The sequence below is a fragment of the Triticum urartu genome, chromosome 5A (assembly GCF_056163025.1).
Source record: "Triticum urartu cultivar PI428250 chromosome 5A, HENAU_Tu73, whole genome shotgun sequence".
Lineage (NCBI taxonomy): Eukaryota > Viridiplantae > Streptophyta > Magnoliopsida > Poales > Poaceae > Triticum > Triticum urartu.
The window spans coordinates 495,069,807-495,141,895 of NC_141877.1; the positions used below are offsets into that span (position 1 = coordinate 495,069,807).

The 72,089-nt window shown below is 45.8% G+C and overlaps 1 protein-coding gene and 1 pseudogene across 1 annotated transcript; both read left to right on the forward strand.

Annotated features, from left to right (window-relative positions):
- Nucleotides 1-17,802: 17,802 nt before the first annotated feature.
- On the forward strand, nucleotides 17,803-18,609 carry LOC125510015 (2Fe-2S ferredoxin-like superfamily protein). The gene has a single exon (XM_048675102.2). It carries the CDS (start codon nucleotides 17,876-17,878, stop codon nucleotides 18,356-18,358), a length of 483 nt encoding a protein of 160 aa, XP_048531059.2. The 5' UTR covers nucleotides 17,803-17,875; the 3' UTR covers nucleotides 18,359-18,609.
- A 4,773-nt stretch (nucleotides 18,610-23,382) lies between these two features.
- Nucleotides 23,383-45,774, forward strand: LOC147972231 (uncharacterized; annotated as a pseudogene).
- The last annotated feature ends 26,315 nt before the right edge of the window (nucleotides 45,775-72,089 follow it).

Sequence of the window (72,089 nt, forward strand, 5' to 3'; positions counted from 1 at the left end):
TGCTTTCCACAGTTGGCTTGTTCCTTCTCATTCAAAGTTTTATTGAAGTTGTTGCCGTCTTTGGCTTGTGGTTCTTCGACTTTTCACTCTCCTGCCTCGATTTCTCTTGTGCAAGGCCTCGCGAGGGGGGCAGCTGAGCACCCTCGCGAGTGTTCCTATCCTAGTCATTCAAAGAGTTCGCGACCTGGGCCCCTTACAGGAGCACCCCTCCAGTCCGTGCCCCACGGGCACCGCGACACAAACAAAGGGCCTGGGTCGGTCGCCCCCCACGGCCGGGGCCGGGAACTATCCATGCTCGGGCACGTAGCCGGAAGGTACGGTAACGAAAGCAAAACGATGATTAACAGCAATAACCCAAACACGCCCCCGCGGGGCTCCACACTATTGTCTTTGTTACGCAGGGAAAAGGAAAAAGAAAGAACAAATCGGGTGCAGCTCGCCTCACACCGGCCCATAGGGAAGGCCCGAGCTGCCTCCGGAGCTTAGGCGTACTCCCTCTCGTGCTTCACTAGGGCGCGACGGCGGGCGGACACGTTGCCACCTCCCAAGCAGATACGGCAGCGCGGAGGCTGACCGCGGCCACCGCTAGAAGAGTCGCCGCCTGAAGAAGAACCGGAGAAGCTTGAGGAACCCTGAGTGCCGCCGGCCGCGCGAGCGCTGCCCTCTCCATCATCGCCGGAGATGGGTTCCCAGCCGCGGTCGTCACCCTCGGGGCAACACCCTGCGCGGCGACCATCTTCCCCAAACACCCTCACGTAGAGGGTGACATCGCCGTCGAACTTGAAGTGTAGGGTGCACCGACGGCTCAGGCCACGCGCGCGGGCAAACGTCTGCCAACCGCGGGCCAGGAACAGGCTCCCGGCCGCGGAGACCTCCAGTGAGACCCATGAGGCCTGGCTGCAGCAGCCGTCGGCCTGAAGCCAGAGGCCACCCGGGGCGCCGGCCGGGAGCTCGCCAAGGAGGAAGCGAGGAAGTGGAAGCCGAGTGCTGGTCGGCCCCGCCGACCACATGACGAACTCCGGCAGCACTTCAGCAGCGCGAAAGTGCGGCCTAGGGGGACGCGCAGCCGGAGCGCGCCCCCCGACCGCAGCAATCCGCCCGTCGTTGTGCTGTAGATCGCCTCCACGGCCATGGGGGGCCACCGTGGTGGCCACAGGATGTTTACGAGGGCGCCCTCGGCCGCGCTTGGGTGGAGTAGAGGCGGGCTCAACCTGGTGAGCCTTCCCCTTCTCTGCGGCCGAGAACCTCCTTGACGGGGCCATGAAGAAAAGGAGAAGCAAGGAGGGATGAACTGGAAGGGCGCGCGCCGGTCCATACTTATAACTGGCAATGGCCAACCAACGGCCCCCACGATCGCAGGTAATTATGACCCGCTTTACATGCAGGGACTTGTCCAATCCGTGCAGTTGCCGAGGCGCCATGGGGAAGTGGAGACGCCCACGGCGCTTCGCTCTTGCCCTTCCGCCTCCCTGCACAGCCAAGTCCGGGCGCGCCTTGGGCCCGGGGGCTACTGTTGGCGTTCTGGGAACGGGGGTCCCCAGACTTGCCTGCCTGCGGCCTGCGGCGTGGCTCAAAGGGGGGCCCAGCACGGCCCATCTTCACCAACACAAACCCAAGACCCTCGCGAGGGGCCAAGCCTCGCGGGGCGGACGACGCGGAGCTTCCTCAGGTGCGGCCTCGTCAGGCTGGCTCACGAGGAGGCGGAGAGATCAAGGCGGGGTACCTCACGAGGTGCCTGTGACGCAAGCCATGACGACCGGAGGCGCCAGGCGGGTGCCAGCCCGCGTAGTGTCCTCCCTTCCTCTTTGGTGCAAAGGGGGCAAGCGCAGCCGCGGAGTACCGAGGCATTAGGCAAAGGTTGCCATTTCGGTGCAACGAGACCAAGACCAGGAGGACTACGAGAAGGAGGTCACCGTGGAGCCCAAGACGGCGTCATCACCAGAGCTTTGCGCAGGCGAAGACTACTTTTGTCAGGATAGTTGATACTAGCTGTCCCCCTTCAAATTAGCCCACCATTGTTGGCTTCCTTCCCGCTCGATATTTGGGAAGAGGACCAGGGCCTCTATAAATAGGACCAGCCACCCACAGAGCCAAGGGGGCTAAAAAGAGAGCCGAGCCGGAGGGTTGGAAGGATAGAGAAGATCAGAAAGAGAGAGAGAGAAAGGTGACTGAGCTCCACCAGCAGTTCATCGCCCCAGCTAAGAACAGACCATCGCGAGGCTGTTCTTCCTTGTATTGTTCATCATCATCAGCCCAAGAGGCAATCCACCACACCACACACTGGAGTAGGGTATTACACCACAACGGTGGCCCGAACCAGTATAAACCCTGTGTCTCTTGCGTTGTTCTTTCCTTAGTTCAGATCCTAGCAAGGCGGAGGGGTGCAGGAAGGTAGGAGGCGAAATCCCCGTGCGCACCCCTGTGTTCGAACCTCAAGGGTCTGCCGGAACCCGAAATCCGACAGCTCCAGACCAAGGGATTTCTCCCCCCGGCCTATATGGTCCCGGTTCGAGCCAGTCTTGTTGTCTACAACGGCGGAGAGCAAGCAGAGAATGCCCCTAATTCCTCCAAAGGAGAGCGGGTGTGCCTCGCCCCTTACTTAATAAGGGGGCTCGGATTTCCAATCCATCCATTTCTCCGGGGGCTGCTGGAGTTCTACGGCCTCCAGCTACATCATCTCACGCCTGCCTCAGTATTGCATATCGCGGGCTTTGTAGCCCTCTGCAAGCTGTTCTTGGGTGTTGAGGCTCATTTCGGACTATGGAAGGAGCTATTCTGCCTCGTGCCCCGTTCCAAGAAGGGGTCAATATATCAAGTGGGCGGAGCCGAAGTGTGGCGCATCGCCGGGACCGGATATCTGTCCGGAACCCCAAAGAAGGCGTCCGAAGACTGGCCCTCGGAATGGTTTTATATAGAAGACGTCCCGCTGTCGGATCCTGTCCGGATCGGCCTCCCTGAATTCAACAGTGCTCCCTTAAAGAAGCGCCTAAGCTGGCGCCCGCGGAGCCCTCAGAGGGAAAGTGACAGGGACATCATTTACCTGATGGGCCGAATAAGATTGTTAGCCCATTCCGGACTAACCATGATTGGGGTCATGGCCGAATGCATTATGCGGGGGGTGCAACCGCTTCAGTATAGAAGCCACCCCATGTGGGACTTCAACGGGGAGGACGACGCCACCCGCTACGGCCGTAAGGGGCCGGATTCAGCTACCGCTCTACTAAAGATCTTGTCCACTTTGTATAAGGGAGAAGAGGAGGAATTTCTCCGCGTCAACCCGCAGGGTGGATTCTCTATGCACAATCCCCCAAGCTGGGTAAGTGGTCGCATTTACTTGCCCATCCGTTTTGTATTCCCATTGTTAAATATTCAGTCTGACGATTTCAACGCAGGAACTGCGCCGGGCTGTTAAGGACATAAACAACCCTCCTCCACAACCCGAGGACCCAGGACGGTCCCTCGACCCGGCCTCTCAAGAGGATCCGGACATATCTGTGGAGCTGATTGATGGAGTGTTCCATCAATTGAGCAAGGACAATGTCTTGGTGGCCATTACAGTCGATTACCCAGGGCTAATCCTGACCCCCCAGGTAACTGAGATCGAAGTCCCAGTACCCCGAATAGGTATCCGCCCGCTCGTGTTTTCAGTTCCCTGATTACAACCGAACTTTGCAGGGGAGGTTTTTAAGGCGAAAGGCCGAACCTGTGGCGATGAGCCAACGAGGGGCCGTAGGGCCCCGCAGGCAGGAAAGAAGTGCAGTCCGGACCGAGGCGTCAGCGCAAAGGTATGGCGCGCCCCCTTATCCCAGGTGTTATACTTTCGAGGCACATTGACACTCGTGCTCTCTTCAGGACAAAGAGGCCTCGCCGGACTATATCCGGAGAGGCCGCCAATCGCTCCTCCACCAGCCAGGCTCCAAAGCCTGGTCCGGAGGCGGAGGCGAATGCAAGGCGCGCACCAGACGCTCCTCTGATGGAGGATGTGGACGGGTTGTCTGCCACCAACTCTGAGGTGGAGAGTGCCATGAACCACAGGCGTCGCCGGACAGTTCTTCGTGATGCTTGTTTCTCCCAAGGGGCGTTAGATGCCTTCAACTCGGGAGATGCGTACCTCCGTGCCGCTCAAAATGGTCTAGCCAGAGCCACGGAGCAGTATGTAAAAGACATACGGGTAAGAAAATTCTGGTAATTATATATATACCAGTAGCCCGCGAGACTTGAAACAGTTAGAATAACTGATTTAAGGATCGTTTGTTATGCAGGTTCTTACAGAAAAGAATTCCCTACTGTCCAAGGAGCTGGAAGAGTGCAAAGCCCAACTAGAGGCCGCACTAGCCGCGGCAGGGGAGCCCAAGGAGACCCCCTCTGGTAATATACACTTTGAAAGATAAGTATTTTGCGAAGCACGGCATGGGTGCGAATCTGACGAATGAAATTGCAGATGGCGCTGGATTGAATCCGGAAAGGCAACACCTCCTACGCCAGCTAAAGGTTGGTGAGAAGGTGCTGACAAAGGTGAGGCGGGAGAAGAATGATCTCCAAGATGCCAACACCAAGCTGGGCGTCGAGCTGAAAGGTGTTCGTGCCCAGCTGTCAGACTCCGTGAAGGAGAATCAGCGGCTTCGGCGCGGCATATTTAGTAAGTGCTTGAACGAACTTTTTAAAGAAAGTTCGGCGGGGAAGTCGATTAACAGAGCAATGTCTGTAGGTGTGCTAACAGGTCGTCCTGCAGAGGAGATGCCAAGTTCAACGGGTGACCTTCTTCCTGAGCTCTCGCAACTGCTCGATCGAGTTCGGCAGGCGATGCAAGGCGTCGCCCAGGCCCTGTGGCCATCCGTCTCCATGCCCGAAGGTCTTGGAGAGCTTGCGGAGAAGCTAAAGGAAGCACGGCGGCGCTTCCGATTGTGGAAGATATCAGCCTGCCGTCAAGGCGCTAGGGAGGCCTGGGCCATGGTAAAGACGCGGTACGCAAAGGCTGACCCCAACCACATGGCCGAGGTCGGTCCTGTAGGGCCCGATGGGAAGGAGATCCCTGTAAGCTTAGTATATGGCCAAGTAGAGTTGGCCGCAAAGTATTCCCAGCAGGACTGTAAATTAGACAGCCTGTTAGATGGTATTGAAGAGGAATACAATCAGTCAAAATGACTATGTAATTTAATTGACATTTATAATGCCTTCTAGCCGGATTGTAGATCATTTGTCATGGCCGACCTTTTCGCTTCAGCCTCGGGACCTAACGGTCCGAAGTGTGTCCAAATTCCCATGTGGTTATATAGGAACCGGGGAATGCATGGAGACTAGGCGTAGGGGTCATTAGGGCTTGAACAGACAAGTGCCCGACTAGTTATGTTATATTACATGGTTAGTAAGAAACATCTTCCAGGGAGAATAGTTCCGTTAGGGGTTCCTTTCCCTGGGAGGCATGCCCTAAGGTGCATGTCCATGTTGGGAAAAGGAACGCAGGAAAAACATCTGGGGGCGTATAGATAAAAATAAAAAAAAGATCATCTTTAGTTCACCGACCGAATATTCCCTTAAGAACGCTAGCTTTCGGCTTCACCCAGTCTGAGGTACACGTCCGGCTGACCCGGCAGTAACAATCGCATAGGTGCTCCCTTTACCACCTAGCCGAACAATCGGGAACGTAGGGGTAAGCACAGGAGCCAGGCAACCCAGCTTGGCCAAAACTTTAGTCATATCGATGCATATAATGGTGAATAAAAGGTACATGCGGAAGTGTGACACATGTGTTGGGCATGAAGCCCGTACGAATAAGCTTCTGTTTAAAGAAGCCCCTAGGTTTAATGAGCGCGGATAGCACATCACTTTATGAGCCTTTAGAGGCTATAAGAGAGAGAGGAAGAGAAATGTAAGACAGAAAATATATAAAAAATGGACAGAGGAAGGAGACGAACACAGAGTCCGGCGCTAGGCATAGAATCTTCGGAGACGGGCTGCGTTCCATGGGTTTGGCTCGAGTCGGTTATCCGATGCATCCCGCAGGCGGTACGCTCCACCAGTCAGGACTTGGTCAATTATGCAGGGACCTTCCCACTTGGGCTTGAGTTTGTCCTTTTTCTTGTCCGGTAGTCGTAGAACTAATTCACCAACGTTGTAATTTTTGGCCCGTACTTCTCTGCTTTGGTATCTTCGAGCCTGCTGTTGATAGAATGCGGAACGGGCTTTTTCCACGTCACGCTCCTCCTCCAATGCGTCCAAGCTGTCCTGCCGATCGAGCTCGGCTTCTCTTTCTTCGTACATGCGCACTTGAGGTGAGTCATGAATTATGTCGCAAGGCAAAGCTGCCTCTGCGCCGTACACCATAAAGAATGGTGTGTATCCGGTGGTGCGATTCGGCATGGTCCACAGCCCCCAGAGTACGGAGTCGAGCTCCTCTACCCAGTGCGTGTTAGATTCCTTGAGGGACCGCACTAATCTGGGTTTGATGCCGCTCATGATAAGACCATTTGCACGTTTGACCTGGCCGTTAGTTTGTGGGTGATAGACGGAAGCATAATCGAGCTTGATGCCCATGTTTTTGCACTAGAGTTTCACCTCGTCGGCCGTGAAGTTCGTGCCATTATCAGTGATGATGCTGTGGGGGACGCTATAACGGTGTACAACCCCGGATATAAAGTTTATCACCGGTCCGGATTCGGCTGTCTTAACAGGCTTGGCTTCTATCCATTTGGTGAACTTATCCACCATGACCAGTAAATATTTTTGCTTGTGGGTTCCGCCTTTAAGGGGTCCAACCATGTCAAGCCCCCAGACCGCGAAGGGCCAAGTAATGGGGATAGTTTGGAGGGCGGTGGGTGGCATATGGCTTTGGTTTGCGAAGAGCTGGCAACCGGTGCATCGTTGGACTAAGTCCTGAGCGTCTGCCCGGGCCGTCGGCCAATAAAAGCCAGTACGGAAGGCCTTGCTTACAAGGGACCGGGCTGCAGTGTGATGACCGCCGAGTCCGACGTGAATTTCAGCCAGGAGGTTCCGCCCCTCCTCTTCGGAGATGCACCTTTGAAGGACTCCGGTAGTGCTTTTCTTATAAAGCTCTCCCTCGTGGACTCTGTAGGCTTTGGATCGCCGCACTATGCAGCGTGCCTCATTTTGGTCCTCGGGGAGTTCCTGCCTAGTAAGGTAGGCGAGGAATGGTTCTGTCCACGGGGCGATGACAACCATTATTACGTGGGCTGAAGGTGTTATTTCATTGGCAGAGCCTCCGATTGTGTCAGAATGTTCGGTGTCGGGCAGTGCGGTTGGGTCCGGGCTGTTATTGTTTGGCTCCCCTTCCCATACTACGGATGGCTTGAACAGCCTTTCCAAGAAGATGTTGGGGGGGGGACTACATCACGTTTTGCGCCGATGCGTGCCAGGACATCTGCCGCCTGATTATTTTCCCGGGCTATATGGTGAAATTCAAGCCCCTCGAACCGAGCTGACATTTTTAGGACAGCGTTGCGGTAAGCTACCATTTTTGGATCCTTGGCATCGAAGTCTCCATTTATTTGGGATATTGCGAGGTTTGAGTCCCCGCGCACCTCTAGGCATTGGATGCCCATGGATACTGCCATGCGGAGACCATGTAAAAGGGCCTCATATTCGGCTGCATTGTTGGAGTCCGTGTACATAATCGGTAGTACGTATTGAACTGTGTCTCCTGTGGGGGACGTCAAAACGACGCCAGCCCCCAGTCCGGCTAACATCTTGGAGCCGTCAAAATGCATGATCCAATTTGAATATGTGTCGTACTCTTTAGGGAGTTCGGCCTCCGTCCATTCTGCGACGAAGTCGGCCAAGACTTGCGACTTGATGGCTCATCATGGCTTATAAGTTATGTCGAACGGGAGGAGCTCAATGGCCCATTTTGCAATCCGGCCCGTTGCGTCACGGTTGTTTATAATATCGTTAAGTGGTACTTCCGAGGCTACTGTTATAGAACACTCTTGAAAGTAGTGTCGTAGCTTCCGGGATGCCATGAATACCGCGTACGCAATCTTTTGATAACGCGAGTATTGTGATTTGCAGGGAGTGAGGACAGTGGACACCTAATATACCGGCTTTTGAAGGGGGAATTTGTGTCCGTCCGCTTCTCGTGCGACGACGAGCACTGCGCTTACAACCTGATGTGTTGCTGCAATGTATAACAGCATTGGTTCGCCAATGTTTGGCACGGCCAGGACTGGGTTTGTTGCCAGTATGGCTTTTATTTCGTCGAGTTCGGCCGTGGCTGCATCCGTCCATTTGAAGTGTTCGGTGCGCCGAAGGAGGCGGTAAAGGGGTAGGGCCTTTTCTCCCAAGCGGGAGATAAAGCGGCTTAGAGCCGCCACGCATCCGGTTAACTTTTGTATTTGTTTGAGGTCCTTTGGGATATCCAGTCGTGACAGAGCTCGGATCTTGGCTGGATTTGCTTCAATTCCTCTACCGGATACAATGAAGCCCAAGAGATTTCCGGCTGGAATGCCGAAAACGCATTTTTCCGGGTTGAGCTTGATGTCGTATGTTCGGAGGTTATCAAATGTCAGCCTCAAGTCATCTACTAGAGATTCAACATGTCTTGTTTTGACGACCACATCATCTACATATGCCTCCACTGTTTTGCCGATCTGGCTTGCCAGACACGTCTGAATCATGTGCTGATATGTTGCGCCGGCGTTTTTGAGCCCGAAGGGCATCGTGTTGAAGCAGAATGGCCCGTATGGTGTGATAAATGCCATTGGGGCTTGGTCTGGTTCTGCCATCTTGACTTGATGGTAGCCAGAATATGCGTCGAGGAAACACAACGAATCGTGTCCTGTGGTAGCGTCGATAATTTGATCGATGCGGGGGAGGGGGAAGGGATCCTTTGGGCAAGCCTTGTTAAGGTCTTTAAAATCAACACACAGGCGCCAGGATTTGTCCTTCTTTGGTACCATCACCAGGTTTGCTAGCCAGTCCGGATGTTTTATATATCTGATGAATCCGGCCTCCAATAGTTTTGCTAGCTGTTCTCCCATGGCCTGTCTCTTAGGTTCGGAAAAACGCCAAAGAGCCTGTTTGACAAGTTTGAATCCTGTTTGGATATTTAAGCTATGCTCGGCCAACCTGCGTGGGATTCCTGGCATGTCTGAAGGGAGCCAGGCGAAAATGTCCCAGTTCTCTCGTAGGAACTCTCGCAATGCGGCGTCGACATCAGGGTTTAACTGTGCCCTGATGGAAGCTGTTTTATTGGGGTCCGTTGGATGGACTTGGAATTTGACTATTTCGTCCGCCGGTTTAAAGGAGGTGGACTTGGATCTTTTGTCGAGTACCACATCGTCCCTATTCACCGTAGAGCGCAGCGCAGTCAGTTCTTCAGCCGCTAGGGCTTCGGATAGTGCCTCGAGGGCCAGTGCGGCTGTCTTGTTTCGGCGCGGAGTGCTATGTCCGGATCACTAGTGAGAGTGATGATCCCGTTAGGCCCGGGCATCTTGAGCTTCATGTACCCGTAATGGGGTATTGCTTGGAAGATTGTAAACGCTTCCCGCCCTAGCAGAGCGTGATACCCATTGCTGAACGGAGCCACCTGGAACGTGACCTCTTCGGACCTGTAATTATCCGGCGTGCCGAACACCACATTTAGTGTGATTTTTCCTATACAGCGCGCTTCCCGACTGGGGATTATTCCTCTAAAGGTTGTGCTGCTTCGCTCGATGCGGTTCCAGTCTATTTCCATTTTTTGAAGGGTCTCCTCATAAATGAGGTTCAATCCGCTGCCGCCGTCCATGAGTACCTTGGTAAGACGAAAGCCGTCCACTATTGGACTTAGGACCAATGCGGCTGGTGCTCGAGCTGTTCGGAATTTAGGTTCATCACTGGCGTTGAAGGTAATAGTCGTGTCACTCCATGGGTTTATTGTTGCTACTTGGTAGACTTCGGCAAGGCTGCGGAGTGTCCTTTTTCGCATATTATTTGATGCGAAAGTCTCGAAGACTGTTAATACCGTATTGGTGTCTCTGGGGTGGCTTTCTGTGGCCTCCGGAATTAGGAGATTTTCGCCAATTTTGGCCACCTGCCGGAGTATCCAACATGCTCTGAGGCTGTGAGTTGGTGTGGCGTCCTCTGTACTGTGAATTTTACAGGGTCCATTAAGCCATCCTTCCAGTACGGTTCCATGCCCTGTAGAGGGTTTTTGCTTTTTAGTGCTTGATCCGGGTGACTGGTGATGATGCACCCTTTTATTTCGGACTCGGTTTGTATTCAGGGCCGGATTGTCCCAAAATTTTATTTCGGTTTTCCAGGCGCTTTCCATCGCACAGTACTTTCGTACAATGGACACCAAGTTAGCGAAGCGTGTAATATCACGGCGACTTATGGCGTTGAGTATTCCCTTGTCCGTGCAATTATTGCAGAAGATTGAGATTGTGTCTTCCTCATGACAGTCCCTTAGCATGTTCTTAACCAAGAGGAATCTGGCCCAGTAATGATGTACTGTTTCATCGGGTTCTTGCCTGATTTTGGATAGATCGCTTATGTTGGGGTGGGTGGGTGGAATTAAATCTGAAGCCTCACCCCATCTAAGGCTCAGAGGCCGAGGAATTTCCGAACTCGAAAATTTGGATTCCTGGATGTTGTCAAATGAATCCAGCCCGTCGCCTGGCTCTAAGTTCAGGTCTTGAGTGATATCCTCCCCTCCACGAGTATCCGGCTTGGAGAGATCGGGAATCCGGACGTAGCGAGTCCTTAAGATAGATGAAGGGTCGCCGCCCTGTCCCTCTACCACAGCAACGTGATGGGTGACTTGGGGAGAGTTAATCTCTCTCAGATCGGTTTTAGGCCCAATCTGGTCATAATCCGTAGCGACTCCCAGGGCAGCGAAGCGATCCAAGAGCTCGTTTATGGAGGAAAGCTCCATTGGATCTAACTGCTCAGCGAGTTCCGAGCTGACATGAAGATTGTTTTCGATGGATCGAGAGGTCATCGTCGGTGCAGAAGCCGAACAGGTGGTCATAAGAAAACCACCTAGCCGGAGGGTTTGGCCGACAGCCAAAGCTCCCTTAGCAACGGTGCCATCTTTAAAGACGGGGCGAGGCATCCTTCCTGATGGTGACGACACAGAGGAACTCTCAATGAAAGCACCAATGTCGGTGTCAAAATCGGCGGATCTCGGGTAGGGGGTCCCGAACTGTGCGTCTAGGCCGGATGGTAACAGGAGGCAAGGTACACGAAGTTTTACCCAGGTTCGGGCCCTCTCGATGGAGGTAAAACCCTACGTCCTGCTTGATTAATATTGATGATATGGGTAGTACAAGAGTAGATCTACCACGAGATCGAGGAGGCTAAACCCTAGAAGCTAGCATATGGTATGATTGTTGATGTGTATGTTGTCCTACGGACTAAAACCCTCCGGTTTATATAGACACCGGAGAGGGTTAGGGTTACACAAAGTCGGTTACAATGGTAGGAGATCTTCATATCTGTATCGCCAAGCTTGCCTTCCACGCCAAGGAAAGTCCCTTCCGGACACGGGACGAAGTCTTCAATCTTGTATCTTCATAGTCCAGGAGTCCGGCTGAAGGTATAGTCCGTCTATCCGAACACCCCCTAATCCAGGACTCCCTCACACCTCTTGTCATTGATGAAGGCATTCGTCCATTGGATGGTCAGTTTCGCAAAGCTGCATCTTACTCCACCAATGATGACTCTGCAACTCATGATTCTGCTGCTAATGCACCCAAGTCTACTCATCAAGCCACAACTCCACGTGTGATGACTGACCATGTGCTGCTTATTAGTCTTCACCAGAAGGTGGATTGAAATCATAAATGGGTTAAGCGTCAGTTTGGTTCTATTCTTCACAACATGACTGCTACACATAATGTAGTGAAGAAAAACCATTACTACCTCCATGAAGTCTTCGGTCGCACCTGGGCTGTCCTATCACATCTGTATGGTGAAGAAGATCTGAAGAAAATGGGTCTCAAGGAAGATTTTGACTGGTCTTCACCTCTTCCGAAGAAATTCAAGAAGGTCAAGGTTCCTTCTCTGGTGACCAGCTCATATTCTTCATCCCGTGAAACCGACGAGTATGAAGACTTGGATGACACTGTGGCAGGCCCTACAACGACAAACGACCCCAACAACGCTGGGGCTCCTCCATAAACTTGATATTCTTCAGGGGCGTTAGTCCTCATTTTCAACCCTTTTGGTCATTAGATGACAAAGGGGGAGAATTTTGAGTTAATCTTCAAGCGGGTCTACCTATATGGGTGTTTTTTTCTCTAAGTTACAACGCTCGTTCTTTTGAAGACTTTGGTGGATCGAGTTGTAATCTTAAACTCTATGGTGGCCTGATACTTTTGTTGTGTTTTTCCTGCATGCTTATTCCTCATTAATGTTAATGCACGCATGCTGAATTACATCAGTCACCATATTTCATCATGCATTTCAAATTCTTCATATTATATGTCAATGCGTGTATGAATTACAAGATATAGGGGGAGATCTCCATGATTCTACTCTTCAAGTGTGCATTGCTTCAAAAGAAAATTCCTCACTATGCACATCTTCAAGGGGAGTTCTTCTATATCTTGCAATCAAATTCCTCAATTCCAGTATTTACACTTCATATGTTTATCCCCGTTGAAAACTTAACCTATATTGTCATCAATCACCAAAAAGGGGGAGATTGTAAGTGCATCTAGTGCCCCTTAGTGATTTTGGTGTATTGAAGACTTATAGGTTAAGGGACTAATGTGTTTATGAGTGTACACAGGTCCATAAGTCTATGAGGAGTTTGATATTTACAGAGAAAGTCGACCCCTAAAAATGAAGTTCTTCGACTGAAGACTTTGGATTTCTGAAGACTTTGAAGATGAAGAAATTGGTGCAATCCTGAAGACTTGGTATTCATTCGAGGAACATGAAGCATGAAGACTTTTGTTTTCGTAGTTTCATTTTCTCTTTCTTGAGCCATAGGAAACACCGTACTGTTAAAGGGGGTCGAGGAAATACTAAGGAAAATTTTCCAGGTGATGCTCAACTCAAATCCTACACCTACCAATCCCTTTGAGTGAAGCCATTGGAAATCTCATACAACTCGGTCAATTTCTTCAGTGACAGAGACGAAGTTCTTCTGGTCTCTCAGGAATTTGTTCTGACTGAGGAGTTAGGAATTCGCTAGTGCGGATCGCCTACACAGTGAGGAACATGATAGCCCTGAGGATTTTGCTACCCAAAATTCCGACCGTTGCTATGCTATGTGCCAGCTGTCCCAAAATATCTACCCACCTAACGGTCATATCATTGAAGGGCATTTATGTCTTATCATGTCGGGCTGCTCCCTAGGCTATAAATAGCCGCCCCCTACAACCACTATCTGGTTGGCTGCTCCGAGAGAAACTGACACTTGTCATTTGAGAGCATCCCATCCTCCGAGGACTTTGAGTGAAAATCATCAAGTGAGGAAAACCCAAACCCAAACACCTACAAACCCCAAGTGATTGAGCATCACTGAAGAGATTGATCCTGAGTGGATCCGACGCTTGTTACCTTTGAAGACTGTGCATCTTCCAGACGGTTAGGCGTCATGGTCTAGAGCATCCAAGAGGAAATTGTGGATCGCCGAGTGACCAAGTCTGTGAAGGTTTGGAAGTCACCTGAAGACTTACCACGAGTGATTGGGCGAGGTCTGTGTGACCTTAGCTCAAGGGGAATACGGTGAGGACTGAGTGTCCTGAGCTGCGTGTTCAGGACTGGGTGTCCGGGACTGTGTGTCCTCAGATTTAAATACCTAGCCGCCCTAACCAGACGTACAACTATCACAACAGTTGGAACTGGTCTACCAAATCATTGTCTTTACCAAGCTACCTGGTTCCATTTCCTCATTTATGTGTTGAATACTTGTTCATATCTGTTTGAAGACTTTGACTGAAGACTTCCTCTCTTTCCTCGGTTCAATTTCTTCAGTCTGTTTGTCTTATCCTATGTTATCCTGTGTTTACGCTTTCTGTACTTTGTGCTTGTTTTCAGTTCATCACGAAGACCATGCTCATGCATTGTTATGTTTACTTCTGAGTACTTAGAGCATCTCCAGCCGCACCCCCAACAGGCCCTCCCCAGGCGATTTTGCCGTGCCGTCGTCGAAAAAACGGCCCAGTCGCGCCCCCAGAAGCCCGTTTTTCGCCGGCTCAAGGCGAAACTGGTGCTGGCGGACCCAGGCCGAACCCAACTTCCTAGGGGGCGCCTGGGGCGCCGGCACAAGCAAAAAAGGCGCGTGGGTCCGCCCTGTCGGTGAGGCGAGCGCCTCTTCCCGCCGTTTCTTCCCGCGTTTTCCCCACTTCCCTCCCGTACTCTTCCTTCCTCCCGCCAATCTCCCTCCCTCTCGCCTTCCTCCCAGCCGGCCGCCATGCCACCGAAGAAGTACGCCGCCCCCCGCGCGGCGGCAACCGCGACCGCCTCCGTCGCCCAGCCGAAGCAGAGGAAGCCGAGGGCACCGCCGATCAAGCCACCGGGCATGTCAAACGCCGAGTGGAGGGCGGAAGTTCAGCGGCGGGAGGCTGTCACCGCCGACCGGTGGAACAGGGCCATCGCCAAGAAGGCCCGCGACAACGCAGCGCGCGCGGCTGCGGCTGCCTCGGCGGACCAAATCGAGGCCGAGGCGGCTCGCGCGGGGATGATGAATCCACCCGGAAGCCACGCCTAGTACGCGCCCTGGGGTCAGCAAGGCGTCGGCTCTACGCAACCATGGGGATCGCCCTCGCCGGGCTACGCCGAGTGATGCGCACGCGAACTTCTGTCGCTCTATTTTTTGTATGCCGAATGGTGGCTTGCGATCGCCCGACTTGTGGCGTCTTTTGTGAGCGTGAACGACCAAGTTCGAATTTTTCGCGTCCTGGGGGCGGCGCCTGGGGGCGTGACTGGGAGCTAGGTCGCCCCCAGGGGCCGAACTAGCGTCGGTTCGCCCCCAGACCGCCCTTTTTTAGCGCCCTGGGGGGGCGAACGACTGGAGATGCTCTTATTCCGCTGCAAGTAGTTCTTCACTCAAGAGTTTCCTCACCCTGAAATTCCTCAGTGAAGAATTCATAAAAATCGCCTATTCACCCCCCCCCCTCTAGTCAATATAACGCACTTTCACCAGCTCAACCATTTTTTGCATTTTCTCAGAAAACCCCATGACTGTTTCAGGTAGTCAACCCGGAGTTCATATTTAAGTGAGAGGAATCGTTTTTCTTTTGCGTTTTAATAGACCCCCCCCTGATTTTTTGATTAAGCAATCCACAGTTTATCTAAAATAATGATTTTTTAAATCATCCATATCTTTTAAACCACAACTCCAATTTCAACATGTTATATATTAAATTTGATTAGAAAAATATGTAGAATCCAAATATGATGTTATTTTTAGCTGTTACATATTCCTAAAATATTTTTTTGGGTGCAAACTTAATCTATAATGCACAGTTTCTTCTTATTTCATACCGACGACGACCGAATTGCAAATAAACACTCATTAAAACCAGATTGAGAGGAAAGAAAACATCGATAACCATGCATGCACACCTATGAAAAACCAATCAGGGAAAGACAACATATTTTTCATCTTATTTCGAGCGAGTGCGCTTGCGTGCGCGCGCGTGAGAGAGAGAGAGAGGCCTTAGGACTAACCACAATCAAACGTGTTTTCATTCTGTGAGCACCGAGGCCACCGTCGACAACACAAATGTGATGCTATGTTGAAATAAAGGACATGGACCTATTAAGGTCATGAGTCATGGTTATTGGGCTAAGAGCATGTGTTATTTTCACTCCCGTTGCAACACATGGGATCTTTTGCTAGTATTGTTTGAAATCATCTTCATAGATTGTTGCATGGATATGTTATCATTTTTTTTGCAAAAGTGTGAGCCGTAAAAAAGTTCTGTGCATGATATTACTATTCCATGTCTTGCCACAAGGGCATAGTGATGCGAAGTATCCTATGGACATCACCATGTCAAGAAACACATGCAACATCTACTCGAACATATAAAAATGTATCTTCTCCTTTACACATGTCTTTTTGTCCCCTTCAATGATGGTATACTACTTGACCCTCCATTGTGCATGTATAGGTTTGAGCGGAGCTTCACGGATGACGAGGAGGACTTCAAGTGCAATAGAACAACTACACCATCCAAGAGGGAAGCTTGGAAGCAAAGAAGGAATCACAAGGAAGAAGCCAACCTACAACTTGCAGGAAACTTGGATAGTCGAACTTAACCTCCGACATACCCCGAGCTCTCGTCCATGTCGGACATTGCCTAGAAATTACCTCGGAGTGTTCGACATGTCGAAACCTCCAACTCGTACTTGCGTGCACTGAGTTGGGCCAAGCCCATGTATCCCCTCCTCACTTACCTTTTCATGGCAGGACCTATATATATTCCCTTCACCCACCTTAGATTTAGGGTCATCTAAGATTAGGACCAAAACTATAGAGCTTAGTTCATATATCTCCTCATGTCGGACTCCTCTTAAGAGAAGAACCATTTATGGTTGTCAAGACCCCTTAGGGGAAGAACCATGTATGGTTGTCAAGGCCTCTTAGGAGAAGATTCCTCCATGGAACTTAAGACCCATTTCTCTTTGAGTTTTAGATGAACTACCATTTGTATCTTTTCCTTTGTTGTTGTTGGATGCTTGAGATCCCTCCCTTTGTCTTGTGATTTGAGTGCTTGTGTGTGGACCTTGTCCAATAGTGTCCTATTGCGTGATTCCCCCTTGTGTTCTTCCTCACATCCACCTCCAATTCGTGAAGATCGGGCAAACAAGGGCATGAGCCTACATCACATAGTGTTACCAGAGTTAACTTGACATGATACGATTCCCATGAAAGTGTCAATAAGATTGAGACAACCTCTCCACCAAAATGAGCCAACATTTCTGGTAGCATGGGGAGGAGGACTTTTGTAGTAGGCTTTACATATAAGTTGAACCCATGCAATATCTTCATGATTGTAGAGCTTGTGTAAAATTTTCAGCAAGAATGTAGTATTTGCGGGCCATGAGATTTAGTACTCCAAGACCACCTTGTTCTTCGGGTCTGCGGATGTTCCATGCTGGAAGTGTGGGGTGATGAAAGATGCATGTCCATTGTCTCGATGATACTAAATGTTATATAGTGTTTCGCCTCTTTAGGATTAATATATTTCAATTTTTATTGTTGTATATGTCAGTGATAAAATGAGAAGGCATGTACTTTGTAATTGACCTGAGAAAATGACAAATAAAAAATAATGTTGATTTAATATTTAGTACCAACACCAATTTTCTTTTGTTCTTTTATCGTTGTTTATTACCTTTATTACAATGAAGCATGTCTTCTCCCCTAAGAGTGATGTCCAATATGTTTGAATATACATTTTATACGGAGAATAACCACTAAGAGCTGAGTGCATGCACTCGTTCTGGGGAAATAAGGTCATGAAAAAGGAAAATGAACACGAGAAAGTGATGTTACATTGTTGTTTATTACTGTACAAGATAAAACTCCCAATGCCACAACTATCTCTCAGACCTCGAATCACAAGACTTGTTTGTAAAACTCCAAACATGAGCATAAACTAACATCATCCATAAAAATTAAAGGTGCACTTTAAAGTAGTATTGTTTAATTCAAAACGTATTCGCAGTGTGTGTATTTTTTGCACCAAGAATTACCCTCACATCATTTGTCTATTTGATCCCAAATACATGGTGCTGTCCCACATTGTACACACTGACAGAAGGACCCACAAAAGTTCCACACAAAGCCTGGGAGGCCCACTCCGCAGTGACCCAGGCACCTTCTGTCCGCCCCCAACCTCCTCCACCCTCTCCATTTCCCAGTCCGCATCGCCCCCCTCCTCCCCACCCCAGATCTCCCACCCCGAACCCTACCATGGCGATCGCGGCGCGCGCCCTGCGCCGGCTCCCGCTCCACCTCGCCCCCGCGCTCGCCCGCCCCTTCTGCGCCGTCTCCCCCGCCGCCGCGGCCCCCGCCCCGGCCGCCGCGTCCGCCAAGGTCGCCGACCGCATCGTGCGCGTCCTCGCCATCGACCTCGACGGCGGGCGCCGCGAGGTGGTCGGCCTGGCCGGCCAGACCCTCCTCCGCGCGCTCGTCAACGCGGGGCTCATCGAGGCGGCCTCCCACCGCCTCGACGACATCGACGCCTGCTCCGCCGAGTGCGAGGTCCACATCGCGCAGGAGTGGCTCGAGAAGATGCCCGCGGCCTCCTACGAGGAGCGCTACGTCCTCACGCGCGCCTCCCGCAACCGGGAGCTCAACAAGCACGCCCGCCTCGGCTGCCAGGTCGTGCTCGGCAAGGAGCACCAGGGGATGGTCGTCGCCCTCCCCGAGCCCAAGCCCTGGGACATCCCGTAATGCGGTCCCCTTCCATGGCGCGAGGCGATGCGAGGCGAGGCGAAATTGTGCGGCGCTTCGACATGCCGACCCGCGAGCCTTCCTTCCTCGCCCCTTCCGGTGCTTTCATGGTACGGATTTGATGAAAGAATAATGAATTTGATGGGCAAAACTTAGAGCTGTTTCTGAAACTTTTATTTTGTTTGAATGTGGATGATGTAATGTGGAATCCCTTGCCATTTACGTCAGTTTGTTGTTTGTTTTGCTTTGTACATTTGATGTATTATTGGTTGCAGCTCAGCATGTCCTCTCTGCACTCCATTTCTTCCTCGTACTGAATTTTTAGTGCTTCCATAGTTCAATGAGAACTGCTGCCCATTCTGTATTATTGCATATAGCAATCAACACCCAGAAATGCTTTTCTGTCTGAAAAATGTAGTCTGACTCCATATGCACATGTCCTGAATCATGTTCTTAGCTACCGCCAGTGCAAATGTGGCTATAACTTAGAACTAATATGACGAGAGTGTAGGTAGTTTCGATCTTGATCTTGGGTTTGAGCAGATGCAAGATCACATTTGCGTTAGAAGGATGGCAGTTTAGAAGACCAAAACAATTCGGTGCTGTTACATTTGTAGTCTGATTACCATTGGTTGGAACCAAAATGCTTCAAAAGCAATTCAAGAATCAATTCAAAATTGACAAGCTTTGCACGCGTAAATCTGGTTTGGAGAATATATCCACAGTAGCCTAATGCCAGCGAATAAGACTAGGCCAGGAAAACTTTGTAATAATGTGCATATACCTGTAAGAATGTGCTGCTTCAAGGAGCACAAATAGACTAGGCCAGGAAAACTTTGTAATATTGTGGTGCACCTGTTTCAATCAATTTCAGTGAGCCATTCAGAATCATGTTGCATAACTAACTTGATCAAAGCAAATGTTGGTGAAAGAACTAGCCTATGGCACTTGATTGCCATCTCCCAGATGTTGTCGTTGACAACGATTCTCAGGATCGTGCTTTGGCCACATTTATGTTCCCCATGGAAGTATGTCTACCTCTGAGTCGTTAAATCTGAAACAATAGCTTGGTCTGGACATTGCATGATTTTGGTTAGATCGTCAGCCTGAGAATTGTTTGTCTGGAATCCCTTTCCATTACCTCAATTTGTTGTTTCTTTTGCTTTGTACATTTGATGAATTGTTGGTTGTTTCACATCATATCCTCCCTGCATTTCTTTCTCATACTGAATACTATCCTTGTATAGTTTGTGGTGATGCCGTGAAAACTGCTGCCCATTCTGAATTACAGCATATATATCAATCAACATCCTAGAAATGCTTTTTACTGTATGAAAAAAATGCAGTTTACCCCATCTACACTTGTGCTGAAGTGTGTTTTTAGCTATTACCAGTGCAAATGTGGCTACAACCTAGAACTGGCGTGATGAGAGTTCCCTAAGTATTTTTTGGACATGATCTAGGATGTGGGCGGATGCAAAGCTCATATTTGCATTAGAAGAATGGTAGTTTAGAAGTCCAATTTTTTTGAAAGCAACTCACGGTTAAATTCAAAAGTGACAAAGCTTCGCATGTGTAAATCAGATTTCGAGAACATATCCACAATATCCGAAGTGCCAGCGAACAGGACCGGCATTTCCTGTGTGCATGTTTCTGTAAGAAATGCCAAGTCAGGAAAACTTTGTAATATTGTCTCGCACCTGTTGCAACAAATTTGGCCGAGCCATTCAGAATTTCTAAAATCGTAGCATCGTGTTGCGTTATGAGAGTTGATGCCGCGCAGCACTGTTTATTACCCCAGAATTTCACTAGGATGTAATTGTCCCTGCCTGATGTTATTGTTCACACATCATCAGAACAACAAAACGGTTAAGTTGGTGTATTTCCATGCATTGCTTATTTCACATGGATGTAAGCTGTCCCTGCCTCACCCCAGAACCCCAAATGGCTAGAGTTGTTGTACACCATGCATTGCTTTGGTTGAGACTTGCAATCTGTCAAATGTACCATGCATTGCTTTGGTTGAGACTTGCAATCTGTCAAATGTACCATGCATTGCTTTGGTTGAGACTTGCAATCTGTCAAATGTACCGATTTTGCAGAGTCGTTTATTCTATACTACTTATAAAAGAGCAAACATTATCTTCTCTAAGTACACCTCACAAAATGTACACAGATACATTACCACCATATGATTAGTCCCACTAAACCCAATCTAACGGCTAGCCTTAACCTAATCTGTTCTTTGTGTGCACTTAGCAATTTACATTGACTGACCGTACTCCACCACGGAGGAAAATATGACAGTCTACGCCTGGTCAATTAAGAAACTATAATCATGGACACATCCTATTAAGAAACAAATCACGGACACATCTAATTCTTAGAAAACTAATCACAAACTCATCCTATTATTAGGGAAAAAAAATCACGCGCGCATCCTGTTATTAGGAAAATAATTACGAGCCATCCTATTAGGAAATTAATCATGGGCGCATCTAATTATTAGGAAAATAATCATGGCTGCATCCTATTAGATAACTAATCACGAACGCATCTAATTATTAGGAAACTAATCACGAGCGCATCCTATCGTCTCCTATCAGGGAATCGCGATCGCGAGTCGCCAGCCGTCACCAGCCCACCACCCACGTGAGCCACAGTGGGAGACACGCGAGGAGTTGTGGCTTCCTCCGAACACACACACGTGCCGTCGCTGCCTTCGTCTTCTGCCTGGAGGCCAGGTCACTCTTCTACTGACTGCAACGACTTCGTCCACATCCTGGGCATGCTCTTCGGGAACCACCGGCATCCGCGTCGACTTCAGCTCCATCCACAATACCCACGCTGACAACCACCCACCGCCGAGGTCCTTCAAGTGGGGGCAACGCTGAGTATCTTGGACGAGTATAAGCGGGCCAAAAAATCTGCCCCCACAGCCATGCATGTAGATTCGTCTGGTCGCCAACCATCGTCGTCCCCAGGGCGGCGCAGGTATCGGCCACTGTGCAGCGAGTGAAGCTAATCACGGCCCCATCTCACTCGCCCGAAGCCACCGCCGACTCCCTCAGCTCTGACGCGTGCTGCTCCGTTGGACACGCTTGTCCGGTACTCACGCATGGACGACGTCGTCCAAATCTAATCCCGGTTTGTGGAGGCCGCCGCCTCAAAGCTGGACGACTGACTCACCTGTGTCGACAATGCCGCCCAGTTGGTGAGAGGACACGGTCGCCGCGGCCGTTCGCATGCCTGAACGACGGAGACGCTCGCCTTGACGCGAACGCACCACATGCATGCATTAATTAGGTACGTACCGAGTGCTGTTCTTTTACTGTCATCGCTACCTCGCCGGTGGTGACACATCTAGAAGTACAGGAACTAGAGATGAGACAATGAGAAACAGAAGAGCGCTGGAGCGCACACAGAGACGCTCGCCTTCTTTCTTTATTTCTTCACTGATTTTCGCGTACCTGCAACAGACATCCCTGTTTTTTGAAGTACTGACTACCGGTTATTACATGGCCAACTCACGACTACATAGTGAACTCACAGACAAATTCGCTGAACCAACACCTTACTTGCAGTCATGAAATTACGTTTCACTGAAAAAACCCAGAAGTTTGCATAAGTTTTAATGAAAAAAAAACTAAAGTTCGTATAAGTTTTACTAAAAAAACCCGAAGTTTGCATAAGTGTATTTGTTTGTCCAGCAGATACATGGCAATTGTAATTTTACATGAGCATTTTCATACCGTCCTTATCTATAGTTAAGTTAACATGTTTTCCTGATAGAAAACTTAGACCACATACAAGAGAAGCAAAAGCTGCATGTTGATTATGATGATGATGAATGTAGGATATTTTGTGGTCATGGTAAATTCTCATATCATTTAGTACATAAACAATATTCGCAATTTTATTTTATTACCATCAATTGTGTTGAGTTTCTTTCATATATATGTATTGACCCTCTTCTTTAAATTAGATGTGATAGATGCGGAATGAACTCATACCACATGATCGCATACGAGCAATTCAAGAGGAATTGGCGGGATTCTTTCTTGACCATGTCATACATAAAGACGGAGAATGCCATGTGGAAGTTGAAATTGATTTTAGATGTTAGGGATTGTAAGAGATGTTATATTGTATATATGTAGTAGCGTCAGATAGATATATACAAAAACTTGTTGTTTGACCAATCTCGGAGAAAGAGAGGTCACTTCTCTCTGTATATGTTCATGACGATCTTGTGTAATTCTTGACTGGAATTTGTTGGCACTGAAACGGTTCCTTAGCTTGTCCTAAGTGACAATTTCATGTGTGACTATACATGCATAAATGTGTGCATATGGAGAATCATGATGAATCTTCTAAATAATTTTGAGTTTTATACATTGGAAAAAGTGGATGGTCTTTTAATACAGGAGACATGTTGATTAAGGAGAAATGATATTTCAAATTATTTGTACGAGTTGGGAATAAGAGATCGTGTACTTTATAGGGAAATTTCAAATTTATGAATAAATTGTCTTGTATTAAGTTTAGTATAATATGTTAATCCAAATAGACGCGTGACGCACTTGCACACTTATTAGTCCAAATAGACGTGCAACGTGCACACTTACTAGTAGTACTGAAAAGGAAGAAGCCGGATGAAATGACATGTTTTGAGAGTAGTCTGAGAGATCATCAGCTATCCCAGCTTAATGAGCTACACTACTATCTACTCACATATGCCTATTTAACATAGAAGCACCTCAGCTGTTCTCTTGGTATGCTACTGGCAACAAAACCTAATGCCCGACCGCGGCCAAATAATGGCAGCAACAGCTAAATACACCACGAAGATCATCATCCAACAAGAAAGAAAAATTGTGTTGACTCACGTAACAAAAATTTGTGTTCATTCACATAATAAGAATAACTCCGCCTATGTTGTCTCAACATAGCTGGTCCCAAGCCCAGGTATAGGAGGAGGGTTGTGATAGGCTTGGCGAGCCAACGTAAAAACTTAGCCACTTATGGAGTTGAAACCCAAAAGATTTTCGTTGGGGCGTAACCCTCTCAGCGACGCACCACATCGGAACCCGGGTGTGGTGGCAAATGGACAAGGGCTATGCCGTCACCCCCAGGTGGCGTGCCGTATCTTGATCCGGATACGGTGGCAAGTGAGCGAGGATCGGGGCATCTCATCCTTAGTGGCGCGCTACATCGGCGCCCGGATGTAGTGGAAAATGAGCAAGGGTCTTCGCATTTGACTCGACGAGTGCAAAGGGTAAGGAAGCTAGCCGAGCCTAGGAGGATTCGCTTAGGTAGCTGAAACGTAGGGTCACTAACAGGGAAGCTTTGGGAGCTAGTTGATGCAGCGATGAGGAGAGGTGTTGATATCCTTTTGCGTCCAAGAAACCAAATGGAGAGGACAAAAGATGAAGGAGGTGGAGGATACCGGCTTCAAGCTGTGGTACACGGGGACAACTGCAAATAGAAATAGCGTAGGCATCTTGGTCAACAAGAGCCTCAAGTATGGAGTGGTAGACGTCAAGAGACGTGGGGACCGAATTATCCTGGTCAAGCTGATAGTTGAGGACTTGGTTCTTAATGTTATCAGCGTGTATGCCCTGCAAGTAGGCCACAATGAGAACACCAAGAGGGACTTCTAGGAAGGCCTGGAAGACATGATTAGGAGTGTACTGATTGGTGCGAAGCTCTTCATAGGAGGAGACCTCAATGGCCATGTGGGTACATCTAACACGGGTTTTGAAGGGGCGCGTGGGGGCTTTGGCTATGGCATCAGGAATCAAGAAGGAGAAGATGTCTTAAGCTTTGCTCCTAGCCTACGACATGATTTTAGCTAACGCCCTCTTTAGAAAGAGAGAATCACATCTGGTGACTTTTAGTAGTGGCCAACACTCTAGCCAGATTGATTTCATCCTCTCGAGAAGAGAAGATAGGCGTGCATGCCTAGACTGTAAGGTGATACCTGGAGAGAGTGTTGTACCCCAACATAAGTGGTGGTTGCTGACTTCCGCTTTCAGATTCGTGTCCAACGGGATAAGCGTGCCAACGTCTCTAGAAGAAGTGTTGGAAGCTCAAGGGGGAGGTAGCTCATGTGTTCAAGGAGAGGGTCATTAAGGAGGGCCCTTGGGAGGAAGGAGGGGATGCGGACAATGTGTGGATGAAGATGGCGACTTGCATTCGTAAGGTGGCCTCGGAGGAGTTTGGAGTGTCCAGGGGAAGGAGAAGAGAAGATAAGGACACCTGGTGGTGGAACGATGATGTCCAGAAGGCTATTAAATAGAAGAAAGATTGCTTTAGACTCCTATACCTGGGTAGGAGTGCAGATAACATAGAGAAGTACAAGATGGCAAAGAAGGCCGCAAAGCGAGCTGTTAGTGAAGCAAGGGGTCAGGCATATGAGGACCTCTACCAACGGTTAGGCACGAAGGAAGGCGAAATGGACATCTATAAGATGGCCAAGATCCGAGAGAGGAAGAAGAGGGATATTGGCCAAGTAAAATGCATCAAGGACGGAGCAGGCCAACTCTTGGTGAAGGACGAGGAGATTAAACATAGATGGCGGGAGTACTTCGACAAGCTATTCAATGGGGAGAATGAGAGTTCTACCATTGAACCGGATGACTCCTTTGATGAGACCAGCATGCGTTTTGTGCGGAGAATCCAGGAGTCTGAGGTCAAGGAGGCTTTAAAAAGGATGAAAGGAGGCAAGGCGATGGGCCCTGATTGTATCCCCATTGAGGTGTGGAAAGGGCTCGGGGACATAGCGATAGTATGGCTAACCAAGCTTTTCAACCTCATTTTTGGGCAAACACGATGCCAGAAGAATGGAGACGGAGTATATTAGTACCAATCTTCAAGAACAAGGGGGATGTTCAGAGTTGTACTAATTACCGTGGAATTAAGCTGATGAGCCATACAATGAAGCTATGGGAGAGAGTCATTGAGCAACGCTTAAGAAGAATGACAAGCGTGACCAAAAATCAGTTTGGTTTCATTCCTGGAAGGTCGACCATGGAAGCCATTTTCTTGGTACGACAACTTATGGAGAGATATAGGGAGAAAAAGAAGGACTTGCATATGGTGTTCATTGACTTGGAGAAGGCCTATGATAAGATACCGCAGAATGTCATGTGGTGGGCCTTGGAGAAACACAAAGTCCCAGCAAAGTAAACTACCCTCATCAAGGACATGTACGATAATGTTGTGACAAGTGTTCGAACAAGTGATGTCAACACTGATGACTTCCTGATTAAGATAGGATTGCATCAGGGGTCAGCTTTGAGCCCTTATCTTTTTTGCATTGGCGATGAATGAGGTCAAAAGGGATATACAAGGAGACATCCCATGGTGTATGCTCTTTGCGGATGATGTGGTGCTAGTTGACGATAGTCGGACGACGGTAAATAGGAAGTTAGAGCTATGGAGAAAAACCTTGGAATCAAAAGGGTTTAGGCTTAGTAGAACTAAAACCGAGTACATGATGTGCGGTTTCAATACTACTAGGTGTGAGGAGGAGGTTAGCCTTGATGGCCAGGTGGTACCTCAGAAGGACACCTTTCGATATTTAGGGTCAATGCTGCAGGAGGATGAGGGTATTTGTCGGGGATGTGTAGCGACATATGCCAGGGGGTGGCTAATCATGGAGAGGGATAAGAGTACGTCGCCGGGCTCTAGAAGCGGGAGTGAGAGAGACCACATACCCCTGCGAATCTTACCCAGGTTCGGGGCTCTCCATGGAGATAACACCCCTAGTCTTGCTCTGCAGGGTCTCCGCATGATGACTATAATCAATAGAGTAGCTACAAGTTTGACCCTTGAGCTGTTCGGCTAGAGGAGGAAGAAGAGCAAGGCTAGCTCTACTCCTCTCTCTCTATGTGTGTGTATGAGCTCTAGGGTTATGAACCCCTTACATGGGGAAGCCTGGGGGGTTTATATAGGCCTACCCCCAGGGGTACAATGGTAATCCGGCCGGGTGTGGGACCCGGCCGTCAGTGTCTCTAGGCATCGGCTTCTCCACCGCTGCTGGGGCCCGCCGGCTATTGTGTACTCGGACGACAGGCCGAGCCCGCCGCTTGCGGGTCTTGCTGGTCGCTTTTCACTATGGCCTTGCTACTGATGATGGAGGCTTTTTCGGGGGGGGGGAGCATGGCTACAGTCCCACCGCATGGCGGGCGCTCACTATAGCCATACCCCGTCTCATCTGGTTAATGGAGCACAAACTTTGAGGGGAGGGTGTGTCGCCTGCTAGGAGCTGGCCAGCCCTCGCCTCCGCCTTCCAGGGGTTTACCGCCTTCTGGTGGCTCATGGACAGGTAGGACCCGCCGTCTGGAGACTGTACCAACCACCCATCATGGGAGTGGAGCTCCCTATGTCATAGGTGATGTCACGGGCAGCGTGGCTACAGTACCTCACCCGGTGAGGGGCGTCCGTTTGGTACGCCCGTACAGTAGTCGCGCTTAGCCCTGGATTCAGGGGTGGCAGGTCACACTGTAGCCACGCCCCGTCCCAGCGTGGTTATGTGGGTGCAAACTTTGAGGGCACGAGGGGCCTCCTGCCAGGAGTCGGCCCCCTCGTGGCCGCCTTCTGATGTCTTGCCGTCTTCTAGTAGCCAGCCCCCTAGACCAGCCGGCCCAAGAAGCCGGTCGTTCGTACAGGAGGTGTGAGGGGCGCAGCTAGCCCCGATGTCTTGAAATACCATAGGGGGCCGATGAGTCTATCGTGGCCATTTACTCCAACAGTACTGATGAAGATGTGAACCATCGAATCAAAGCTGGATGGATGAAGTGGCACCAAGCTTATGGCATTCTCTGTGACAAGAGAGTGCCGCAAAAGCTAAAAGGCAAGTTCTACAGGATGACGGTTTTACCCGCAATGTTGTATGGTGCAGAGTGTTGGCCGACTAAAGGCGACATGTTCAACAGTTAGGTGTGGCGGAGATGCGTATGTTGAGATGGATGTGTGGCCACACGAGGAAGGATCGATTCCGGAATTATGATATACGAGATAGAGTTGGGGTAGCACCAATCGAAGAGAAGCTTGTCCAACATCGTCTGAGATGGTTTGGGCATATTCATCGCAGGTCTCCAGAAGCTCCAGTGCATAGCGTACGGCTAAAGCATGCAGAGAATGTCAAGAGAGGGCGGGGTAGACCGAATTTGACATGGGAGGAGTCCGTTAAAAGAGACCTGAAGGATTGGAGTATCACCAAAGAGCTAGCTATGGACAGGGGTGCGTGGAAGCTTGCTATCCATGTGCCAGAGCCATGAGTTGGTTGTGAGATCTTATGGGTTTCGCCTCTAGCCTACCCCAACTTGTTTGGTACTAAAGGCTAGAATTTGCAAATAACAATCTAGGGTTTATCACAACCTTAACAAACAACCATAATACTGATAACAACATGAGGAGTCAAACTCCAGAAGGTAAAATAGCTAGAAAAGGTACCAACACGATTATTTTTCCATGAAGTCTGGTTCAAAGCTGTACTGACTGACCAATAGGTTCCAGCCACCCGCGGTTGCCGGATTTAGGAGTTTTAACAATGTGATTCTGCATCAGGAACCCTACTGTTCTTCCTCTTCGGCCTTGTGAAGCTCCAATATCATATTGGCAGCTGCAGAGCACCTCGCCTCGCGTGGGTTCGAACAAGGACCGCCACTGATGGTCATCTCAAAATAAGGGCAACTCAGACGCACACTAGTGTGGAACATATCTGAAAAGATAGGAAAAGGACCGGTGAAGAAGTGCACCAGAGAGGGAATATGATGGTCAATCAAACATCAGTTATGGTTATTGCTAATTGGGGACATAGTTAATCTGATATGAGATAAAGCCTACATGGGTGCACAAATGTTTTCCATACCCATTAAATGTTAAGAAAACCTAACACTTCAACAGAGCATAACATGTGGTGAACAAACAAGTGGCCTATGTGGATTGCTATATTATGACATCAAAAGAGCAAACTTGCCTACTTATCTGACACCTTGAAAACTCTTTTGTTCTAAGCATGGTTAGCGTAGCATACTATATGTATAAGTGAACGAGGAACGATAATCAGAAGTGCAAGACCCATTCATATGATATTCCTAATTGTTATGCCTACATGGCCCAAGAACCTAATGCTTGTGTATCTAGAAGATCGAAGAGTTTATACATACCATCTCATACTGAAGGTACTACTGTGTATCTTGGGAATATCCAATTGGCCTCACAGCAGATCACATCAAGCTCCTGCATTGACAAGTGTCACATGTACATGTGGCATTTTAAAATTATGATACATTAGTTCAACTTTAGGTTTCTTACCTCGCAGTGTCGGAGGAGTGCCTCCCTCAATTTCTTCCTCTTAGTAATGAATTGGTCGCCATCTCCAGAGCAAGATGAATTGGCAACTTCCATAAAAATTGAGCCAGTTTTCACATACTTATCTACTATTGAGACCACCTTTGGTGTCATCATCCCTTCTGCATAATAAGGTTTACAACATGATGACTACAAGAAATGCGAAACCAATATAGAAAGAACTTCCCGTCAAAAATTGGCACAAGTATGATACACCCCAATTTAATACAAAACTTTTGGAAATGTATGGCTCCTAGAAACACATGCCCATAATGTTGGCCACAAAACTGTAACCCTTTTGCACCATGATTATAAATGTAACCATACTTAGATGTGAAAAGAGTAGAATATGATACGTTTCCAACGTATCTATAATTTTTGATTGTTCCATGCTATTATATTATCTGTTTTGGATGTTTATGGGCTTTATTATGCACTTTTATATTATTTTTGGGACTAACCTATTAACCCAGAGCCCAGTGCCAGTTTCTGTTTTTTTTCTTGTTTTAGAGTATCACAGAAAAGAAAAATCAAACGGAGTCCAATTGACCTGAAACTTCACGGAACTTATTTTTGGAACGGAAGCAATCCAGAAGACTTGGGGTGTACGTAAGGGAAGCAACGAGGAAGGCACGAGGCAGGGGGCGCGCTCACCCCCCTAGGCGCGCCCTCCACCCTCATGGGCCCCTCGTGGCTCCCCCGACGTACCTCTTCCTCCTATATATACCAATATACCCTAAAACCTTCGGGGAGCAGAATAGATCGGGAGTTCCGCCGCCAGAAGCCTCCGTAGCCACCGAAAACCAATCTAGACCCGTTTCGGCACCCTGCTGGAGGGGGAAATCCCTCTCCGGTGGCCATCTTCATCATCCCGGCGCTCTCCATGACGAGGAGGGAGTAGTTCTCCCTCGGGGCTGAGGGTATGTACCAGTAGCTATGTGTTTGATCTCTCTCTCTCTCTCTCTCTCTCGTGTTCCTTAGGTGGTATGATCTTGATGCATCGCGAGCTTTGCTATTATAGTTGGATCTTATGATGTTTCTCCCCCTCTACTCTCTTGTCGGATTGAGTCTTTAAGGATTTGAGAACACTTGATGTATGTCTTGCGCGGGATAACCGTGGTGACAATGGGTTATTCTATTGATCCACTTGATGTATGTTTTGGTGATCAACTTGCGGGTTCCGCCCATGAACCTATGCATAGGGGTTGGCACACGTTTTCGTCTTGACTCTCTGGTAGAAAATTTGGGGCACTCTTTGAAGTACTTTGTGTTGGTTTGAATAGATGAATATGAGATTGTGTGATGCATATCGTATAATCATACCCATGGATACTTGAGGTGACATTGGAGTATCTAGGTGACATTAGGGTTTTGGTTGATTTGTGTCTTAAGGTATTATTCTAGCACGAACTCTAGGATAGATTGAACGGAAAGAATAGCTTCATGTTATTTTACTACGAACTCTTGAATAGATCGATCAGAAAGGATAACTTTGAGGTGGTTTCGTACCCTACCATAATCTCTTCATTTGTTCTACGATGTTAGTGACTTTGGAGTGACTGTTTGTTGCATGTTGAGGGATAGTTATGTGATCCAATTATGTTATTATTGTTGAGAGAACTTGCACCAGTGAAAGTATGAACCCTAGGCCTTGTTTCAACGCATTGCAATACCGTTTGTGCTCACTTTTATCATTAGTTACCTTGCTGTTTTCATATTTTCAGATTACAAAAACCATTATCTACCATCCATATACCACTTGTATCACCATCTCTTCGCCGAACTAGTGCACCTATACAATTTACCATTGTATTGGGTGTGTTGGGGACACAAGAGACTCTTTGTTATTTGGTTGCAGGGTTGCTTGAGAGAGACCATCTTCATCCTACGCCTCCTATGGATTGATAAACCTTAGGTCATCCACTTGAGGGAAATTTGTTACTGTCCTACAAACCTCCGCACTTGGAGGCCCAACAACATCTACAAGAAGAAGGTTGTGTAGTAGACATCAAGCTCTGTTCTGGCGCTGTTGCCGGGGAGGTTAGTGCTTGAAGGTATATATTTAGATCTTGCAATCGAATCTTTTTGTTTCTTGTTTTAGCACTAGTTTAGTTTATAAAATAAAACTACAAAAAAATGGAATTGAGTTTGCCTCATATGCTTCATTTTTTAAATATCTTTCGTGAGTATGATGGAAAGGAAAATTGTGCCAAAGTGCTAGAAGAAGAATGCATTAGAATGTTTGTCACTAAATATTTGAATGATGATCATGATTGCAATGTTGTTAGTATGAATTCCTTGAATATCCATGATGCTAATGATATGCAAAGCCACAAGCTTGGGGAAGCTATGTTTGATGAAGATGATACTTTTTGTCCCCCATGTTTTGATGAGAAAATTTATTATGATGAAAGCATGCCTCCTATTTATGATGATTATATTGATGAAAGTGGATTTGGAGGGGTCATGACTTTATTTAGTAATGATTCCACTATTTCGGAAGAGGTTCCAATTGATTATGAGAACAAAGTTGCTATCTATGATGATTATTGTGATGACACGTATGCTATAAAGAATAATGATAACCATGAAACTTGTCATCATGATTTTAGTTTTCAATTGGATTATGCCTCACATGATAGTTATTTCGTTGAGTTTTCTCCCACTACTATAGGTGAGAAGAATTTTGCTTATGTGGAGAGTAGTAAATTTTCTATGCTTGTAAATCATGAAAATAATGCTTTATGTGATGGTTATATTGTTGAATTCTTTCATGATGCTACTGAAAATTATTATGAGGGAGGAATATATGCTTGTAGGAATTGCAATAATATCAAGTTTCCTCTCTATGTGCTTAAAATCTTGAAGTTATGCTTGTTTTGCTTTCCTATGCAAGTTGATTCTCGTTCCCATAAGTTGTTTGCTCACAAAATCCCTATGCATAAGAAGTGGGTTAGGATTAAATTTACTAGTTATATTCTTCATGATGCTCTTTTTATGTTTCAATTCTTATCTTTTATGTGAGCATCATTGAAATCATCATGTCTAGTTAGGGGCGTTAAACGATAGCGCTTGTTGGGAGGCAACCCAACTTTATTTTTGTTCTTTGCTTTTTGCTCCTGTTTAGTAATAAATAATTTATCTAGCCTCTGTTATGATTGAGTTTTTATGTTTTAATTAGTGTTTGTGCCAAGTAGAACCTTTGGGAAGACTTGGGGAAAGTCTTTGCGATCATGCTGTAAAAAAAACAGAAACTTTAGCGCTCACGAGAATTGCTGTCATTTTTATTTGGAAAGTGATATTTAGTTAATTCTTTTTTCAGATGATTAATAGATAGATTCCTCACGTCCAGAAATTTATTTTAGAATTTTTGGGGTTCAAGAAGTTTGCGTTAGTTAGAGATTACTACAGACTGTTCTGTTTTTGACATATTCTGTTTTTTGTGTGTTGTTTGCTTATTTTAATGAATCTGTGGTTAGTAAAAGAGTTTATAAACCATAGAGAAGTTGGAATACAGTAGGTTTAACACCAATATAAATAAAGAATGAGTTCATTACAGTACCTTGAAGTGGTGTTTTCTTTTCTTTCGCTAACAGAGCTTACGAGTCTTCTGTTAAGTTTTGTGTTGTGAAGTTTTCAAGTTTTGGATAAAGATTCGATGGACTAAGGAATAAGGAGTGACAAGAGCCTAAGATTGGGGATGCCCAAGGCACCCCAAGGTAAAATTCAAGGACAACCAAAAGCCTAAGCTTGGGGATGCCCCGGAAGGCATCCCTCTTTCGTCTTCGTTCATCGATAACTTTACTTGGAGCTATATTTTTATTCGCCACATGATATGTGTTTTGCTTGGAGCGTCATTTTATTTTCATTTGTTTTGCTTGCTGTTTGAATAAAATACCAAGATCTGAAATTCTTAAATGTTAGAGAGTCTTCACATAGTTAAATAATTATTCAACTACTCATTGATCTTCACTTATATCTTTTGGAGTAGTTTGTCTTTCGCTCTAGTGCTTCACTTATATCTTTTTAGAGCACGACGGTGGTTTTATTTTGAAGAAATAGATGAACTCTCATACTTCACTTAAATTATTTTGAGAGTCCTAAACATCATGGTAATTGGCTTTGGTTATGAATTTAGTCCTAATATGATGGGCATCCAAGAGGGATATAATAAAAACTTTCATATAAAGTGCATTGAATACTATGAGAAGTTTGATACTTGATAATTGTTTTGAGATATGAGGATGGTAATATTTGAGTCATGCTAGTGATTAGTTGTGAATTTGAGAGATACTTGTGTTAAAGTTTGTGATTCCCGTAGCATGCACATATGGTGAACCATTATGTGATGAAGTCGGAGCATGATTTATTTATAGATTGTCTTCCTTATGAGTGGCGGTCGGGGACGAGCGATGGTCTTTTCCTACCAATCTATCCCCTAGGAGCAGCGCATAGTACTTTGTTTCGATAACTAATAGATTTTTGCAATAAGTATGTGAGTTCTTTATGACTAATGTTGAGTCCATGGATTATACGCACTCTCACCCTTCCACCATTGCTAGCCTCTCTAGTACCGCGCAACTTTCGCCGGTACCATATATCTTCCTCAAAACAGCCACCATACCTACCTATTATGGCGTTTCCATAGCCATTCCAAGATATATTGCCATGCAACTTTCCACCGTTCTGCTTATTATGACACGCTCCATCATTGTCATACTGCTTTGCATGATCACGTAGTTGACATCGTATTTGTGGCAAAGCCACCATTCATAATTCTTAAATACATGTCACTCATGAGTGATTGCACATCCCGGTACACCGCCGGAGGCATTCATATAGAGTCATATCTTGTCCTAAGTATCGAGTTGTAATTCTTGAGTTATAAGAAAATAGAAGTGTGATGATCATCATTATTAGAGCATTGTCTCAGTGAGGAAAGGATGATGGAGACTATGATTCCCCCACAAGTCGGGACGAGACTCCGAACAAAAAAAAGATGCCAAAGAAGCCCAAATAAAAAAAGTGTCCATAAAAAAAAGAAGGCCCAAATAAAAAAAATAAAAAATGAGAGAAAAAGAGAGAAGGGACAATGCTAATATCCTTTTACCAGAGTTGTGCTTCAAAGTAGCACCATAATCTTCATGATAGAGAGTCTCCTATGTTGTCACTTTCATATACTAGTGGGAATCTTTCATTATAGAACTTGGCTTGTGTATTCCAATGATGGGCTTCCTCAAAATGCCCTAGGTCTTCGTGAGCAAGCGAGTTGGATGCACACCCACTAGTTTCTTTTGTTGAGCTTTCATACATTTATAGCTCTAGTGCATCCGTTGCATGGCAATCCCTACTCACTCACATTGATATCTATTGATGGGCATCTCCATAGCCCATTGATACGCCTAGTTGATGTGAGACTATCTTCTCCCTTTTTGTCTTCTCCACAACCACCATTCTATTCCACCTATAGTGCTATGTCCATGGCTCACGCTCATGTATTGCGTGAAGATTGAAAAAGTTTGAGAACATCAAAAGTATGAAACAATTGCTTGGCTTGTCATCGGGGTTGTGCATGATTTAAATATTTTGTGTGGTGAAGATAGAGCATAGCCAGACTATATGATTTTGTAGGGATAGCTTTCTTTGGCCATGTTATTTTGAGAAGACATGATGGCTTAGTTAGTATGCTTGAAGTATTATTGTTTTTATGTCGATATTAAACTTTTGTCTTGAATCTTATGGATCTGAACATTCATGCCAAAATGAAGAGAATTACTTAGAGAAATATGTTAGGTAGCATTCCACATCAAAAATTCCGTTTTTATCATTTACCTACTCGAGGACGAGTAGGAATTAAGCTTGGGGATGCTGATACGTCTCCAACGCATCTATAATTTTTGATTGTTCCATGCTATTATATTATCTTTTTTTGGATGTTTATGGGCTTTATTATGCACTTTTATATTATTTTTGGGACTAACCTATTAATCCAGAGCCCAGTGCCAGTTTCTGTTTTTTCTTGTTTTAGAGGATCACAGAAAAGGAAAATCAAATGAAGTCCAATTGACCTGAAACTTCACGGAACTTATTTTTGGAACGGAAGCAATCCAGAAGACTTGGGGTGTACGTAAGGGAAGCAACGAGGAAGGCACGAGGCAGGGGGGCGCGCCCTCCACCCTCGTGGGCCCCTCGTTGCTCCCCCAACATACCTATTCCTCCTATATATACCAATATACCCTAAAACCATCGGGGAGCAGAATAGATAGGGAGTTCCACCGCCAGAAGCCTCCATAGCCACCGAAAACCAATCTAGACCCGTTCCGGCACCCTGCCGGAGGGGGAAATCCCTCTCCGGTGGCCATCTTCATCATCCCGACGCTCTCCATGACGAGGAGGGAGTAGTTCTCCCTCGGGGCTGAGGGTATGTACCAGTAGCTATGTGTTTGATCTCTCTCTCTCTCTCTCTCTCGTGTTCTTGAGGTGGTACAATCTTGATGCATCGCGAGCTTTGCTATTATAGTTGGATCTTATGATGTTTCTCCCCCTCTACTCTCTTGTAATGGATTGAGTTTTCCCTTTGAAGTTATCTTATCGGATTGAGACTTTAAGGATTTGAGAACACTTGATGTATGTCTTGCGCGGGATAACCATGGTGACAATGGGTTATTCTATTGATCCACTTGATGTATGTTTTGGTGATCAACTTGCGGGTTCCTCCCATGAACCTATGCATAGGGGTTGGCACACGTTTTCGTGTTGACTCTCCGGTAGAAACTTTGGGGCACTCTTTGAAGTACTTTGTGTTGGTTTGAATAGATGAATCTGAGATTGTGTGATGCATATCGTATAATCATACCCACGGATACTTGAGGTGACATTGGAGTATCTAGGTGACATTAGGGTTTTGGTTGATTTGTGTCTTAAGGTGTTATTCTAGTACGAACTCTAGGATAGATTGAACGGAAAGAATAGCTTCATGTTATTTTACTACAGACTCTTGGATAGATCGATCAGAAAGGATAACTTTGAGGTGGTTTCATACCCTACCATAATCTCTTCGTTTGTTCTCCGCTATTAGTGACTTTCGAGTGACTCTTTGTTGCATGTTGAGGGATAGTTATGTGATCCAATTATGTTATTATTGTTGAGAGAACTTGCACTAGTGAAAGTATGAACCCTAGGCCTTGTTTCAACGCATTGCAATACCGTTTGTGCTCACTTTTATCATTAGTTACCTTGCTGTTTTCATATTTTCAGATTACAAAAACCATTATCTACCATCCATATACCACTTGTATCACCATCTCTTCGCCGAACTAGTGCACCTATACAATTTACCATTGTATTGGGTGTGTTGGGGACACAAGAGACTCCTTGTTATTTGGTTGCAGGGTTGCTTGAGAGAGACCATCTTCATCCTATGCCTCCTACGGATTCATAAACCTTAGGTCATCCACTTGAGGGAAATTTGCTACTGTCCTATAAACCTCTGCACTTGGAGGCCCAACAACGTCTACAAGAAGAAGGTTGTGTAGTAGACATCAGAATACCACTTAAGATTGTCTGAATGTCCATATCACATTGAGCAATTTATTCCTGAAGTATGCGTTCCTTGTGAAGCTGACAAATAATAGGATGTTCACATCAGATTCTCACTAGAAGAAAAATTATGGGAAACAAACATCATTTTTCCCTGAAATATAATAAAAGACACATAACGTACAATATCGTCCCGTATTTTCTGAATTTACTGTAGCGAATCATACATGTAGTCATTGTTGTACTCAGTGGTGACACCTTCAATGAAAAGTTGGAAACACAAAGAGTAAAAACTTGGGAGGACCAGTTACCAATATATGAAAAATAAGCAGTTCTGGGTAGTGTCATGGTACTAAGTCTGACAGTAGAGTAGGGGGTACATATGAGGAGGCAAGATCCTAACTACGACGAGGTTGTACACACAAGTTTACGAGTTCAGGCCCCTCTCGGAGGAGGTAAAAGCCCAACGTCTCGGTGCCTTGAGGCTGTCGACTGGAATATGGGTGTTTGTGTGTTATAGGGGGTGCGAACCCTTGTGCCAGTGGAGGGGGTGGATTATATAGAGTGCGCCAGGACCCCAACCATCCCATGTTACAAGGGGTTCAATGTACATTAAGATAGGGCATTACTGATAACGCCAGCAATAAAGGACTACAAATGATCTTTAAGCCTACAGAGTGATTGTCTGACCGTTGCTATCCTGAGTGACGTTAGGCCTTCTTTACTCCGAGTGATTTCTTGTATCGTCGAGTGACTCATTCTCTTGGTCGAATGGAATTGGGATATCTGAGTGAGGTTGAAGGTCGAGTGGATGGCACTCTTCGATAACTTAGTCAGTTTCTCTTCTTGTGCTTTGAATGCCTTTGACTCTAGGGCAGTGTCCTTGGGTAGGGTGTTTAGGTCAGACCTATGACCCTCCCCTAGGTACATATCATCGTCATTAGCCCCCGAATGGATTAAGGTCCGAGTGAAGAAGGAGCTGAAGCTGACTTTGACCCAATCCTCCACTTTTGGGGGTATTACATCTGGACTTGCGAATCATGCTGAAGCTTCGGTCTTGTTTCAGTCGCCTTGATCGATTCAGAAGCCGTCGAGTGAACTTTAACTGACAATCTTCGAGTGTTGATACGGTGCAAAATCTCTGGTGCGGTTGATTGCTCTGCGGTTCCCGGATCTCACGGGATTCGAAATTTCGGGGAAGCGCGCGGGACAGGGCGTGCAACAGCAAATGGAGTGGATAGACAGAGGCGCCTCGATTCTTGCGCCACCTTTTTCACCACGTATTCGGCGCGTGACTGTTGCGGAATTTGACAGGATCTCTTGGCCCCACGAGTGAGCCACTCAGAAAAATCCTCATAAAAGGCGTCGAAGCCGATGTGCTGCACAGTGCGCTCCATTCGCCTTCTTCCTCCTCTGCTTCTCCACCGCGTCCGCCTCCACTCTCGACGCCGCTGCCCTACCCATGCACAGTTCATCGCAATGGGAAAGGACAAGACGGCGGCCCTGGAGCGCGCAAAGAAGGCGACGACGGCGGCAAAAGGCAAGAAGACGAGTTGGGGGGGGGGGGGTCTTCGTCGACGTTCGGTCTGCCGCCTAGCTGGATCCAGGGGGACTGGATTCGGTCTACGATCCAGAAGGAGGATCTGGAGGATCTGGCCAGCGGAGGCTTGATCGCCCACGGGTCATGGAGGCTACCGGGGAACGAGACCGAACCCCAACCGCAAGAGGGTGAGTGTGTTCTGCTTGCCACCCACGTTGACCGGGGTTTCACTCTGCCTCCCCATCCTTTCTTCCGGGGTTTTCTGAACTTCTTTGGTGCCCAACTTTACCACTTCTCTCCTAGCACAATCACACTCCTCGCCGCGTATGTCTCCCTGTGCGAAAACTTCTTGGGTTATCAACCGCACTGGGGCTTGTTCAAGCATATTTTCACTTGCCACTCTCAGACCATGAAGAAGGCAAATCCAAGTGACAAAAATACACGTGTGATCCAAATGTGTTGGGCGTCTAGGCATTCAGATGAGGGGTAGGAGTACTTTTCCAGCCATGACTCTTCCCGACTCAGTTAGGGGGTGGCAGTCGACCTGGTTCTACTGCCGAGATGTCCCAACTCCGGGTCAGTCGACTAGCCTTCCTCCTTTCTCAATGGACTGAGTCCAGCAACCTTCTTCGCTTATTGTGACCCCAACAGAGAAAGGAGAGGTGTCCACGTTAGTCGACCGAGTGGTCCAGGTGGTTCGTGATGGTGTGACTGGCATGGACTTGCTGGAGGTATTTCTCAGTAGGCGCATCTAGCCCCTTCAGGCCCGTGATCATCCGATGTGGTTGTATTCGGGCTCCAACGACACCGCCCGGGTCAACCCAGAGGAAGTTTCTGAGGAGACGGTCGAGCAGTGGTTGCGGAGCATCACTGGCAATAAGGACAACTCCAGAGGGTCCAGGAGAATCGTTCCATTCAGTGCCGAGAATGAGCCTGAAAAGGTCTTGATACCACTTGATAGAGGCAAAGGTGTCCCGTCTTTCGATGAGATGGTGGCTATCGTTTTGGAGGAAGTCGACTTTGACGATCCGACTATGAACATGCGAGGACGTCGCGTCTTAGCATTCGCTAAACCAACTCCGAGAGGTTATTGACCACGCTAGAGCACAATCAACCTGACCACGAAGGTCTGTTTCCTGTAGGCAAACGAAGAACAAGCAAGAAACTGAGATTGCAATCTGGATATTGCGAATATAAGAGGAAATCTTTATTGATCAAGGTGGGGTTCTGTGACGCCTTTGTCTGGTCATTGAACACAAACGAAGTACGCGAAGTTGCAGCTATGGCAAACTTTAATCTAAACAAAGCCCAAAGTCTAAACGACACCCTAAGGGCTGTATATATGGAGGAAGAGGGGGGGGGGATTTCGTGGCCCTTGGAGGAGGGGTCCGAAACCAACCCTAACTCTTGTTTCCCCACACATACGGACTCTAAAAACAACCTATACTTAAGTATTTGAAAAACACAAGGGCCTGGCCCAATAATAAGGTGATGCAGCACCTAGAATAGCCTCTGGACGAAATTTATGAAGTGGCATCTTGTATATTTCGTCCAAGGCTTCATGCACTCCTTATGGTGGCTTCAAAGTCCTAAAATCATCACTTGTAACTCCGTTCTTGATCCCCTTGTGCATGCCATCCTCTCCATGCTTGGTCTTGCTCCAGTGTTCATCCCTCTTATCCATGCCAGGCCCTTCATTTGTAAGCAAAACAAATGTATCCAATTTAGGCAGCATCATATTCTCATGAACATTAGAATCATTACCAAGAAACGAAAGTACATGATAATTTAATTGGCGTGCGCGAGCTCTAGTAATTGGTCCAGTATGTATAGCAGTAGGGGCTGTGGGTGTAACAATGGTATTGATGTCCTCATCAGGTCTGACTTCTGTAACCGAGTGCATCTTTATTCTGATTTGCAACTGTTCTTGAATCTGATTGGTGTCTGTCCAACTTCTTCCCTTGCAGGTTTATACTGAGATGTACTCGATGCTGAATGGAGAACAAGCCTAGGAGGGAGACGAGAGCGGAGGCAAGAGTGCTGACTGGAAATCTGAAGATGAAAGTGATGATGACGATGGCGACTCGAGCAGTGGTGAGGAAGTCGACTCACCGCCTCATTTTGAAAGATGTTCCAAGAAGACGCATGACCCAACAAGTGGACGCGGTAAAGTGGTCACACCAAGCGCGCAGGTGTTGAAGCGCACTCGGACATCCACTCCCGAGCCGACGGAGAAGGCCCCGAAGTGGCCCAAGGTTGCGCCTACAAAGACTTGGAAGGCCCTACCAAAGATCAAAGTGGATGTCCCCGTTGCCTCCGCTTAAGTATTTTGCTATCTCTCTTCGCTTTCGCGTCGTTTGGAAACTTCTGCACCTTTGCCGATTGATCCTCTTGCTTAACTGAGTGAGTTCTTGAAACTTTCAGTGCTGCTACCTCTAGGACTTCCATGGACATCTACATGGATCAAGATGATGAGGAGACAGAAGACGGGGCCACTTCCAAAGGAGGTACAACTCCACAACCTTGTTCTCTTTTTGTCACTTGAATTGTCGATCGACCGAACTCTAACGGTCGAGTCTTATGCATCGCCTCAAAATGTGATTGAACTTCCTGATGATGATGAAGACATGCCCCAGAAGACCATGGGAAGGAAGAGCAGAACTTCGAGCAGGAAGATGCCTACCAGTAAGGTACCTCAGTCGACACCAGCATCAGAGCTAGTGACTCAGCAATCTGGAACCCAATTCGGGCGTTAGTTTCTTTCACCATCCCTGTGTCGACTGATTATCCTTCAGCGTCGACCGCTCAAGTCCCTGCTCCGTCGGTGCAGCTCCATGCTTCGGATCCTCTAGCTGACTCGACCATTCAACAAGCTCCACTCTTCTTCACCCATCACGTCCCGGAGGACCAGATGAGTGCTGCCAAGGAAGCTATACGCCAGGCAGGTCTTATGATGGAGTAGATGAAGGTGGTGCGCGAGGCCAGTCAAGCTGCTTATGATGCCAGCTCAGCCCTCCGGACCAACGTCCGGGTTAGTAGACTTCTGACTGATCTTTTATCTTGATGCTAGTTCTGTTAGGATATGCTACCCGAAAACTGCTGTCCTTTGGAACCTTTAATGTGCATCTATCATGAAACTGCATCTTGCATCTGTACACCCACTAGGTGTTTCAAATTTTGCTGAGTTTCTTTACTTGAGTCGACTATGTTGCGTCGAGTGTATCTTTGAACCAGTGGGGGCACGCAGAGTGCACCCACTTGGTGTAGTCCCCGAGGCCGCCGTCGAATGGTTGGTTTGGCGGGGGTCTTGTCAAAAATGTCTCTTTACTGTTTTTTCCACTCGGTCTAGATAGCTTGTGTCGGGTGGAATCCGGACCAGTGGGGGCACGCTAAGTGCACCCACTGGGTGTAGTCCCCAAGACGGCGGTCGACTACGGGCAGTCGGTGGTGGTCTAAGAATAAGTATTGCCTCTCTCTTTTTTTCGACTGGATGAACCATGCTGATTGAAAAGTCGAACCAGTGGGGGCACGCTAAGTGCACCCACTGGGTGTAGTCCCCGAGACTACTGTTGAATGTTTGATTCGGTAGTAGTCTTAGAACCATTTTGCCAATGATGTGAACTTGTATCTTATTGCTCAGAAGCGATCGATCTTTGTTGATCCACTATCGACTGACGTGTCTTATCTATCGACTGCAGAAATCTTGTGCATTCGGGGCTCAGTTTGCTGAACTGGAGCAGAAGCAAATTCAGCTTAGCCTTGATCTGGAACTAGCTAAGCAAAACCTTCAGAAGGCCAAGGATGAAGTAGCTGCCATGGGAGGTAACCACTTATCGACTGTTTGTTTTGCCAACTTTTACTTTTGGCCTTTTGAACCGAGTGGCTCCACTAGAACAGATGTGCGTAGCAAAAACAGACAACTCCAAGCTCGTCTGAAGAGTGTCATTTCTTTAGAAAAAATGAAGCAGGCGCTGGCACAGAAGGACCTTGACCTTGCCGCAACTCAGAAGACGGCACGGGAGAAAGCTGAACTTGCCGACAAGAAGCTGGCTTCAGTCGGCAAGTGCTACCTCTTGAGCACTGCGTTAGTTTTCCCTTGAAGAGGAAAGGGTGATGCAGCAAAGTAGCGTAAGTATTTCCCTAAGTTTTTGAGAACCAAGGTATCAATCTAGTAGGAGGCCACACACGAGTCCCAAGCACCTACACAAACAAATAAATCCTCGCAGCCAACGCGATAAGGGGTTGTTAATCCCTACACGGTCACTTACGAGAGTGAGATCTGATAGATATGATAAGATAATATTTTTGGAATTTTTTATGATAAAGATGCAAAGTAAAATAAAAGGCAATAAAAGTAACTAAGTGTTGGAAGATTAATATGATGGAAAATAGACCCAGGGACCATAGGTTTCACTAGTGGCTTCTCTCAAGAGCATAAGTATTTATGGTGGGTGAACATATTACTGTTGAGCAATTGACATAATTGAGCATAGTTATGAGAATATCTAGGTATGATCATGTATATAGGCATCACGTCCAAGACAAGTAGACGGACTCCTGCCTGCATCTACTACTATTACTCCACACATCAACCGCTATCCAGCATGCATCTAGAGTATTAAGTTCATAAGAACAGAGTAACGCTTTAAGCAAGATGACATGATGTAGAGGGATAAACTCATGCAATATGATATAAACCCCATCTTGTTATCCTCGATGGCAACAATACAATATGTGCCTTGATGCCCCTACTGTCACTGGGAAAGGACACCGCAAGATTGAACCCAAAGCTAAGAACTTCTCCCATTGCAAGAAAGATCAATCTAGTAGGCCAAACCAAACTGATAATTCAAAGAGACTTGCAAAGATAACCAATCATACATAAAGGAATTCAAAGAAGATTCAAATATTGTTCATAGATAAACTTGATCATAAACCCACAATTCATCGGTCTCAACAAACACACCGCAAAAGAAGATTACATCGAATAGATCTCCACGAGAGAGGGGGAGAACATTGTACTGAGATCGAAAAAGAGAGAAGAAGCCATCTAGCTAATAACTATGGACCCGTAGGTCTGAAGTAAACTACTCACACTTCATCGGAGGGGCTATGGTGTTGATGTAGAAGCCCTCCGTGATCAATGCCCCCTCCAGCGGAGCACCGGAAAAGTCCCCAAGATGGGATCTCATGGATACAGAAAGTTAGGGCGGTGGAATTAGGGTTTTGGCTCCGTATCTGGTTGTTTGGGGGTACGTAGGTATATATAGGAGGAAGGAGTACATCGGTGGAGCAACAGGGGGCCCATGAGGGTGGAGGGCGCGCCCAGGGGGGTAGGCGCGCCCCCTACCTCGTGGCCTCCTGGTTGATGTCTTGACGTAGGGTCCAAGTCCTATGGATCACGTTCGTTCCGAAAATCACGTTCCCGAAGGTTTCATTCCGTTTGGACTGTGTTTGATATTCTTTTTCTGCGAAACTCTGAAATAGGCAAAAAACAACAATTCTGGGCTGGGCCTCGGTTAATAGGTTAGTCCCAAAAAAAGTATAATAGTGTATAATAAGGCCCAATAATGTCCAAAACAGAATATAATATAGCATGGAACAATAAAAAATTGTAGATACGTTGGAGACGTATCAGCAAGCTAGAAGAAGAAAACGCCAAGCTGAAGACTGCCGTCGCTGAAGACAACAAAGAAGTCATGCAGCTGAAGAAGGACAAGGTGGTTCTGACTGACAAAGTTGGAGATCTCGCTCGGAAGAGAGACGAATTGGAGGTTTATCTGGGAGAACTTGCCAAGAAGCTGTTCCTTATGCTTGAAGGTAGTTTCCTTTATCCGACTGATTTGCCACTATCGACTCTTCATGTAGCTGTCGACTGCTACCTCTTGAGCATGTGTTGGTTTTCCCTTGAAGAGGAAAGGGTGATGTAGTAAAGTAGCATAAGTATTTCCCTCAGTTTTTGAGAACCAAGGTATCAATCCAGTAGGAGATAACACACAAGTCACCTAGTACCTGCACAAACAATCAAGAACCTTGCAACCAACACGATAAAGGGGTTGTCAATCCCTTCACGGTCACTTGCGAAAGTGAGATCTGATAAAGATAGTAAGACAAATATTTTTGGTATTTTTATTGTATAGATTGGAAAGTAAAGATTGCAAAAATAGTAAACGAGATGCGATGTAAATAAAAGAGATACAATATAAAAAGAAAGAGACCCAGGGGCCATAGGTTTTACTAGTGGCTTCTCTCATGATAGCATGTATTACAGTGGGTGAACAAATTACCGTCGAGCAATTGATAGAAGAGCACATAGTTATGGGAATATCTAGGCACTGATTATGAATATAGGCATCACGTCCATGTCAAGTAGATCAAAACGATTCTGCATCTACTACTATTACTCCACACATCGACCGCTCCAGCATGCATCTAGAGTATTAAGTTCATAAGAACAGAGTAACGCATTAAGCAAGATGACATGATGTAGAGGGATAAACTCAAGCAATATGATATAAACCCCATCTTTTTATCCTCGATGGCAACAATACAATACATGCCTTGCTGCCCCTACTGTCACTGGGAAAGGACACCGCAAGATTGAACCCAAAGCTAAGCACTTCTCCATTGCAAGAAAGATCAATCTAGTAGCCCAAACTAAACCGATAATTCGAAGAGACTTGCAAAGATATCAAATCATGCATATAAGAATTCAGAGAAGAACCAAATAATATTCATAGATAATCAAGTTCATAAACCCACAATTCATCGGATCTCGACAAACACACCGCAAAAGAGTATTACATCGAATAGATCTCCCAGAACATCGAGTAGAATTTTGTATTGAATATCAAAGAGAGAGAAGAAGCCATCTAGCTAATAACTATGGACCCGAAGGTCTGCGGCAAACTACTCACGCTTCATCATAGAGGCTATGGTGTTAATGTAGAAGCCCTCCGTGATTGATTCCCCCTCTGGTAGATCGCCGGAAAAGGCCCCAAGATGGGATCTCACGGGTACAGAAGGTTGCGGCGGTGGAAAAGTGGTTTCGTGGCTGCCCCTGATGTTTTTAGGGTATAAGAGTATATATAGGCGAAAGAAGTACGTCGGTGGAGCTCCGTGGGGCCCACGAGGGTGGGGGGCGCGCCTACCTCCCTGGGCGTTCCCTCCTATCTCGTGGCCGCCTCGCGGACTTCCAGACTTCCACTCCAAGTCTCCTAGTTTGCGTTTGTTCCAAGAAAGATCCCCGCGAAGGTTTCATTCCGTTTGGATTCCGTTTGATATACCTTTTCTGCGAAACACTAAAATAGGCAAAAAAACAGAAACTGGCACTGGGCCTCCGGTTAATAGGTTAGTCCCAAAAATAATATAAAAGAGCATATTAAATCCCATTAAACATCCAAAACAGATAATATAATAGCATGGAACAATAAAAAATTATAGATACGTTGGAAACGTATCATCGACTCATCAATTTTCTGTGTGTGCAGAATTTTGTCAAAACTTCGAGGAAGAGACCAGGCGGATTGAGACTGAGCTGGACCCCATAAACTCCCCCATCAAGGATGAAGCTGCAATGAATGTGCTGCGACTGGAATCTCGTCTCGCCAGCATCACCAACTATCTGGCTCGACTAAAGGTGGTGGTACCAAGGATCGATGTGGAGCTCTGTCAGAGGGAGACATTCCAGAATGATCTCGAGTCTCTGATGACTCGACTCAACGAGATCCCCGGTCAAGTGTAGGCGTGGAAGAAGTCATCTGCTCGGTGCGGTGCTGACGTAGCTCTGTCTCTGGTCCACGTCCATTGCAAGGAGGTCAAAGAAGAAAAGCTCGTGGCCCTCAAGGTTGCCAATACCAAGAGACATAACTTCCAGTCCTTCATGGAGACCTTCCTCGACGCTGCCACTCGTATTGCTGATGGAATCGACCTGGACGAGTTCGTCGAGCCAGCTAGCCCTCCTCCCGCCAAGTGAAAAAACTTTAATCCCCATCTTTATTTGCCTCGGAATGCTGAGTGATTTTGTAACTGTTAACTCCTTCGGGCCTGACGCCCGAGTACTACCGTTCAAGGTTCTGGACCTTGCTGGATTTATCCAAATTTGATTTTCTCTTGAATATGGTTGATACGTCCATTTTGCATCATGCTTTTATATCGATATTTATCACAGTATGGGCTGCTATTACACATTATGTCACAATACTTATGCCTATTCTCTCTTATTTTACAAGGTTTACACAAAGATGGAGAATAACGGCAGCTGGAATTCTGGGCTGGAAAAGGAGCAAATATTAGAGACCTATTCTGCACAACTCCAAAAGTCCTGAAACTCCACGAAATTCAGTTTCAGAATATATAAAAAATATTGGGCGAAGGAAGCACCAGAGGGGGGCCACCCACCATCCACGAGGGTGGGGGGCGCGCCCTACCCCCTGGGCGCGCCCCCTGCCTCGTGGGCCCCCTGGCCGGCCTCTGGTGCCCATCTTTGGCTATATGAAGTATTTCACCCTGGAAAAAATCATAAGCAAGCTCACGGGACGAAACTCCGCTGCCACGAGGCGGAACCAATCTAGGGCTCCGGCGGAGCTGTTCTGCCGGGGAAACATCCCTCTAGGAGGGGGAAATCATCACCATTGTCATCACCATCGATCCTCTCAGCGGGACGGGGTTAATCTCCACCAACATCTTCACTAGCACCTTCTCATCTCAAACCCTAGTTCATCTCTTGTATCCAATCTTTGTCTCAAAGCCTCAGATTGGTACGTGTTTGTTGCTAGTAGTGTTGATTACTCCTTGTAGTTGATGCTAGTTGGTTTACTTGGTGGAAACATGTTCAGATCCTTTATGCATATTAATACCCCTCTGATTATGAACATGAATATGATTTGTGAGTAGTTACGTTTGTTCCCGAGGACATGGGAGAAGTCTTGCTATAAGTAGTCATGTGAATTTGGTATTTGTTCGATATTTTGATGAGATGTATGTTGTCTCTCCTCTAGTGGTGTCATGTGAACATCGACTACATGACACTTCACCATAGTTTGGGCCTAGAGGAAGGCATTGTGAAGAAATAAGTAGATGATGGGTTGCTAGAGTGACAGAAGCTTAAACCCTAGTTTATGAGTTGCTTCGTAAGGGGCTGATTTGGATCCATATGTTTCATGCTATGGTTAGGTTTACCTTAATACTTCTTTTGTAGTTGTGGATTCTTGCAAGAGGGGTTAATCATAAGTGGGATGCTTGTCCAAGGAAGGGCAGTACCCAAGCACCGGTCCACCCACATATCAAATTATCAAAGTAACGAATGTGAATCATATGAACGTGATGAAAACTAGCTTGACGATAATTCCCATGTGTCCTCAGGAGCGTTTTCCTTTATATAAGAGTTTGTCCAGGCTTGTCCTTTGCTACAAAAATGATTGGGTCATCTTGCTGCACCTTATTTACATTTATTACTTGTTACCCGTTACAAATTACCTTATCACAAAACTATCTGTTACCGATAATTTCAGTGCTTGCAGAGAATACCTTACTAAAAACTCCTTATCATTTCCTTCTGCTCTTCGTTGGGTTCGACACTCTTACTTATCGAAAGGACTATGATAGATCCCCTATACTTGTGGGTCATCAATGGTTTCTTTGCTTTTGCCGCTATCGAATCTTTTAATCCCGATTCAATCTTGATTTTTCACTCGGAACAGATGTTGTATTTGTGACAAAGCTTCGATGAGAGTGTTGTGGGCATGAGCACTGGTGCTGCACACGACCTGCACTTCGTCGTCCTTGCGGATCAGCATGGAGCGTTCATTGTACTTGTGACGCAGCTCCGTCGAGAGGGTCATGAGCGAGAGCACCAGGTGCTGTACACGACCTGCACCTCGTCGTCCTTGCGGATGGGGATGGAGCGTACGTTGTACTTGTGACGCAACTCCGTCGAGAGGGTCATGAGCGAGAGCGCCAGGTGCTGTACATGACCTGCACCTCGTCGTCCTTGTGGGTCGGGATGGAGAGGACTCCACTCGATTTTTTTAACTTAGGCGATTGCAGGGTCGTAGCTAAGCCCCCCGAGTGTGAGGATTGCTCTCCACTCAGAGTAGTTTTTAACTTAGGCGATTACGGGGTCGCCGTTAAGCCCCCGAGTGGGAGGATTGCTCCCCACTTGGAGTAGTTTTTAACTTATGCGATTACAGGGTTGCAGCTAAGCCCCCGAGTGGGAGGATTGCTCTCCACTTGGAGGATTTTTAACTTAGGCGATTACAAGGTCTCAGCTAAGCCCCCGAGTGGGAGGATTGCTCTCCACTCGGAGGATTTTTTTCACTTAGGCGATTACGGGGTCGCAACTAAGCCCCCGAGTGGGAGGATTGCTCTCTACTCGGAGGATTTTTTAACTTGGGCGATTACGGGGTCGCAGCTAAGCTCCCGAGTGGGAGGATTGCTCTCCACTGGGAGGATTTTTTAACTTAGGCGATTACGGGATTGCAGCTAAGCCCCCGAGTGGTAGGATTGCTCTCCACTTGGAGGATTTTTTTAACTTAGGCGGTTATGAGGTCGCAGCTAAGCCCCCGAGTGGGAGGATTGCTCTCCACTCGGAGTAGTTTTTAACTTAGGCGATTATGGGGTCGCGGCTAAGCCCCCGAGTGGGAGGATTTCTCTCCACTCGGAGTAGTTTCCAACTTAGGAGATTACGGGGTCGCAGCTAAGCCCCGGAGTGGGAGGATTGCTCTCCACTCGGAGTAGTTTTTAACTTAGGCGATTACGGGGTCGCAGCTAAGCCCCCGAGTGGGAGGATTGCTCTCCACTCGGAGTAGTTTTTAACTTAGGCGATTACGGGATCACAGCTAAGCCCCAGAGTGGGAGGATTGCTCTCCACTCAGAGGATTTTTAACTTAGGCAATTACAGGGTCGCAGGTAAGCCCCCGAGTGGGAGGATTGCTCTCCACTCGGAGTAGTTTTTAACTTAGGCGATTACGGGGTCGCAGCTAAGCCCCTGAGTGGGAGGATTTCTCTCCACTCGGAGTAGTTTTTAACTTAGGCGAATCGGGTTCGCAGATAAGCCTCAGAGTGAGAGGATTGCTCTCCACTCGGAGTAGTTTTTAACTTAGGCAAATCGGGTTCGCAGCTAAGCCCCTGAGTGGGAGGATTGCTCTCCACTCAGAGTAGTTTTTAAGTTAGGCGAATCGGGTTCGCAACTATATAAGCCCCCGTGTGGGAGGATTGCCCTCCACTCGGAGTAGTTTTTAACTTAGGCGAATCGTGTTCGCAGCTAAGCCACCCACTGGGGGAGTTGAACACATATGTTCAGAATGATCATTAAGATACTGTAAAAATCTTGTCTTTGATAAGCAAACCAAATGATTCTTATTAAAAATCGTCGACTCGAGTGTTTAGGTATAAAAACGGCGGACTAGATCCGCATTCCACGAGCGTGGCTCATCTTCGTTCGTGGCTACGTTGTAGAGGTGATAGGCCCCGTTTTGGAGCACCTTGGTGATGACGAAGGGACCTTCCCAGGCCGGAGCAAGCTTGTGAGGTCGTTTCTGATGTACTCAGAGTACCAGATCTCCTTCTTGGAACGCTCGACCTCTGACATTGCGGGCATGGAATCGATACAAGTCTTGCTGATAGATGGTTGACCTGATGAAAGCCATCTCACGTTCTTCCTCCAAAAGATCAACTGCGTCTTGGCATGCTTGTTTAGCTTCAGCTTCTGAGAAAAGTTCCACTCGGGGAGCATTGTGCAATAAGTTGCTCGGAAGCACAGCTTCGGTGCCATACAACATGAAGAAAGGGGTTTGGTCAGTCGAGCGGTTTGGAGTTGTTCTCAGTCCCCATAAGACAGGCGACAATTTAGTTACCCAAGCTCTAGAGGGATGCTTGAGATCGCGCATCAGTCAGGGTTTCAGCCCTTGAAGTATCAAGCCATTCACCCTTTCTGCCTGCCCATTCGACTGTGGATGCGCAACAGATGCGTAGTCCACCCGAGTGCCTTGGGAAGCGCAGAATGCTCTGAACTCATCACAATCAAAGTTGGAGCCATTATCTGTGATAATACTGTGAGGTACTCCATATCTGAAAATCAGTTCTCTGATGAAACTGATGGCAGTGCTTGAATCAAGATTCTTGATAGGCTTGGCTTCGATCCATTTAGTGAAATTGTCGACTGCTATAAGCAAATGAGTGAAACCACTTCTGTCGGTCTTGAAGGGTCAGACCATATCCAACCCCCAAATGAAAAATGGTCGGACGAGTGGAGTAGTCTCAAGGCAGATGCAGGCTTGTGAGACATGTTTGAGTAGAACTGACAACCTTCGCACTTGTCGACTATATATTTTGCCATCTCATTTGCTCGCGGCCAGTAGAATCCCGCTCGGTATGCTTTGGCCATGATGGTACGAGAGGACGCATGGTGACCACATGTCCCCTAGTGGATATCAATGAGAATCATTCGATCTTCTTCAGGTTTAATACACCGCTGAGCAACTCCAGTAACACTCTCTCTGTAGAGCTATCCACCTATCATGGTAAAGGCTTTGGATCGACGGACAATCTGACGGGCCTCATCTTCATCCTCCGGAAGCTCCTTCCTGAGCAGATACGCAATCTATATCACCGTCCAATCAGGGGTGATGACCAAAACCTCCATGATCAGGTCGACCATGGTTGGGACTTCAATCTCAGTCGGATCGGTAGAACTTTTCGATTGCGGGGGCTCTTTTGTGAAAGGATCCTCTTGAACTAACGGGGAATGGAGATGCTCCAAGAACATATTGTTGGGGATAGGCTTCCGAGTGGAACCTAACTTCACCAAGTCATCTTCTACTTGATTCTTGATTCGGGATATGTGGTGGAGCTCTAACCCCTCAAACTTCTTTTCCAATTTTCTTACTGCATTGCAATAACCAGTCATAGCTGGGCTCCTGATGTCCCACTCCTTCATCACTTGATTGACCACTAAATCTGAGTCGTCGTAAACCATCAGGCGACAGACACCGAGTGAAATGGCCATATGCAACCCATACAAAAGTGCCTCATATTCAGCTTCGTTGTTGGAGGAATCAAAGTGAATCTGGAGAACATAACTGAGTTTGTTGCCTCGAGGAGATACCAAGACTACTCCAGCACCAGAACTATTCAGCATTTTGGACCCATCAAAGAACATAGTCCAATGTTCCGAGTGAATCTGAGTTGGTTGTCGCTGCTCAATACACTCGGCCAGGAAATGTGCTATTGCTTGGGACTTGATTGCTTTCTTTGCCTCAAACTTGATACCCAACGGAAGGAGTTCAATCGCCCATTTTGCCACTCGACCAGTTGCATCTCTATTGTTCAGAATTTCTGACAATGGAGCGTCGCTGACGAATGAAACTGAGTGATCTGAAAAGTAGTGTGCAACTTTCTTCACAGTCAAGTAGATTCCACAGACAAGCTTCTAATAATGCGGATATCTCTACTTGGACGGAGTCAAGACTTCAGAAATATAATATACTGGGCGTCGAACTTTGTAGGCTTTGCCTTCTTCTTCCCGCTCGATGCTACCGCTTGAGCATGCATTGGTTTTCCCTAGAAGAGGAAAGGGTGATGCAGCACAATAGCGTAAGTATTTCCCTCGGTTTTTGAGAACCAAGGTATCAATCCAGTAGGAGGTAACACACAAGTCACCTAGTACCTGCACAAACAAACAAGAACCTCGCAACCAACGCGATAAAGGGGTTGTCAATCCCTTCACGGTCACTTATGAAAGTGAGATCTGATAAAGATAATAAGATAAATATTTTTCGTATTTTTATGATATAGATTGGAAAATAAAGATTGCAAAATAAACGGTAATAGAAATAGAAAATTAATATGGAAATAATATGATGGAAGATAGACCCGAGGGCCATAGGTTTCACTAGTGGCTTCTCTCAAGATAGCAAATTCTACGGTGGGTGAACAAATTACTGTCGAGCAATTGATAGAAAAGCGAATACTTATGAGAATATCTAGGCATGATCATGTATATAGGCATCACATCCGCGACAAGTAGACCGAAACGATTCTGCATCTACTACTATTACTCCACACATCGACCGCTATACAACATGCATCTAGAGTATTAAGTTCATAAGAATAGAGTAACGCATTAGGCAAGATGACATGATGTAGAGGGATCAACTCAAGCAATATGATATAAACCCCATCATTTTATCCTCGATGGCAACAATACAATACGTGCCTTGTGCCACCTCTTGAGCACTGCGTTGGTTTTCCCTTGAAGAGGAAAGGGTGATGCAGCAAAGTAGCGTAAGTATTTCCCCCAGTTTTTGAGAACCAAGCTATCAATCCAGTAGGAGGCCACGCACGAGTCCCAAGCACCTACACAAACAAATAAATCCTCGCATCCAACGCGATAAGGGGTTGTCAATCCCTACATGGTCACTTACGAGAGTGAGATCTGATAAATATGATAAGATAATATTTTTGGTATTTTTTAAGATAAAGATGCAAAGTAAAATAAAAGGCAGTACAAATAACTAAGTGTTGGAAGATTAATATGATGAAAAATAGACCCGGGGGCCATAGATTTCACTAGTGGCTTCTCTCAAGAGCATAAGTATTTACGGTGGGTGAACAAATTACTGTTGAGCAAGTGACATAATTGAGCATAGTTATGAGAATATCTAGGTATGATCATGTATATAGGCATCACGTCCGAGACAAGTAGACCGACTCCTGCCTGCATCTACTACTATTACTCCACACATCGACCGCTATCCAGCATGCATCTAGAGTATTAAGTTCATAAGAACAGAGTAACGCTTTAAGCAAGATGACATGATGTAGAGGGATAAACTCATGCAATATGATATAAACCCCATCTTGTTATCCTCAATGGAAACAATACAATATGTGCCTTGCTGCCCCTGCTATCACTGGGAAAGGACACCGTAAGATTGCCCAAAGCTAAGCACTTCTCTCATTGCAAGAAAGATCAATCTAGTAGGCCAAACCAAACTGATAATTCGAAGAGACTTGCAAAGATAACCAATCATACATAAAAGAATCCAGAGAAGATTCAAATATTGTTCATAGATAAACTTGATCATAAACCCACAATTCATTGGTCTCAACAAAGACACCGCAAAAGAATATTACATCGAATAGATCTCCACGAGAGAGGGGGAGAACATTGTATTGAGATCCAAAAAGAGAGAAGAAGCCATCTAGCTAATAACTATGGACCCATAGGTCTGAAGTAAACTACTCACACTTCATCGGAGGGGATATGGTGTTGATGTAGAAGCCCTCCGTGATCGATGCCCCCTCCGGCGGAGCTCCGGAAAGGTCCCAAGATGGGATCTCGTGGATACAGAAAGTTACGGCGATGGAATTAGGGTTTTGGCTCCGTGTCTGGTAGTTTGGGGGTACATAGGTATATATAGGAGGAAGGAGTACGTCGATGGAGCAACAGGGGGCCCACGAGGGTGGAGGGCGCGCCCCCTACCTCGTGGCCTCCTGGTTGATGTCTTGACGTAGGGTCTTAGTCCTCTAGATCACGTTCGTTCCAAAAATCACGTTCCCGAAGGTTTCATTCCATTTGGACTCCGTTTGATATTCTTTTTCTGCGAAACTCTGAAATAGGCAAAAAACAACTCTGGGCTGGGCCTTCGCTTAATACGTTAGTCCCCAAAATAATATAAAAATGTATAATAAAGCCCAATAATGTCCAAAACAGAATATAATATAGCATGGAACAATCAAAAATTATAGATACGTTGGAGACGTATCAAGCATCCCCAAGCTTAATTCCTGCTCGTCCTCGAGTAGGTAAATGATAAAAACAGAATTTTTGATGTGGAATGCTACTTTGCATAATTTCAATGTAATTCTTCTTAATTGTGGTATGAATATTCAGATCCGAAAGATTCAAGATAAAAGTTCAATATTGACATAAAAATAATAATACTTCAAGCATACTAACTAAGCAATTATGTCCTCTCAAAATAACATGGCCAAAGAAAGTTCATCCCTCCCCGCAAAAAAAAAGAAAGTTCATCCCTACAAAATCATATAGTTTAGTCATGCTCCATTTTTGTCACACAAGAATGCTCTCATCATGCACAACCCCGATGACAAGCCAAGCAATTGTTTCATACTTTAGTAATCTCAAACTTTTTCAATCTTCACGCAGTACATGAGCGTGAGCCATGGATATAGCACTATGGGAGGAATAGAATATAATGATGGGGGTTATGTGGAGAGGACAAAAAAGGGAGAAAGTCTCACATCAACGAGGCTAATCAATGAGCTATGGAGATGCCCATCAATTGATGTTAATGTAAGGAGTTGGGATTGCCATGCGACGGATGCACTAGAGCTATAAATATATGAAAGCTCAACAAAAGAAACTAAGTGGGTGTGCATCCAACTTGCTTGCTCACGAAGACCTAGGGCATTTGAGGAAGCCCATTGTTGGAATATACAAGCCAAGTTCTATAATGAAAATTTCCCACTAGTATATGAAAGTGACAAAACAAAAGATTTTCTATCATGAAGATTATGGTGCTACTTTGAAGCACAATTGTGGTAAAAAGGATAATAACATTGTCCCTTCTCTCTTTTTCTCTCAGTTTTTTGGGCCTTTCTCTTTTTTCCTCACTTGGGACAATGCTCTAGAAAATGATGATCATCACACTTCTATTTATTTACAACTCGATACTAGAACAAAGTAGGACTCAATATGAATGCCTCCGTCGATGTACCGGGATATGAAATAAAGCAAGAGTGACATGTATGAAAGGATTATGAATGGTGGCTTTGTTGGGGATCGTAGCAATAATTCAAAAAATTTCCTACGTGTCACCAAGATCAATCTATGGAGAGACTAGCAACGAGAGAGAGGAGTGCATCTTCATACCCTTGAAGATCGCTAAGCGGAAGCGTTCAAGAGAACGGGGTTGATGGAGTCGTACTCGTCGTGATCCAAATCACCGATGATCCTAGCGCCGAATGGACGGCACCTCCATGTTCAACACACGTACGGAGTGGAGACGTCTCCTCCTTCTTGATCCAGCAAGGGGGGAAGGAGAAGTTGGTGGAGATCCAGCAGCACGACAGCGTGGTGGTGGAAGTAGCGGGATCCCGGCAGGGCTTCGCCAAGCACAAGCGGGGAGGAAGAGGTGTCACGAGAGGGAGGGAGGCGCCAGGGCTTCAGGTGTGGCTGACCTCCGTCCCCTCCACTATATATAGGGGCCTAGGGGGGGCACCGGCCCCTTGTAGATCCCATCTAGGGAGGGGGCGGCAGCCCTAGGGGTGGCTTGGCCTCCAAGCCAAGTGGAGGCCCCCCACCCCTTAGGGTTTCCAACCCTAGGTGCATGGGAGGCCCAAGGGGGGCGCACCAGCCCACCAGGGGCTGGTTCCCACGCCCCTTCAGCCCATGGGGCCCTCCGGGATAGGTGGCCCCACCTGGTGGACCCCTGAGACCCTTCCGATGGTCCCGATACAATACCGATGACTCCCGAAACTCTCCCGGTGGCCGAAACTAGACTTCCTATATATAAATCTTTACCTCTGGACCATTCAGGAACTCCTCGTGACGTCCGGGATCTCATCCGGGACTCTGAACAACTTTCGGTTAACCTCATACTAATATCTCTACAACTCTAGCGTCACCGAACCTTAAGTGTGTAGACCCTATGGGTTCGGGAGACATGTAGACATGACCGAGACAACTCTCCGGTCAATAACCAACAGCGGGATCTGGATACCCATGTTGGCTCCCACATGCTCCACGATGATCTCATCGGATGAACCATGATGTCGAGGATTGAATCAATCCCGTATTCAATTCCCTTTGTCTATCGGTACGATACTTGCCCGAGATTCGATCGTCGGTATCCCGATACCTCGTTCAATCTCGTTACCGGCAAGTCTCTTTACTCGTTCCGTAACACATCATCCCGTGATCAACTCCTTGGTCACATTGTGCACATTATGATGATGTCCTACCGAGTGGGCCCAGAGATACCTCTCCGTTTACACAGAGTGACAAATCCCAGTCTCGATTCGTGCCAACCCAACAGACACTTTCGGAGATACCCGTAGCGCACCTTTATAGCCACCCAGTTACGTTGTGGCGTTTGGTACACCCAAAGCATTCCTACGGTATCCGGGAGTTGCACAATCTCATGGTCTTAGGAAATGATACTTGACATTAGAAAAGCTTTAGCAGACGAACTATACGATGTTGTGCTAGGCTTAGGATTGGGTCTTGTCCATCACATCATTCTCCTAATGATGTGATCCCATTATCAATGACATCCAATGTCCATGGTCAGGAAACCATGACCATCTATTGATCAACGAGCTAGTCAACTAGAGGCTTACTAGGGACATGTTGTGGTCTATGTATTCACACATGTATTACGGTTTCCGGTTAATACAATTATAGCATGAACAATAGACAATTATCATGAACAAGGAAATACAATAATAACCATTTTATTATTGCCTCTAGGGCATATTTCCAACAGTCTCCCGCTTGCACTAGAGTCAATAATCTAGTTCACATCACTTTGTGATTGTAATGAATCCAACACCCATGGGGTATGTTCATATCTTGCTTGTGAGAGAGGTTTATCAGTCAATGGGTCTGAACCTTTCAGATCCATGTGTGCTTTACAAATCTCTATGTCATCTTGTAGATGCAGCTACCACGCGCTACTTCGAGCTATTCCGAATAACTGTTCTACTATACGAATCCGGTTTACTACTCAGAGTCATCCAGATTAGTGTCAAAGTTTGCATTGACGTAACCCTTTACGACAAACTCTTTTACCACCTCCATAATCGAGAAAATTCCTTAGTCCACTAGTTACTAAGGATAAGTTTGACCGCTGTTGTGTGATCCATTCCTGGATCACTCTTGTACCCCTTGACTGACTCATGGCAAGGCACACTTCAGGTGCAGTACACAGCATAGCATACTGTAGAGCCTACGTCTAAAGCATAGGGGACGACCTTCGTCCTTTCTCTCTCTTCTGCCGTGGTCAGGTCTTGAGTCTTACTCAATACTCACACCTTGTAACACAACCAAGAACTCCTTCTTTGCTGATCTATTTTGAACTCCTTCAAAATCTTGTCACGGTATGTATTCATTTGAAAGTACTATTAAGCGTTTTTGATCTATCTTTATAGATCTTGATGCTCAATGTTCAAGTAGCTTAATCCAGGTTTTCCATCGAAAAACACTTTTCAATTAACCCCGCATGCTTTCCAGAAATTCTACATCATTTTGATCAACAATATGTCAACAACATATACTCATCAAAAATTCTATAGTGCTCCCACTCACTTCTTTGGAAATACAAGTTTCTCATAAACTTTGTATAAACCCAAAATCTTTGATCGTCTCATCAAAGCGTACATTCCAACTCTGAGATGCTTACTCCAGTCCTTAAAAGGATTGTTGGAGCTTTGCATACTTGTCAGCATCTTTCAGGATTGACAAAACCTTATGGTTGTATCACATACAACCTTTCCTCAAGAAAAATGTCGAGGAAACAATGTTTTGACATCCTATCTGCAAGATTTCATAAATAATGCAGTAACTGCTAACATAATTCCAACAGACTCTTAGCATCGCTACGAGTGAGAAAGTCTCATCGTAGTCAACTCCTTGAACTTGTCGTGAAACATCTTAACGACAGGTCGAGCTTTCTTAATGGTGACACTTACCATCATTGTCTGTCTTCCTTTTAAAATCCATCTGCACCTAACAGCCTTACGACCATCAAGTAGTTCCTTCAAAGTCTATACTTTGTTTTATACATGGATCCTCTCTCGGGTTTTATGGCCTCGAGCCATTCGTCGGAATCCGGGCCCACCATCGCTTCTCCATAGCTCGTAGGTTCATTGTTGTCTAGCAACATGACTTCCAAGATAGGATTACGTACCACTCTGAAGTAGTACACATCCTTGTCGACCTATGAGGTTTGGTAGTGACTTGATCCGAAGTTTCATGATCACTATCATAAGCTTCCACTTCAATTGGTGTAGGTGCCAGAGGAACAACTTCCTGTGCCCTGCTACACACTAGTTGAAGTGACGGTTCAATAACCTCATCAAGTCTCCACCATCCTCCCACTCAATTCTTTCGAGAGAAACTTTTCCTCAAGAAAGACCCGTTTCTAGAAACAATCACTTTTGCTTCCAGATCTTAAATAGGAGGTATACCCAACTATTTTTGGGTATTCTATGAAGATGCATTTATCCGCTTTGGGTTCGAGTTTATCAGCCTGAAACCTTTTCACATAAGCATCGCAGCCCCAAACTTTTAAGAAACGACAGCTTAGGTTTCTCTAAACCTATAGTTCATACGGTGTCGTCTCAACGGAATTGTGTGGTGCCCTATTTAAAGTGAATGTGGTTGTCTCTAATGCCTAACCCATAAATGAGAGTGGTAATTCGATAAGAGACATCATGGTATGCACCATATCCAATAGGGTGCGGTTATGATGTTCGGACACACCATCAGACTATGGTGGTCCAGGCGGTATTAGTTGTGAAATAATTTCCACAATGTCTTAATTGTGTGCCAAACTCGTAACTCAGATATTCATCTCTATGATCATATCATAGACATTTTATCATCTTGTCACGACGATCTTCAACTTCACTCTGAAATTACTTGAACCTTTCAATAATTCAGACTTGTGTTTCATCAAGTAAATATACTCAGCATCTACTCAAATCATCTGTGAAGTAAGAACATAAAGATATCCACTGCGTGCCTCAACACTTATTGGACTGCACACATCAATATGTATTACTTCCAACAAGTTGCTTTCTTGTTCCATCTTACTGAAAACGAGGCCTTTCAGTCATCTTGCCCATGTGGTATGATTTGCATGTCTCAAGTGATTCAAAATCAAGTGAGTCCAAACGATCCATCTGCATGGAGTTTCTTCATGCATATTTGCCAATAGACATGGTTCGCATGTCTCAATCTTTTCAAAATGAGTGAGTCCAAAGATCCATCAACATGGAGCTTCTTCATGCGTTTTATACCAATATGACTCAAATGGCAGTGCCACAAGTATGTGGTACTATCATTACTATCTTATATCTTTTGGCATGAACATGTGTATCACTACGATCGAGATTCAATGAACCATTCATTTTAGGTGCAAGACCATTGAAGGTATTATTCAAATAAACAGAGTAACCATTATTCTCCTTAAATGAATAACCGTATTGTGATAAACATAATCCAATCATGTCTATGCTCAACGCAAACACCAAATAACAATTATTTAGGTTTAACACCAATCTCGATGGTAGAGGGAGCATGCGATGCTTGATCATATCAACCTTGGAAACACTTCCAACACATATTGTAATCTCATCTTCAGCTAGTCTCCGTTTATTCCGTAGCCTTTTATTTCGAGTTACTAACACTTAGCAACTGAATCGGTATTTTAATACCCTGGTGCTACTAGGAGTACTAGTAAAGTACACATATATCCGAAATACTTCTGTCGACCTTGCCAGCCTTCTCATCTACCAAGTATCTAGGGTAGTTCCGCTTTAGTGACCGTTCCCCTCATTATAGAAGCACTTAGTCTGGGGTTTGGTTCAACCTTGGGTTTCTTCACTAGAGCAACAACTGATTTGCCGTCTCATGAAGTATCCCTTCTTTCCATTGCCCTTCTTGAAACTAGTGGTTTAACCATCAACAATTGATGCTCCTACTTGATTTCTACTTTCGCGGCGTCAAACATCGCGAGTTGCTCAAGGATCATCATGTCTAACCCTGATATGTTATAGTTCATCACGAAGCTCCAATAGCTTGGTGGCAGTGACTATGGAGAACCATCACTATCTCATCTGGAAGATTAACTCCCACTCGATTCAAGCGATTGCAGTACTCAGACAATCTGAGCACATGCTCAACGATTGAGTTTTTCTCCCTTAGTTTGCAGGCTTAAGAAACTTGTCAGAGGTCTCATACCTCTTGACGTGGGCACTAGTCTGAAATTCCAATTTCAGTCTTTGGAACATCTCATATGTTCTGCGACGTTTCAAAACGTCTTTGGTGCCACAATTCTAAACCGTTAGCATTATGCACTGAACTATCACGTAGTCATCAAAACGTGTATGTCAGATGTTTTCCAACATCCACAACCGACGCTCGAGGTTCAGCTCATTGAGCGGTGCATTAAGGACATAATCCTTCTGCGCTGCAATGAGGACAATCCTCAGTTTACGGACCCAGTCCGCATAATTGCTACTATCAACTTTCAACTAAATTTTCTCTAGGAACATGTCTAAAACAGTAGAACTATAGCGCAAGCTACGACATAATTTGCAAAGACCATTTGACTATGTTCATGATAATTAAGTTCATCTAATCAAATTATTTAATGAACTCCCGCTTAGATAGACATCCCTCTAGTCATCTAAGTGATACATGATCCAAGTCAACTAAGCTGTGTCCGATCATCACATGAGACGGACTAGTCATCATCGGTGAACATCTTCATGTTGATCGTATCCACAATACGACTCATGTTTGACCTTTCGGTCTTCCGTGTTCCGAGGCCATGTTTGTACATGCTAGGCTCATGAAGTTAACCTAAGTGTATTGCGTGTGTAAATCTGGCTTACACCCGTTGTATGCGAACGTTAGAACCTATCACACCCGATCATCACGTGGTGCTTCGGAACAACGGACCTTAGCAATGGTGCACAGTTAGGGGGAACACTTTCTTGAAATTTTAGTGAGGGATCATCTTATTTATGCTACCGTCGTTCTAAGCAAATAAGATGTAAACATGACAAACATCACATGCAAATCATAAAGTGACATGATATGGCCAATATCATCTTGCGCCTTTGATCTCCATCTTCGAGGCGCGGCATGAACACCATCGTCACCGGCATGACACCATGATCTCCATCATCGTGTCTTCATGAAGTTGCCTCGCCAACTATTACTTCTACTACTATGGCTAACGGTTAGCAATAAAGTAAAGTAATTACATGACGTTTATGTTGACACGTAGGTCATAAATAAATTAAGACAACTCCTATGACTCCTGCCGATTGTCATACTCATCGACATGCAAGTCGTGATTCCTATTACAAGAACATGATCAATCTCATACATCACATATATCATTCATCACATCTTTTTGGCCATATCACATCACACGACATATGCTGCAAAAACAAGTTAGACGTCCTCTAATTGTTGTTGCAAGTTTTTACGTGGCTGCTATAGGTTTCTAGCAAGAACGTTTCTTACCTACGCCAAAACCACAATGTGATATGCCAATTTCTATTTACCCTTCATAAGGACCCTTTTCATCGAATCCGATCCGATTAAAGTGGGAGAGACAGACACCCGCTAGCCACCTTATGCAACTAGTGCATGTCAGTCAGTGGAACCAGTCTCACATAAGCGTACATGTAAGGTCGATGCGGGCCGCTTCATCCCACGATGCCGCCGAATCAAGATAAGACTAGTAACGACAAGTAAATTGACAAAATCGACGCCCACAACAACTTGTGTTCTACTCGTGCATAGAAACTACGCATAGACCTAGCTCATGATGCCACTGTTGGGGATCGTAGCAATAATTCAAAAAATTTCCTACGTGTCACCAAGATCAATCTATGGAGAGACTAGCAACTAGAGAGAGGAGTGCATCTTCATACCCTTGAAGATCGCTAAGCGGAAGCGTTCAAGAGAACGGGGTTGATGGAGTCGTACTCGTCGTGATCCAAATCACCGATGATCCTAGCACCGAACGGACGGCACCTCCGCGTTCAACACACGTACGGAGCGGAGACGTATCCTCCTTCTTGATCCAGCAAGGGGGGAAGGAGAAGTTGATGGAGATCCAGCAGCACGACGGCGTGGTGGTGGAAGTAGCGGGATCCCGGCAGGGCTTCGCCAAGCACAAGCGGGGAGGAAGAGGTGTCCCAGGAGGGAGGGAGGTGCCAGGGCTTCTGGTGTGGCTGCCCTCCCTCCCCTCCACTATATATAGGGGCCTAGGGGGGCGCTGGCCCCTTGTAGATCCCATCTAGGGAGGGGGGCGGCAGCCCTAGGGGTGGCTTGGCCTCCAAGCCAAGTGGAGGCGCCCCACCCCTTAGGGTTTCCAACCCTAGGCGCATGGGAGGCCCAAGGGGGGGTGCACCAGCCCACCAGGGGCTGGTTCCCACGCCCCTTCAGCCCATGGGGCCCTCCGGGATAGGTGGCCCCACCCGGTGGACCCCCGGGACCCTTCCGGTGGTCCCGGTACAATACCGATGACTCCCGAAACTCTCCCGGTGGCCGAAACTGGACTTCCTATATATAAATCTTTACCTCCGGACCATTCCGGAACTCCTCGTGACATCCGGGATCTCATCCGGGACTCCAAACAACTTTCGGTTAACCGCATACTAATATCTCTACAACTCTAGCGTCACCGAACCTTAAGTGTGTAGACCCTATGGGTTCGGGAGACATGTAGACATGACCGAGATAACTCTCCGGTCAATAACCAACAGCGGGATCTGGATACCCATGTTGGCTCCCACATGCTCCACTATGATCTCATCGGATGAACCACGATGTCGAGGATTCAATCAATCCCGTATTCAATTCCCTTTGTCTATCGGTACGATACTTGCCCAAGATTCGATCGTCGGTATCCCAATACCTCGTTCAATCTCGTTACCGGCAAGTCTCTTTACTCGTTCCGTAACACATCATCCCGTGATCAACTCCTTGGTCACATTGTGCACATTATGATGATGTCCTACCGAGTGGGCCTAGAGATACCTCTCCGTTTACACGGAGTGACAAATCCCAGTCTCGATTCGTGCCAACCCAACAGACACTTTCGGAGATACCCGTAGTGCACCTTTATAGCCACCCAGTTACTTTGTGGCGTTTGGTACACCCAAAGCATTCCTACGGTATCCGGGAGTTGCACAATCTCATGGTCTAAGGAAATGATACTTGACATTAGAAAAGCTTTAGCAGATGAACTATACGATCTTGTGCTAGGCATAGGATTGGGTCTTGCCCATCACATCATTCTCCTAATGATGTGATCCTGTTATCAATGACATCCAATGTCCATGGTCAGGAAACCATGACCATCTATTGATCAACGAGCTAGTCAACTAGAGGCTTACTAGGGACATGTTGTGGTCTATGTATTCACACATGTATTACGGTTTCCGGTTAATACAATTATAGCATGAACAATAGACAATTATCATGAACAAGGAGATACAATAATAACCATTTTATTATTGCCTCTAGGGCATATTTCCAACAGGCTTTGCCACAAATACTTTGTCAACTACATGATCATGCAAAGCAATATGACAATGATGAACGTGTCATGATAAATAGAATGGTGGAAAGTTGCATGGCAATATATCTCGGAATGGCTATGGGATTGCCATAATAGGTAGGTATGGTGGCTGTTTTGAGGAAGATATAAGGAGGTTTATGTGTGAAAGAGCATATCATATCACAGGGTTTGGACTCACCGGCGAAGTTTGCACCAACTCTCAATGTGAGAAAGGGCAATGCACGGTACCGAAGAGGCTAGCAATGATGGAAAGGTGAGAGTGCATATAATCCATGGACTCAACATTAGTCATAAAGAACTCACATACTTATTGCAAAAATCAACAAGTAATCAAAAACCAAGCACTACGCGCATGCTCCTAGGGGGATAGATTGGTATGAAAAGACCATCGCTCGTCCCCGACCGCCACTCATAAGGAGGACAATCAAAGAACACCTCATGTTTCAAATTTGTCACATAACATCTACCATACGTGCATGCTATGGGACTTACAAACTTTAACACAAGTTTTTTTCAAATTCACAACTACTCAACTAGCACAACTTTGATATCACTACCTCCATGTCTCAAAACAATCATCAAGCATTAAACTTCTCTTAGTATTCAACACACTCATAAGAAAGTTTTTACTAATCTTGAATACCTAGTATATTAGGATTATTTAAGTAAATTACCATGCTATTTAAGACTCTCAAAATAATCTAAGTGAAGCATGAGAGAATAATAGTTTCTATAAAACCAAACCACCACCGTGCTCTAAAAGATATAAGTGAAGTACTAGAGCAAAAACTATATAACTCAAAAGATATAAGTGAAGCACATAGAGTATTCTAATAATTTCCGAATCATGTGTGTCTCTCTCAAAAGGTGTATACAGCAAGGATGATTGTGGTAAACTAAAAATAAAAGACTCAAATCATACAAGAAGCTCCAAGCAAAACACATATCATGTGGTGAACAAAAATATAGCTCCAAGTAAAGTTACCGATGGAAGTAGACGAAAGAGGGAATGCCTTCTGAGGGGATGCCTTCTGGGGCATCCCCAAGCTTTGGCTTTTAGGTGTCCTTAGATTATCTTGGGGTGCCATGGGCATCCCCAAGCTTAGGCTCTTGCTACTCCTTGTTCCATAATCCATCAAATCTTTCACCCAAAACTTGAAAACTTCACAACACAAAACTTAACAAAAAATCTCGTGAGCTCCGTTAGCAAAAGAAAACAAAACACCACTTCAAGGTACTGTAATGAACTCATTATTTATTTATATTGGTGTTAAACCTACTGTATTCCAACTTCTCTATGGTTTATAAACTATTTTACTAGCCATAGATTCATCAAAATAAGCAAACAACACACGAAAAACAGAATCTGTCAAAAACAGAAAAGTCTGTAGTAATCTGTAACTAACACAAGATCTGGAACCCCAAAAATTCTAAAATAAATTGATGGACGTGAGGAATTTATCTATTAATCATCTGCAAAAATAATTAACTAAATATCACTTTCCAAATAAAAATGGCAGCAATTCTCGTGAGCGCTAATGTTTCTGTTTCTTACAGCAAGATTAAAAAGACTTTCCCTAAGTCTTTCCAACGGTTTTTCTACTTGGCAAAAACACTAATTAAACACAAAAAACACAACCAAAACAGAGGCTAGATAAATTATTTATTACTAAACAGGAGAAAAAAGCAAGGAATAAAAATAAAATTGGGTTTCCTCCCAACAAGCGCTATCGTTTAACGCCCCTAGCTAGGCATAAAAAGCAAGGATAGATCTAGGTATTGCCATCTTTGGTAGGCAATCCATAAGTGGATCTCATAATAGATTCATAATGTAATTTAATTTTCTTTCTAGGGAAGAGTTCCATGCCTTACCTTAACGGAAATTGGAATCTAATATTCCCTTCCTTCATATCAATAATTGCACCAATCTTTCTAAGGAAAGGTCTACCAAGAATAATAGGACATGAAGGATTGCAATCTATGTCAAGAACAATAAAATCTACGGGCACATAATTCCTATTTGCAACAATAAGAACATCATTAATTCTTCCCATAGGTTTTTTAATAGTGAAATCCGCAAGGTGCAAGTTTAAAGAGTAATCATCAAAATCACGGAAACCTAGCAAATCACACAAAGTCTTTGGAATCGTCGAAACAATAGCACCCAAATCACACAAAGCATAAAATTCATCATCTTTAATTTTAATTTTAATAGTAGGTTCCCACTCATCATAAAGTTTTCTAGGGATAGAAACTTCCAACTCAAGTTTTTCTTCATAAGATTGCATCAAAGCATCAACGATATGTTTAGTAAAAGCTTTATTTTGACTATAAGCATGAGGAGAATTTAGCATGGATTGCAACAAGGAAATACAATCTATCAAAGAGCAATTATCATAATTAAATTCCTTGAAATCCAAAATAGTGGGTTCATTAATATCTAAAGTTTTGATCTCTTCAATCCCACTTTTACCAATTTTTGCATTTAGATCTAAAAACTCCGAATTTTTGGAACGCCGTCTAGGTAAAGGTGGATGATATTCAGTCCCATCATTATCAAGATTCATATTGCAAAACAAATATTTAATAGGGGACGCATCAATAACTTTTAGATCTTCAAATTTTGTTATCATGGAAACTAGAAGAACACGCTTTTATAAAGCAATCTTTCTTTGCACGCATCCTAGCGGTTCTTTCTTTGCACTCATCAATGGAAATTCTCATGGCTTTGAGAGAATCATTGATATCATGCTTATGTGGAATAGATCTAAGTTTCAAAGAATCAGCATCAAGAGAAATTCTATCAACGTTCCTAGCCAACTCATCAATCTTAAGCGATTTTTCTTCAATCAAAGCATTGAAATTCTTTTGCGGAGTAATAAATTCTTTAATATTAGATTCAAAATTAGAGGGAATCTTATTATAATTTCCATCAGAATTGTTGTAGGAATTACCATAATTATTAGAGGAATTACTAGGATACGACCTAGGATTAAAGTTTCCTCTATACGCGTTGTTACCAAAATTATTCCTACCAACAAAATTCACATCCATAGATTCATTATTATTCTCAATCAAGGTATACAAAGACATATCATTAGGATCATAAGAAACACTTTTATTAGCAAATAATTTCATAAGTTCATCCATCTTTCCACTCAAAACATTAATTTCTTCTATCTCATGCACTTTCTTATTAGTAGATCTTTCAGTGTGCCATTGAGAATAATTAACCATAATATTATCTAGGAGTTTAGTAGCTTCTCCTAAAGTGATTTCCATAAAAGTGCCTCCCGCGGCCAAATCTAAAAGATTTCTAGAAGCAAAATTCAATCCAGCATAAAAATTTCGTATAATCATCCACAAATTCAAACCATGCGTAGGGCAATTACGTATCATTAATTTCATCCTCTCCCAAGCTTGTGCAACATCTTCATGATCAAGTTTCTTAAAATTGATAATATCGTTTCTAAGAGAGATGATCTTAGCGGGAGGAAAATACTTAGAGATAAAAGCATCTTTGCACTTATTCCAACAATCAATACTATTTTTAGGCAAATACGAAAACCAAGCTTTAGCACGATCTCTAAGCGAAAAAGGAAATAGCTTCAATTTAGCAATATAATTATCCACATCTTTATTCTTTTGTATATCACACAAATCAATGAAGCTATTTAGATGGGTAGTGGCATCTTCACTAGGAAGGCCGGCGAATTGATCTTTCATGACAAGATTCAACAAAGCAGCATTGATTTCACAAGATTTAGTATCGGTAAGAGGAGCAATCGGAGTGCCAAGGAAATCATTGTTGTTGGTATTGGTGAAGTCACACAATTTAGTATTATCTTGAGCCATCGTGACAAGCAAGCAACCCAACACACGAGCAAACAAGAGACGGGCAAAAAAGAGGCAAATAGAGAAAGAGAGGGAGGATGGAGAGAGAGAGGGCGAATAAAATGGCAAGGGTGAAGTGGGGGAGAGGAAAACGAGAGACAAATGTCAAATAATGTAATGCGGGAGATAAGGGTTTGTGATGGGTACTTGGTGTGTTGACTTTTGCGTAGACCTCCCCGGCAACGGTGCCAGAAATCCTTCTTGCTACCTCTTGAGCACTGCGTTGGTTTTCCCTTGAAGAGGAAAGGGTGATGCAGCAAAGTAGCGTAAGTATTTCCCTCAGTTTTTGAGAACCAAGGTATCAATCTAGTAGGAGGCCACGCACGAGTCCCTCGCACCTACACAAACAAATAAATCCTTGCAACCAACGCGATAAGGGGTTGTCAATCCCTACACGGTCACTTACGAGAGTGAGATCTGATAGATATGATAAGATAATATTTTTGATATTTTTTATGATAGAGATGCAAAGTAAAATAAAAGGCAATAAAAATAACTAAGTGTTGGAAGATTAATATGATGGAAAATAGACCCCGGGGCCATAGGTTTCACTAGTGGCTACTCTCAAGAGCATAAGTATTTACGGTGGGTGAACAAATTACTGTTGAGCAATTGCCAGAATTAAGCATAGTTATGAGAATATCTAGGTATGATCATGTATATAGGCATCACGTCTGAGACAAGTAGACCGACTCCTGCCTCCATCTACTACTATTACTCCACACATCGACCGCTATCCAGCATGCATCTAGAGTATTAAGTCATAAGAACAGAGTAACGCTTTAAGCAAGATGACATGATGTAGAGGGATAAACTCATGCAATATGATATAAACCCCATCTTGTTATCCTCGATGGCAACAATACAATACGTGCCTTTCTGCCCCTGCTGTCACTGGGAAAGGACACCGCAAGATTGAACCCAAAGCTAAGCACTTCTCCCATTGCAAGAAAGATCAATCTAGTAGGCCAAACCAAACTGATAATTCGAAGAGACTTGCAAAGATAACCAATCATACATAAAAGAATTCAGAGAAGATTCAAATATTGTTCATAGATAAACTTGATCATAAACCCACAATTCATCGGTCACAACAAACACACCGCAAAAGAAGATTACATCGAATAGATCTCCATGAGAGAGGGGGAGAACATTGTATTGAGATCCAAAAAGAGAGAAGAAGCCATCTAGCTAATAACTATGGACCCGTAGGTCTGAAGTAAACTACTCACACTTCATCGGAGGGGTTACGGTGTTGATGTAGAAGCCCTCCGTGATCGATGCCCCCTCCGGTGGAGCTCCGGAAAAGGCCCCAAGATGGGATCTCGTGGATACGGAAAGTTACGGCGGTGGAATTAGGGTTTTGGCTCTGTGTATGGTAGTTGGGGGGGGGGTACGTAGGTATATATAGGAGGAAGGAGTACGTCAGTGGAGCAACAGGGGGCCCACGAGGGTGGAGGGCGCACCCAGGGGGTAGGCGCGCCCCCTACCTCATGGCCTCCTGGTTGATGTCTTGACGTAGGGTCCAAGTCCTCTGGATCACGTTCGTTCCGAAAATCACGTCCCCGAAGGTTTCATTCCATTTGGACTCCGTTTGATATTGTTTTTCTGTGAAACTTTGAAATAGGCAAAAAAAAAACAATTCTGGGCTGGGCCTCCGGTTAATAGGTTAGTCCCAAAAATAATATAAAAGTGTATAATAAAGCCCAATAATGTCCAAAACAGAATATAATATAGCATGGAACAATAAAAAATTATAGATACGTTGGAGACGTATCACCTTGCTGCCCCTGCTGTCACTGGGAAAGGACACCGCAAGATTGAACCCAAAGCTAAGCACTTCTCCCATTGCAAGAACAATCAATCTAGTAGGCCAAACCAAACTGATAATTCAAAGAGACTTGCAAAGGTATTTAAATCATGCATAAAAGATTTCAGAGAAGAATCAAATATTGTTCATATATAATCTTGATCATAAACCCACAATTCACCGGATCTCGACAAACACACCGCAAAAATAATTACATCGAATAGATCTCCAAGAGAATCGAGGATAACTTTGTATTGAGATCCAAAGAGAGAGAAGAAGCCATCTAGCTAATAACTATGGACCCGAAGGTCTGTGGTAAACAACTCACACATCATCGGAGAGGCTATGGTGTTGATGTAGAAGCCCTCCGTGATCGATTCCCCCTCCGGCAGAGCGCCGGAAAAGGCCCCAAGATGGGATCTCACGGGTACAGAAGGTTGCGGCGGTGAAAATAGGGTTTCGTGGTGCCCGTGGATGTTTTCAGGGTATATGGGTATATATAGGAGGAAGAAGTATGTCAGTGGAGCTGCGAGGGGCCCACAAGGGTGGGGGGCGCGCCTACGCCCCCCGGGCGCGCTTCCCTGCCTCGTGGCCTCCTCGCTTCTTTCTTGACGTCCACTCCAAGTCTCTTGGATCACGTTTGTTCCAAAAATAACTCTCCCGAAGGTTTCATTCCATTTGGATTCCGTTTGATATTCCTTTTCCGTGAAACACAGAAATAGGCAAAAAATAGCAATTTGCACTAGGCCTTTGGTTAGTAGGTTAGTCCCAAAAATAATATAAAAAGGTAAATTAAATCCCATTAAACATCCAAAATAGATAATATAATAGCATGGAACAATCAAAAATTATAGATACCTTGGAGATGTATCAAGCATTCCCAAGCTTAATTCCTGCTCGTCCTCGAGTAGGTAAATGATAAAAACAGAATTTTTGATGTGGAATGCTACCTAGCATAATTCTCAATGTAATTTTCATTACTGGGGCATGAATGTTCAGATCCGAAAGATTCAATACAAAAGTTTAATATTGACATAAAAATAATAATATTTCAAGCATACTAACAAAGCAATCATGTCTTCTCAAAATAACATGGCCAAAGAAAGTTATCCCTACAAAATCATATAGTCTGGCTATGCTCTATCTTCACCACACAAAGTATTTAAATCATGCACAACCCCGATGACAAGCCAAGTAATTGTTTCATACTTGGTGTTCTCAAACTTTTTCAATCTTCACGCAATATATGAGCGTGAGCCATGGACATACCACTATAGGTGGAATAGAATGGTGGTTGTGGAGAAGACAAAAGGAGAAGATAGTCTCACATCAACTAGGCGTATCAACGGGCTATGGAGATGCCCATCAATAGATATCAATGTGAGTGAGTAGGGATTGCCATGCAACGGATGCACTAGAGCTATGAATATGGAGGATGAAGTCCTCTATCCAGACTTCAGGGTCCGTGGTTCCGTCCTACGCCTCTATGTTAACCGGTTTGAATCCCTCTGGGAATTCGTGATCCAGCACCTCATCAGTGAAACATAAGGGGTGTGCGGCACCCCTATATTGGGATGCGCCATGGTGTTCGGACGGTTGTAGTATTCGGTGTTGGTTTTGTACCGTAGCGCGCTTCCTAGATCCATAGATGGATCTGGTCGCGCCGGGTTTTTGACGCAAGTTCTCACGTAGATCGTGTGTTGACTTATGCGCGACTTTGTTAGCCGCTCTATCGCGTTCACAAGGTGGTGGATCCGGCCGGCTGGCCGTATCACTCTTCGGCTGTATGGGCTCTAAGGCCTCATCGTCGAATTCCGGTAATAGCTTGCGCTTTGGATAGCTATTTTTATGGTAACTTCCACCATACTTTGTTACTTTGTTCCACTTGCTGTTGAGCATATCTTGTGCGACCTTGAGCCTTTGCTTCTGTTTCTTCAGGCTCCTCGCTGTGGCCATAAGCCTTCTGCGGAGGTTTTCTTGCTCCAAGTGCGTTTCCGGGATGATGTGTGCATCTTCGTCCGGACTGTTTTCTTCCCCAAACGGGGTTTGATGAGGCTTATCCTTGGCTTCGTTGTGTTTGGACGTCGGATCCGTACTATGTTTGCAGTTTGCACCTTGATCGTGCTCTGCCACCGGGGTGGTGCAGTCGTCGTTTCTTCTAGAGTCGACTGGGCTGTTATTTCCTCTTGCGCTGTTATCGCTGTTTTTGCTATGGCGGGACTTAGAGCGGCGCCGCTGACGTCGGCGCGTGGGTTGCTTGGAGGGGGCATCCTCCGCTGTCTCTTTGCCATTGCCCTCTCTGGGTGTATCCACCATGTATACGTCATGTGATGAAGTGGCGGTCCAGCGCCCTGTGGGCGGTGGTTCCTGTTTGTCTCCTGCATCGTCGTCCATACCGTCGATGTCTTCGGAGTCAAAGTCGAGCATGTCGGTTAAGTCGTCGACAGTGGCTACTAAGTGAGTGGTGGGTGGGCAGCGAATTTCTTCGTCATCCACATCCCATTCTAGCCGGACATAGTTCGGCCAAGGTTCTCCTGACAGGGAGAGAGACCTTAATGAATTTAGCACATCTCCAAAAGGTGAGTGTTGAAAGATATCCGCGGAGGTGAACTCCATGACCGGTGCCCCGTCGGATTCGACAGGCACGGATGTAGGCGACTCGGAGTCCGTGGCCGGGGATAAATCCAGTGGTTCGGCGACGCGGCTCTCAAAAGGGGTGAAGTCAGTATCTGGCTCTATCGCCACCGAGAGTGCGGCCTCCATGGTGGGGTCTATCCCTCCGCTCTCGGATGGCACGACTTGCTCCGGATTAACGGCCAGAGTAGCTGCGGATGCGATCTCCCAAACACTGTCCGACAACAGAGTTATGTCTTGCTCGTCGCGACTGTGCGACGCGTCCAGCATGGGCTCGAATCCGTCGAAGATCAAGTCTCTGCGGATGTCGGCCGTGTAGTTCAAGTTTCCAAATCTGACTTGATGGCCAGGGGCATAGCTTTCGATCTGCTCCAGATCGCCAAGCGAAATGGCCCGTAGTGCGAAGCCGCTGAATGCGAAGATCTGTCTGGGGAGGAAAGCCTCACCCTGGACCGCATCGCTAGCGATGATCGAAGGAGCCATCAAGCTTTATGGTGACGACACAGTGGAACTCTCAATGAAAGCACCAATGTCGGTGTCAAAACTGGCGGATCTCGGGTAGGGGCTCCCAAACTGTGCGTCTAAGGCGGATGGTAA

Excerpts from the sequence above, each read along its gene's own strand:
- LOC125510015 (XM_048675102.2), top strand. The coding sequence starts at position 17,876 with ATGGCGATCGCGGCGCGCGCCCTGCGCCGGCTCCCGCTCCACCTCGCC.